At 32.6% G+C, this 72,089-nt stretch overlaps 4 protein-coding genes across 4 annotated transcripts; 2 read left to right on the forward strand and 2 right to left on the reverse strand.

The window, feature by feature from the left end:
- Positions 1-6,318: 6,318 nt before the first annotated feature.
- LOC117919438 (probable pectate lyase 8) lies at positions 6,319-11,691 on the forward strand. The gene is made up of 7 exons (XM_034836642.1): positions 6,319-6,529; positions 6,873-6,929; positions 7,659-7,739; positions 9,759-10,401; positions 10,504-10,607; positions 10,702-10,840; positions 10,945-11,691. The coding sequence occupies exons 1-7, from the start codon at positions 6,438-6,440 to the stop codon at positions 11,164-11,166; spliced, it is 1,338 nt and encodes a 445-aa protein (XP_034692533.1). The 5' UTR covers positions 6,319-6,437; the 3' UTR covers positions 11,167-11,691.
- Positions 11,692-14,405: 2,714 nt separating this feature from the next.
- On the reverse strand, positions 14,406-18,508 carry LOC117919271 (putative kinase-like protein TMKL1). The gene is made up of 2 exons (XM_034836411.1): positions 16,943-18,508; positions 14,406-15,429 (listed from the first exon to the last, which is right to left on the reverse strand). The coding sequence occupies exons 1-2, from the start codon at positions 18,327-18,329 to the stop codon at positions 14,792-14,794; spliced, it is 2,025 nt and encodes a 674-aa protein (XP_034692302.1). The 5' UTR covers positions 18,330-18,508; the 3' UTR covers positions 14,406-14,791.
- A 4,950-nt stretch (positions 18,509-23,458) lies between these two features.
- On the reverse strand, positions 23,459-29,903 carry LOC117917633. Its single transcript, XM_034833972.1, has 4 exons — positions 29,585-29,903; positions 27,840-27,901; positions 27,609-27,713; positions 23,459-23,940 (listed from the first exon to the last, which is right to left on the reverse strand). The coding sequence occupies exons 1-4, from the start codon at positions 29,790-29,792 to the stop codon at positions 23,791-23,793; spliced, it is 525 nt and encodes a 174-aa protein (XP_034689863.1). The 5' UTR covers positions 29,793-29,903; the 3' UTR covers positions 23,459-23,790.
- Positions 29,904-65,214: 35,311 nt separating this feature from the next.
- Positions 65,215-69,563, forward strand: LOC117917794 (LRR receptor-like serine/threonine-protein kinase RCH1). The gene is made up of 2 exons (XM_034834180.1): positions 65,215-68,391; positions 68,725-69,563. The coding sequence occupies exons 1-2, from the start codon at positions 65,430-65,432 to the stop codon at positions 69,225-69,227; spliced, it is 3,465 nt and encodes a 1,154-aa protein (XP_034690071.1). The 5' UTR covers positions 65,215-65,429; the 3' UTR covers positions 69,228-69,563.
- The last annotated feature ends 2,526 nt before the right edge of the window (positions 69,564-72,089 follow it).

Here is a 72,089-nt window from a genome sequence, read left to right on the forward strand (position 1 = left end):
TATTTGATTTAGGTGTCATATATCACGAGAACAAAAAATTATTGGGTCGAGAAGCATTAATTATAGGGAGCTTTGAAGAATATTATTGGAGAAGCTCCATTTAGATAATTCCACATATCATATGTTGAAAATAAATATGGGTCCATTATAATGAGTAGTACCAAATTAATGATAGTTAATGGTACAAATCCACCACCTTTATTGTCATTGTGAAACATCATAATTCATGTTATCCTAATCCTTGCTTTGTTGACATTTATTTTTATAGGAAGCTAAAGGAAGAAATAAATAATTAATTAATGAGTTGTGGTCCACCTTCTAGCTAGAGCTCTTCTTGGGGTCATGCAAACAATTAGGATAAAAAGAAAGGAAATAAAAAATTAATTTTTATTTATTTGATGGTAATGAGAGACAAAAGGCATGGAAATTAAAAAAAAAAAAATTATAGGATATATTTGGTAACTATTTTCAAGAACAAATTTCTATTTTTTATGACAAAAAATAAGAAAACATATTTAACATTCAAAAATTGTTTTTTATTTTATATTCTTAAAAACAAAAAATATGGTGTCTTAAGATAATATCTTTTAATTATTTTATGTTGTTTTCATTTATTTATGATGATTATTAAAAAATAATTATACAAGAAAGTAGAATAATTAAAAATAAAATACAGTATATAAAAATTATTTTTAAAAATATTAAAAACATTTTAAGTTACTAAACAAACTTTTGTTTTACAAAACATCATAAAACAGTTTTTAAAAATTATTTTCCAAAATGTTTTCAAAAAGAATTATCACACAAGGCCTTAAGATTTTTTTGGGATTTTTTTTTAAAAAAATATTAAAAAACAGTTTTTGAAAATAATTCTTAAAAATTGAAATTAGTTTTAAAAAAATTATTTGCCTTAGTTCTTAATTATTTTTAGGTTAAAAAACATTGATGTAAAATACAAAAAAAAATTAAAATATTTATTATATTTTTTATTATTGAATAAAACACTATAAAAAATAACTTAAAACACTTAAAATTTATTACTTAGAACAAATTCTTAAAAAATTGTTATTTTTTATCTAAAATTTGTCCTATGGAGTCATATATTTTGAAAATTTTTAATACAAAAGCCTTTTAAATATTTATTTTAAGAGCTAAAAAAAATAGGGTTATTTAGTTGCAAATAAATCACTTAAAATTAAAAGATGTTCAAAACCTACAACCCAAAGTCGTACAAGTCAAAAAGATTATAAATTAGCAAGTTGATGATGCCAAACACTTCGCCCACTTTTGGAGAAAACCACCCATTTTGGTTGGTTCAAAAGTTCCAGTTAGGCAACTTTAAGAACCACAAAATTCAAAACATCAATGGCATGACATACGCCATGAATAGCTGCACACTCCATACACTAAAAAGGAAGACCAAATAGCAAACGGCACGACAGTCATGACAAATGTGTCACGCTTCCATTTTCATTTGTCATTTGTTAGCAATGTCAAGAGTCTTGAGTCATCTAAATATCACTCAATTATATAGGAGCCGGAAACATGGTGCAAATAGGGGGTGTCGTATAAGAGAATTTCAAGGTAACGAAAATGAAGAAGTCGAGGGTCAATGGGGTTGAGGATGGAGTGAAACCAGCCAGATTTCTGGTAACAAACCATGGCCTACAAGAAGGTGCCTTTTTCTAGGCTTTAATGGCAGCAGACCAAAATGAGTAAAAAGTGAAAAGGAACCTCAAACTTTTGGGGGACTTTCGCATCTGGCTTGTATTCCACGAAATGGAACATGTTTGATGCCGGACAAAAGTAATAAGCAATTTTTTCTTCCCTTTTTCCTTGGTATGATTGGTAAGCATGTGAAGAAGTGTTAAAGAGTTTGAGTGTACAAAAATTAATTAATTTCTTGGTTTAGGGAAGGAAAATTTGAAATTCACTAATGCAAATTTTCAACATGGGGGCCTCTTTGATCATGGCATTACTAAAACAAGCCCATGTGATATTTGAAAAAAAAAAAAGTATATATTCATCTTTGTTTATTTATTTATTCTTCTTTTCAAGGTTTGAAAAAATGATAGGTTTTTTTCCACTCTAAATTAAAAGTGGAAAAATAACCACTCTCAAGACACAAATTTTACTATTCAATCAAAGAAAAGTAATCATATGGTCAATATAGTTAATATCTCTTGATGTCTTATAGTTCCAATTTTTTATTTATTTTTAATAATTAGGTCACATTTCACTATACTTAGGTATTATTTCTTTGTATTTGGTCGTATTCGTTCATATTTAAATATCATTTCTTTGTATATTTATTTTGTAATCTAAATTTAATTATATATTCAAATTTTAATACGATGATGTATTTCTTATAAAAATTTCCTCTACTTTTATAATATTGCATTTGGAGGATGGAGGGATGTAATATTAAAACTTGTCAACACCTTGACTATTTTGATACAAGATTAAGATCTATGTGGTGGCGCCTTATACCAAAAGTGTCTATGACATTCGAGGCTACATGTCATATTCAAGATATGATGACAAGAGAGGATAATTGTGAGGACAAGTTGTATGCTAATAGAATGTGATGAATGCTATAGGTGCTAAACAGTGACCTGAGGGTAGTAGCACATGGGCTTACACATGGAACCATGTAGGTAGTATGCTCAACCAAAATTCAAGAGATTTCGTTTGGTTGAGATTTTTTCCTTCAAATGGGATGTTTTGAGAATGAGTTTTCAAGTGGTTTTTCTTTAACTATAGGAAATATACTCTACCTATACAAGTAGTTATTATGTCTTTTCTTATGAAAATGAAATATGCTTAAAATGCTCTTTAAAGGAGATGATGTGGTTACTCTCTTTTAGGATAATGATAGTGTAATTGTTAATAACTATATCACACCGAGAGCATGACAGAGACCTTGAATATGAGCAAGATGTAATGATGAGCATTGTTAGATCGCAAGTGTAAAGTTATGAATATGGTGCATGCCGTGAATTCAATGTCATGGGGTACGGTTGTGGCACATGTCATGAATTATGCATGCCTTAGATGGAAGGAATTAGTAAGGTTAACTCTTATAAGGCAACAATATAATAGATGCAGTTCATAAGTTAAGAAGAAAGTTTAACATGCAAAGGCTACATTGCAGTAAGCATGTGAACTAAAAGGAATAATTACACATATGAGGTCATTTATACATATAAAAGTAGGTTGAATGACACAAACGAGCTCAACATGTAGTGTCTTGTATTTGTGAAAAACCTAGTAAGGGTTTTTAGGCATTAATATCATAATACCTAGAAGCTTAAGGATGTCATATCTTGTCGTTGGAGGAAGCCCAAGTAAAGGGTACTAAAAAATCAACAAGATAATACTTGAAGAGGATGTTACAAGACATATGATGGGTTGAGATGTTTGATAAAGATATGATATTAGTTAAACAAATCTTTGTAATAATAAGGTAATTAACATACAATGGTGCAATAGAACCTAAAAATATGGCATAACCAATAGAGTATGTTGTTGAGCATATTACGAGATATGAGTAGAAGGAAACATCGTCACCACTTATCACGGGGCATGAGCAAAAACAAGTAACTTAATTGATTGACAAATGAAAATAGTTGAAGCCATGAGAAGAAACACTACTTAGGCGTAGGTATTAGTAAGCTAATTCTTAAAATTATGTTGAAATCGCATTTTAAAAATCCGACTTCACTTGAAAATTTAAAAATAAATATAAAAAGGCAACATGGCATCTACATGGTCATTAGAGGACTAGAATGAATTTGAAATGTTTCCGAGATTTGGTATTATTTGACATTTTGGCTTAAAATTCATAATGTTAAAAATCTTAGGCTTAAATTTGGTAGTTTTGAGGAACCCTTAGAGAGAACCCTACATCAATCAAGAGACTACTACGTCTCATGTTAAAAAAGAGCCCCACATGAAGGAGTGATCACTTATCAATCATAATGAAAGATCTCCATAAGAGTAGTCCATAAGAGAACAAAAATGGGCGGATCAGGCTGAATCTACATGAGCTAAATGCATCGACAAAAGTGACCCATACATGATATCTCCCCTTTCATTTCCTGTTCCTTGGAAGGGTTGGCAATGAGTCAATAAGGGATGGGCAACTCCATCCGCCTTTCTTCTCCTTGTTTGGATTATTATCTCCTCTCCGATCCACCGATCCATAATTCCTTTTTTTTTTTCCCTTGGGGTTTTTCCCATACATATTACTCTCATCATTCACAAAATATGTCATTTTTTAAAATGAATCATTCTTAGAGCATCTTAATTCTCATTCTTGATTGTTTTTTCTTTTGGTTTGGTTCCCGAAAAGCACCGAGGAAAGAAAAAAAAATTGTTAAAAAAAATTATTATGATTAGTATTTTATATTTGATCATCTTATTAAAAATATCAAAGATAATAAAATATAATTAAATTAGTTAAAAATTTATGTATTTTTAAATTATTTAATTTTTATATAGATGAATTAAAATAAATAAAATGAGTTTAAAGTAACAAATAAAATTAATTTGTTGATTTTAAATTTATTTTTTATTTTATTTTCCTTTACTTCTTCTTTTCTTCTACTTTTTCCTTTTATTTTCTTTGATTTGCATTTTCTCTCAAATTTTTTGAAACCAAACATAATATTAATATTTAAAAGTTGAGACGTCGGAAAGTCGTATTGCATTGTTTTCTTGAGTTAAAAAGAATTTGTGTTAAAAATAAATTTAATATGAAAGTGAAGAAAATATTCATTTTCATAATAATCTTATATAAAAAATATTTTTTATTTATTAATATTTTATAATATTAATAATTAACTTCTTTTTTCAAATTATGTTTTTGACTTAATTTTAATGGGTGTATAATAAACCAATTTAATAACTTAAAGTAACTAAATAACTTAATTTAAGTAATTAAATAAATTAAGTATGATTGGTAAAATAATTTAATGGTATGACTTGAAGTAAAAAATTACTTTAAATAATAAGTAAAAATAATTAATTTATTATTAAGTCTATATCTTTATTTTATTTTTTTACCTTCATTTATTCTATTTACCTCTATGATTTCCTTTATTACTTCACGATCTCTTTTATTACTCTGCGACTTTTATTATTATACAATCTCATTTACTCTAATTATAATTTATAAAAATAAATATATCAATTTGATAATTTAAAATAAATTTTAAGTTAATTTTATCAAATAACATTTATATTTAAAGTAAAAATTAAGTAATAAGTTTTAAATCAATAATTTAATTTAAAATCAACTTAAATTATTAAACAATAAGCCTTTTAGTTTCCACTTAAATCAAACATAAGAGGCTTAAAAATTGTTCTTCTCTCATCCACATTTTCATTCCCTTGATCCCATACAATGTGTGAAAAATACTACTCCCTCCCATAATTTTCAATTGAGAATTTTGATTTAAAAAGGAGAAAAAGCCATATGGGTAATAGCATTTGCTTTTTATAATAACTTTTTGTTTCTCCAAATAATTACTAGAAAAAGTGGAAAAAAAAGAAGATAAAAAATGAAAAGAGATTAAGACAGGCGTGAGATTGAGTTATGATGGCAGCAATTTGGTGGTTGCATGGCAACATGATCGTTGCTTCCATAAAAGCCAAAGAAACCTCCGATCAAATAATATTAAAAAATTTAACTATAAAAAATATATAATAAATACTCCACCGGTAAATAAGCGCAAAATCATGGACATTTCTCGGGATTCATGCTAACCGGAAGGACCGGTTAACACGGTTGTACCGTACGCCTTTGTAAGGACACCTGTCAACGATCTCAAAATTTTCTTCTTCCATATTTTTTTTTATAGTAAATAATAGAATAGTAAAAATACGTAGCTATTGTCAGAGCCAACCTGTACAGTTATCGAGAATTCCTTACGTGTATAAAAAAAAATTTTCGATGCTGACGTGGATAAGTGGTCCTAGTTCAACCGCAGTTAAAACGGTGAGGTTAGTTGGGGAGTGTCAGAGAGGGGATGGTCCGACACGTGACTAACCGACATTGGTGACACGTGGGAGAAGTCGGCGTCGGTGGCATGTAAGATACTGTTATTCACCAGTTACGTGATCAAAGTTTTAATTTTTTTGGAGAGAGGGAGAGAGTCAGTTAGTGGCGGTTAGGGTTAGGGGTAAAGGAGGTTAAATGTGGTTACGGTTAGAGTTAATTGACTTAACCATGGTTAGCGTTGGAGGGAGGGTTAAGTGGAGTTGGGCGGAGGTCGTGCCTAACCTTTTTTTTTTCCTATAAAAAGACGACGTTGTTCGAGTTTTTCTCCGGCTCGGTTTGTTTCCTTCTCTTTCTCAGCTTCCAAACAGAGGAAGAGAGGGATTTAGTGTGGTTCTAAAGAGGGAAAGTAGGGAGAGAAAGCTCTGAAGCTACAATGGCTGTCTCTCTGAGATGGTTCTCGCTTTGCTCGTTGTTGGTGTTGGTGCTGTTCCTCCGCGTCAACGCCGACGAGCTTCAGAAATTGAGGTAGCGGCTTATGTAGCATTTCGGAAAAGTGTTTTTGTTACTTTTGAAAGCAGAATTTGCATTGATTATAAGCTCTTAGAAGCAAGAAAAAAAAGCATATGAAGAATGCTGGTAAAACAGAGTCAGGTTTATGACTTCTCTGCCAGCATTCTCTGTTCAGTTTCTGCAGAAATGCGGAAGCGTTTTCTGTTTTACATTGAGATTCAGTGTTTGGATACCGGAATTTGCTTACATTACTTGTTTTCTTCTTTTCCGCAACAATTGTAGATAAATATATGAAGAAAGAGTGAAGCTAATAGAATTCTTACAAACTATATCTTTTGGTCTTTGTTGCTTTGAACAGGGTTGAAGAAAAGCCGGAGCAGTTGCAGAGCTTGGAGAACTCCACAATGGCGGAGAGGTTAGTTCAGAGTAGTTCCGGTGCTCGAAGCTTGGATTTTAGATTTTTCTCTTTTAGTGAATGACGGATCTAGACAGTTCCAATTTCATTCCGGTGGAATAGGGACCGCTGGATAGAACATTGCGACAATCTTAGCCGTTGAGATCGGGATCTGAAAATCTGGATCGTTAATTCGGTTATTTTAGTATCCCGATCTGTTTCGGTCTCAAGCTTCGAGCAAAAAAGTTCACTGTAAAAGCTAACTATTTTCTTGGCAACTTTCTCAATTACCATATTACCCTTCTCAAGAATTGAGATTCCATAATTAGGGTAGATTCAAAAATCACATGAGGACGAGCTTAGTCATTTTACAGAAATTTCTCTACTACGGGCGACGACTGCCTCGAGCTCTGAGTACGGAAAATTTTCGTCCTTTCTTTAAGGTGAAACTTCAAAATTCACATGGGAAACGGAGATGTCAGATTTGGGACAACATCTAAACGACGTCGTTTTATGTTTTCTGAAAACAAACGACGTTAGCGTTGTCTTGGTATAACTTTTCCTACCTTTTCAGCCCAGGTTGTTATACATCATTTTGGGCTTATAGTTTACGTAAATCACCAAGGAGCCCCAAGTATTAATTTATTTCCTGATGCCCCACTGATGTAACGGTTTTGATTATGTATTTATCATTTTCCAATACGGGATTTTATTGGCCCTCTTGTAGTTACTGCGGAATTTTGTTTTCAGGTTGGATAAAAGTGAAGGGTGGAATGAGCGGAATGAGCACGCCGTGGAAAATCCAGAGGAGGTTGCTTCCATGGTTGATATGTGAGCCTCTCTTTCACTAGGCTAATTGTTTAATCACAATATGTTTATTCCTGGAAATCTTGTGGCTTCATTGAATGGCTTTCCTTGGGAATTTGGACTGGTCATCACAGTAGTGAACAGAGCCTCACATGATCTCTAGACTCCATAAAAGAGCACACTCACAACAGTCCCTTTAAAATATCCGTTCAGCATTTCCTAACAACCAAGTCTTTGTAAACCCACTCGCATTGCCTTTTTTCCCCTCCTTCCAGTCTCCTCTCCCATAAGTAAGTAATTTCCAGTCAAACCCTTTTACCCTCACACTCGGAAAAAGGAAAAGATACAGTCAAAGTAGGAAAAAAATAAAGTCACTACTGATTGGGTTTATGAATTTTAATTTTTATGGCCTCTACTCAATCTTCCTTGTACTAGTGTATACCCTCAATGTTTTGATGAGATTTGGTGGCTCATATCATTCCTCCGTGAGACTGTGATCCTCATTTTCTTTTATTAATTCATTTACAAATGCAAAAACTAACTCGGAGTCTGAGGAATCAACCCCATGTTATTCAACTTCTGAATCTCTTCACCTTTTTCATATTTTGTTTGCCAGCCTACCCACATGCCCTTGTCGAGAGATCCGCTCATTACGCATTTAATTTATTACCTTCATGTGTCTTTTTCCTTATCCAAATTTCATCAGTGTGCACTCTAGCTTTTCATATCTATGCCAATGTATCTCTGATTTTGGGTTTATTTCCTTTTCTTCACGTTGGTCTCTTTAATTGCTTTTGTAAAGCATTTACTTGACTGTATATGGCTCTATGTGCATATATTATGAAATTTTTCAGAATAGATGCCATTTGCTCTTACCTATGGCGTCAAAGAAGACCCAGATTGCTTTTTAGCCTTTTCAATGGATTGTGGAGATCCTGTATAGAAATCCATCCTTGAGTATTTTGAAATTTTTTATATCAGATCCTGGTTTTTTTCTTGGTGTACCCTGGTGCTGATCTACTCAATCAATTCGTAAATCCCATTCGCATATTTTAGAAGTAGGAGTGCAATACTGCATATAATCCATGAAGTGACCGTTCGGCCATTCCTTCGAAATTGAATCTTCCAAAAGGACGTATAATTCTGCCTTTTCATATCTTCACCATCATTCATTTTGATCGATGCCGTATATTTTTGTACCCTCATTCACATAGATTAGATTTGTATGTAAAATTAAATATAAAATAGAATGGGAGGAATGCCAATTCAATGTGACTTCTGAGCGTATGAATTATTCCCATCAGTAGTTTAGTTCAATCCAATATTGAAGTTGTGAAGATCACGTCCTCTGCTTCTGCCTTTCATCCTCCTGCAAAGCTTCTCACACAGGCGAGAATCATACCATTACATTCATTTTTTTTTTCCTTCCCATCTGTTCCTGCATTCAATTGAAACCACCATTATTTCGTGCAGTGCCTTGCCCTGACCCAACTAGTTGGCGTAGGCAAATAAATTATACTACTTTTTTCCAGCCTGTCAGAAGAAATAAGCTCTAAACCATAGGTAGGGATTCATATGAAGACATTTTAGGAGAAACAGTTGCCCAGCCAGCAGCTGCCCAACTGACAGAGCTGAGTCATTCAATGAGAGCACCATGACCTCATTAAATGACCTTCCACCGACACACTAAAGAATTGGCTCCTCCACGGTTCCACCTTTGCATTTAGTTCAAACTTCAAACAGTGAAGTGTGGGCTAGAAAATCAACAGATTTTCCGTATGATCCGTATCCACCTATCCGTATAGAAATCCCACGTTAAGTCACATGGACCCCTCATAATTGTTGGACGGCGTGCTTTAACTTTCTAGTGATGGAATTCCTTACGTTACAGCGAGTTATGACTCTTAAAACCGGCATGTGTTCTTAATAATTATCCATCTGTATCCCCTGTTCCCACTCCCACTCGATGTTAAATTGATTCATATGCTTGAATAATGAGTTGGACATGAATATTTCAATAATAATGTGTTATAAAATTTTCAGGAGCATCCGTAATAGTACGGAAAGGAGGAACCTGGGTTATTTCTCCTGTGGAACTGGAAATCCCATTGATGACTGCTGGCGCTGTGACCCACATTGGCAACTTCACCGCAAGCGCCTTGCTGACTGTGGCATTGGCTTTGGACGCAATGCCATTGGTGGCCGGGATGGACGGTACTATGTGGTGACAGACCCTGGTGATTACGACGCTGTCAATCCCCGACCTGGCACTCTTCGCCATGCTGTCATCCAGGACAAGCCTTTATGGATCGTGTTCAAGCGGGACATGGTGATTAAACTGAAGCAAGAGCTGATCATGAACAGTTTCAAGACAATTGATGCTCGTGGAGTGAATGTCCACATCGCCAATGGGGCGTGCATCACCATCCAGTTTATCACCAATGTCATTATCCATGGTCTCAATATCCATGATTGCAAGCCCACTGGCAACGCCATGGTCCGAAGCTCACCTAGCCATTATGGATGGAGGACAATAGCCGATGGTGATGGCATTTCAATTTTTGGCTCCAGCCACATCTGGATTGATCACAACTCCCTCTCCAACTGCGCCGATGGCCTTATTGACGCTGTGATGGGATCCACTGCCATTACCATCTCCAACAACTACTTCACCCACCATAACGAGGTCATTTCTAATTCGCCAATGCACCAATTCGCCCTTTTTAAGTAAATTAAATCAGAGAGAGGACTAAAGCTTCATTTTCATTGGCATTAATTTAAAAAACAGGTGATGCTATTGGGTCACAGTGACTCTTACACAAGAGACAAGCAGATGCAAGTGACCATTGCTTACAACCATTTCGGCGAGGGACTTATCCAGAGAATGCCAAGGTAGCCTATATTATAATATCATTTATTCGTTTTCACTCTCTTCAAAATATCATGGATATAGTTAATCAGTAACTTGTATTAATTAACAATGCAGGTGTAGGCATGGTTATTTCCATGTGGTAAACAACGACTATACCCACTGGGAAATGTATGCTATTGGTGGAAGTGCTGAGCCCACCATTAACAGTCAGGGCAACAGATATCTTGCCCCTGCCAACCCCTTTGCTAAAGAGGTACTATCAGAATAACGACAATGTGTTCATTTCTTTCTACTGTGCAATTCTCTCCCACAAACAAATAATCTCAAAACTAACAATGAAATTATTTATGTGAACAGGTGACAAAGAGGGTGATCACCTCTAACAGTGTGTGGAAGCACTGGAATTGGAGATCAGAGGGAGACCTTTTGCTAAATGGGGCCTACTTCACTCCATCCGGAGCTGGGGCTGCAGCCAGCTACGCCAGAGCTTCAAGCTTAGGAGCCAAGTCCTCTTCCATGGTGGGCACGATGACATCCGGTGCCGGTGCTCTCTCCTGCCGCAGAGGCCGCCAATGCTGATTACAGCTCAATCCCCATTTTTATGAAGAAAAAATATCCAATTTTTCCTTTCTTTTGCCCCTTTTAGTGTTATAGCATTATCCAAGTTTCCACCAAATCTGTTTATCTTTGCTATATCTGTCAATCCATGTTTGACAAGTGTACATTTTTTTTTTTTTTTTTTTTACTTTACAAGGTGCCATAACGTTGTCACACACCCACATGCTTATTCCACGCCTCTCACTCCCACCACATTGCTCAACCTCGGCCTGCTTCAAAGCTGGCGCGGAAGCGTTGTCAATCTCTCTGTTTCCCTTCACAACCACCCTTTACCTCCTCTATCCAACTCATTCTCATTCCTGTTGGCCTTACATTATTGATGTTGCTCTCGATTTACAGGTGTAGGGACCAAATGATTCTCTTGTTTTTTTTTTTTTTCCTTTTTAATCCAAGTCATACATGCATAGTTGAAAACTCAACTCCGGTGTTTGGAAAACTCTGTTACAGATATTATTTAGCATCAAGATCTTCTGCTTTTTGTCCTCCTGTTTTGTAATTATGGCTCTTGTCCTTTCTGTTTTTTCTTCTCTCTGGGTTTCTATTCCTTTGCCCTGCATTAGACAAGCTGCAAACAAAAGAAACATAATTTGATGCATTCATCTCTTTTTACTCCTTTTCCCGGCTTCAGTTGCGTGCATAATTGGTGTTTGAATGATGACAATACCACATCATTTGCATGTGAGCTGGGGACCCACCCCATTCCTCACCTACAACACCAATGGCGTTTTGTCACGAATCCCCCGTTCCTTCATTTTGGTCTGGCATCAGACCTTTCGTGGGGTGGATTTGAAATAAATAAAAAATGGAAAAGAAGATGATTGAGTTCAGTGCAGTCCTCACACCCTATCATGTTGAAAATAGAAAAAACTTATCTTGATGGAGAGTGTCGCTTGGTGGGTTCTGATGTCCCCCACACACTCACAATGGTGTCGAGGACAAGGGCTTTCATAAATGCAAGGACTTGGGGGACATAGGATTCCATTTGAGTGTGTTTTTCACATAAGGTGGGTACTGACTACTGCTTGGCCAAAGCACAAAGGTGGACTGCGCCTTTGACTTGCAAGTGTCCTTCTTTGTAAGCTTGTGTTCATTCTCGTCACTCGTGTCAACCTCGCTTCCCCCTGTTGCTACCCCCCGGGATACTCTCTGATAATGTTTGTGTTATCACTTGAGCACTAGTCCTTTTTTCCCCCTTCATTCACCTTCAAGTGGAGGACTTTGAGGGACATTTTTATGATTTATCACAATTGTAGGATACGCCTTCCTCCCTTTATTCATTTGGAGAGGGGAGTGGATTCAAATCTCTTTTATATAAAGAGTCCCATGAGAAGATGAGGATGATGTAAACACTTTTAAAGTAAAAGTGATGCCCCAAATGAGCCCTCACTAGTTAGTGAACTTCTTCAAGAATCTTAGTCACACAGATTTTATGCTTTCGTGCTGTTGAAGACAGCCACCCCTGCGCTAACCTAAAGGGGTTGGCCCAATTTTGTAGAAATTCCAGTGAGAAACAGACATCCCATTCAATTTAATTGGGATGCCTCGGCTCTGACACGTCTCTTAAGAGGAGTACATCTGGCTCTTTCACCCATTCCAATTTAAAGGATTAGTCAATCAAATAATAGATAATGACTAGATCGGTTTGAAAATAAATGAATTGCTTGCTGCCATGAGGATAAATCTAAACCCTTTAAATTATGTTCTTTCCACAGTGATCGTTTTCCCAATTATGAAGTGTGGCAATCCTACCTACATTGGACCCAGGGCCCAAGTGGTTCAGCCAATAGTGGGCCCTTGGTCCGTCCGGATCCCACAAATGAATACAAAGTTGGATCTACATTGGATCCCACACTAGTCTGCCCCATCTATCCTCTCGAGGAAAGGTTTGAAAACTCTGTAAGTGTACTTGCTAATTTTATCTTCGTTCTTTTGGAAGATTGGTTAGTTTTTATATCTTCAGAATCTTGAGATGATATCGACCAAAACAGGACATGCTCCTCATAAATTCCCTTCATTCCCCTTCCTTCATCCGGGTCCTTGGATTTTCTCATCAGGTCCTCAAACCCTGAATTTGTACTTGGTTTTTGAATAAGGAGACATGCATATGGTAATGAAATGGACACACTTTTATTGGTTCCTATTGTCCTGCCCAATGTGTCTTCATCACCAAAAGCCATCCCAACATTTAACAACTCAATCCATAACCTCAAATCAGAAATTAGTGAGTAAAAATATACAAAGCTAGACACTAAATGTAGCAGCACCCTACAAGAAAATTCTCAAATAGCTTCACTGCCCTCAAGTTCTAGCCCCGTTTTCTCTTTTGATCATATCAAAATGTGAATACTGAAAAATCAACCATATTAACACTTTGCTGGTTGAATAGTTCCAAAATTAAATATTTTTTTGTCTAAGCCCACCTAGTTACTAAATGAGGAAGACATAGTACAGCTTTTATTAGCTAAGAAATTCAATATGAGAGGAGTAGTAATGCCAATTGCTTACTGAAGAGAAAAAGATGGAGAAATTGCAACCATTGTGGGTATTCACCAAGTAGGTATGCTGGGTTTTGGTGGATGGTAGAGCAAATGCCCTCTGCTTGGCAAACCTAACAAATTTTGCAAATTTCCATTTGGTTTACAACAGTTGGATTTCATAAGAGAAGAGAATATAGGCAAACCCTTGAAAGCAACATCTTCTTCAATAGATCATAGATAATAGCCAAAAGCAAGATCTTTGTTAACATCTTAGAGGGGACAATGAAGGATAGAAAAATCAAAGTATGGAAGACAATACAAAGAGAAATATTTTAGAAATTAAACAAGTTGCTAATGGGATAGGCATGTTCCCAACCTTCTAGGCGATAGATTTTACTTTATTTCACTTGTGTTTATGGCCTCTCTAGATGCACTAAACCAAAACTTACACCTTTAAAAAAATGCTCACAAGGACAAATGTTTAGTGAGATATCTAAGTATCTCTGATTGACCAAATCTTCTTAAGACTTTCTTCCTGATTTTGTTTTCAAATTCCCAAGGATTACAAAATTCCAAGCCACTAACCATTCTCTTATGCTTTTGTCTTTTTAGTGTATATGCGTGCATGTCGGTTACTGGCATTCGCACTAATCTTTTCTGATACTCAAAAAGAATGTATGATAAGAAAACATGTGAAACCGAAAATGCAACATAGAAGAGCTGTTATCTGAATCATCTTCCACTGCTTAATGCACATTACAGAATTAAATACAAAAGTAAACAGCATTTCCCTAGTAAACAACATCTCCCTAGTTACTCTTATACTATTTTCACAATGCAAGCAAAGTGATGAAACATGATGCTAAACAGCCTCTTAATCAAACATACACATTTGTTTTGTGCATATTCCTAATATTCAGAAATACTGTGTCTAAGAGTTGAATGTCATGAATTACAAGCAGAGCACGAGAAAATTGATTCCCATTCTCAGAAATGCAACCTCCATGGGAATAAACATCATCACCATCACCACAATTCCCTCCTTAATGAGAAACAGATAGTAAAATAATTAAAACTCTTAATTTGCTGAAAATGTGGAAAAATGAGGTTCAAAAGGGGGTACCAATTTCACTCCTTGTTTCACTGGGGCTGTACAAAGCAGACCTGTTCCTTGGTCTATTCTCCTCCAACTGCTTCACAACCTCATCCATTGTGGGTCTAACTGAAGCTACAGGAGCACAGCAACCCATTGCAAGCTTCAATGCTTGAACCAACCCTTCCTCCATTGGACTCCTTATTCCCTTCAAAACTTCCACATCGAAAACCTCCATGGTGGTCTCCTCTAGAACAGCCACTTTGACCATTGAGGGCAAATCCACGAAATCACCACTTCTTCCATTTTTCCCAGGCTTCTTTCCTATCAATATCTCCAACAACAGTATCCCAAATGCATAAACATCTGTCCTGGAATTGCATTTCTTCATCTTTTGAAGCTCTGGTGCCTTGTAACCATCAGTTTTTGCAAGTGCCACCATTTCATCTGCTACAGATGGAACCATTACTTTGTCAAGCCCAAACTCGGTAAGCCTGGCCACAAAAAATTCGTCTATAAGTACATTCTTGGATCTCACATTCCCATGAGTAATAGGTGCTTCAACTGTATGAAGAAATGCTAGCCCCCTGGCTATACCCAATGCAATCTTGTGTCGCCGAGCCCAGTTCAGCACTGGTTTTCCTGCTCTAGTCTCTGAATTCAACCAGCACAGACAATTTTCAAAAAAGAGTTGGATGAGTTTCCATTCAACAGCCATAATTTACAGAACAGCAAAGCTATGGGAGCAAGCAAATAGTCTGAGGAGCGTCTAAACCAATTTCTTGTTATTATTACTTCAATCTTTAAATCATTTTCATTTTTTGGTTTTGGCAATCTTGAACAAAACATACAACTTACACTGGGGGTTGCATACTATTATTGCTGGATTAGAAATTGCCATTTGGTTCTGAATCTATCCAAAGGCCAAGAGTGTGAAACTTTCACCGTATCCAACTCATGGTCCATTAGTTTAGGAGTGACTCTTGGCATCGATTTTGTCAAAGAGACTTCTAGGTTGAAATATGTGGGAAATTTGTTTGAGACTGCAGGTGTTTTGAGTTGAAGGTTCTTAATCTTCTGGATTCAGTTTTATGTACCCTCATTATTTTTGTGCATATCCAGGTTCTAGAATCTCCATTCTTCCTGGCTCATTTTGGATCATATCTCTCCCAAATGAAGTTCTAGAATGGATAGACATGATACTTATTCTAGTTTGGAAAATCAAAATTGGGATGAGCACACCAAAATTTGATCAGATCTGAAGTTTCAAGCTTAAGTATTTGAATTTGCATGGAGTACAAAGCTACTGCCACCATTGTTTAGGTTATAAGGGTTAGTTTGATTTTTATTAGGAATGCACAACAAAGAAAAGATTATAAAAATTATGCAATGGTTAATCAAACTATAATGTTTGGAGGAAATGAATGATGAACATCTTTAGTTTTGGCATCTTATCGGGCTTGAGACTATTGGAATGGGCAAACATCAGGCATGTTGGGACTATGATGACCCAGTAGTCGGTCATTAGCCGGTTTTTTGGTAATGGGCTCTCAGGCATGAGCAAAAAGCCTAGACTTGACTGGGGGCCTAAAATTTCCAGCTGGGCTTCAGGATTTGGTACATTCTATGAACCACCGTCTTTTCTGTTGTGCCATGTCAGCATCAAAACAATGGAGCTGAACTTAGCCTAAAAACCTATCACACCTACAACTCATACAAACTTGATACTCTGCATCATAAGCAAGGCTAGGTCGATTTAATATCAGGGAATCCTTAAAAGAATAGAATCTCTTCACTGTTTTTCTAATACATGAGTGGTAGCATTGATTTTGGAATCCTGTTGGTGAGAATGTTTGGTGTTGCCTTAAGGAATGTTTGGGTGGTTAGCCTGACTCCAGCATTCTTGTGTATTCTTAAACATAGCTTGGTGTGGTGATCCATGTAACATATGTTTTGTTATGTTCCTTTATTCAGTTCATTTTTCACTCAGTCATTAAACCCTAAAACTGGGATGACAATCACAAGAGGTTTATCAGATTCAAAATTCAGTAATCACAATAGTTTTAAGAGTTCTAGAATGGCAAGCATGCATGCAATCAAGAAGAGCATCATGTACATATACAAATGAATCAAATGCAGAACAAGGCTCGAGGAAAAGTGGACTCACCATGCAAGAGGTCATGGAGGGATCTGTTGGGCAGATAGTCATAGATGAGAAGCTTCTCCCCTCTTTTCCCCTGATAGAAAGCTCTCAATGGAATCAAATTCTCATGCCTAACCCTTCCCAATTGCTTTATCACCGGCAAACACGAATTACTATCCTTACAACTGCCTTCCCTCAGTAGCCTCAACGCAATGCTCCCTCCATCTGCAAGCTTTGCTTTATACACTGTCCCGTAGCTCGTCTTCTCCATCACTTGCCCCGTTGCATTCAACACGTCCTCCAGTGTCAAATGCTCGCCTCCCTGAAACAGGATAAGCTTCCCATCTCCACTTCCTCCACTGCCATTTTCGTCATCTTCGCCTTCCTCGAATTCCTCCTCGTTTTCTCCCCTACTCTTCCTCTTCTTCCCCTGCACATACCCAATTAGTAATGAAGCTAGGACTACTGATCCGGTCATCAAACCGATCACAATCCCGGCGATTGCCCCGGGGCTCAATCCTGAGTTGCTCTTGCAACTCCTCAGAGGAGACCCACAAAGCCCAGCATTGTTCCCTTCAAAGACCTCCACTCCATACTTGGATTCACCAAAAACTGGCAACACTCCACTAAAATTATTGTACGAAAGGTTCAATTTCTCAAGATTCAACTTGGCCAAACCCTCCGGAATCGATCCAGAAAACAAATTGTTCCCAAGATCAAGCTCTTTGAGGCCATCAAACCTGGTGACAAACTCCGGAAACGACCCGGAAAACTGGTTGTCACCCAAATCAAGAAACTGCAAATTATTGCAAGTGGAGTTGGGTAAAACAGGTTCTGGCACAGACCCAGATAGCCCATTGGCGTGAAGCCTCAGAGAAACGAGCCGGTCACAAAGGTTCCAAATCGCCGGGGTGAGAGCTCCACTCAACTGATTATTCCCCAAATCGAGGTCGGAGAGAGAAGGGCTGTAACCGAGCTCCAAAGGGATAGTCCCAGTGAGCGAGTTGACATTGAGGTAGAGGCTCTGGAGCGCAGAAAGCTCCCCGAGCTCCTTGGGAAGTGAGCCAGTCAGATTAGCAGAAGGGAGCTGAAGAGAAAGAAGGTGGAGAGAAGGGTCTTTGGAGAGAGAGAGGTTGGTCCAGTGAGGAGAGGACAGGTCAGTGCAGAGGAGAGGAGAGCCGTTAGAGAAGACCCACTTAAGGCCCCGCCATTGGCAGAGTGGCACAGAGGTGTTCCACGAAGATAGAAGGAGATTATCCGAGTAGCTGCCTTGAAGCGAAGGCTTGATCTTGTTCAACAAAAGCTCAACATCCGAAGAAGAAGAAGAAGAAGAAGGGGAATCAATGAGAGAGTTGGATGAAACTATGTAGAAAAAGAAGAAGAAGACGAAGAAGAAAAGTTGAAGCTCCATGGAAGAAGAAGCAGCAGGAGAAGAAGAAGAAGAAGAAGAAGAAGAAGCGGAGATGAGAGTAAGAGAGAGTAGGAAAGGTGGTATGGAGATGTTTGAAGAGTGCTTTTCTGGGAAAGCTGACACACTGTTGACTGTATGCGTGAAAGTGTGAGTGATGCTGCCTGCAGTTGCACTACTCTTCACTCATTAGTCTACTAAATCTACGGTCCTCATTTCCCATTTTTAAATTCCCCTCCCCTTCTTCCTTTTCCCTTTTCTTTTCATAAAGCAGCAGCTTGATGATTGAGTTTTTTAAATTTTACACCCACTCTTCATCAAAAAGTAGTACAGGAACATGTACTCCCCAGATACTCTCGAACACTCACTTGCCCTCCATATATTTTATTTTTTGTATTTAATCTGCACGCTCACCTTTGGAATTTGCAGATTTTTTATTTTTCCTTTTTTATTTTTTATTTTTGTACTCCTTCAGAAACAGAGAAGCCGATGTGCAGGACTCCACCAAGTGTTGTCTTTTCATCTCAACCGTACATGCAGGTGCATTACAACAATCATGCTCCCTAGCTCCCCCACCACACACGTGTCCAGGGTGCTCTGATGGGTTTATGCAATGGGAGAAGACGATGAGGGTGCATGGAATGCGATAGTGGTGGGGTGGAGCTCGAAGTTGTCCTCGATAAGGGCCCACATGTTTCAAACCCCAAAAGCAAAGTGAAGAAGCAAAAGAAAAGGTCAACATTTGTCCACAGGTATGCAAGAAGTGGGCCCCATTAAGTAATATGTTTAGTGGGAAAAGTATGGCGGTGTTCAAATGCATGCAACTCCATCCCTATATCATGGGACCTCATCCTACACAAAAATAAATAAATAATTATTTATTTGTAATTTTAGATATTAAAAATAATTAATTTATTTATCATCATCAACTATATTCATCAAAATATATTTTTAAAAAAATATATAAAATAAAAAAATAGTAATTAAATTCATAAAAAAAAAAAAAAATTGGTAATCATTTTTGCTTTTGACTTATATAAAATGTTTTTTTTTTAAAAAAAAAAGGATAAATTTTCCGAAGCAAAGTAGCCATGCTTCAACATTTTCAACCTAATTTATCATTACTTCTCCCGCACGGTACAGGTATTTATGACTGCCTTGAATTTCCCTTTTTTTTTATAAGTTAATTTTCTTTTATCAATTTAAAAATTAGAGAAGGTTACTTTTAGAATTTTATTAGAAAATTTTTAGCTTTATAAAAATTAGATCTTTATTAACATGGAACTGATTCCCTATATTGCAATTTTTTTTAGTAAATGTCAGGTTCTCATAAACTATTAAAGAAAAAAATATTAAAAAAAATATTTTCTTATATTTAATTATTTTATAAAAATACAAAAAAATTGAAATATAATTAAAATTTATATAGTTTAAAATTATTTAATTTTTCTAGTAAAATAATTTTGAAGAAACATTAAAAAATAATTTATTAATTTTAAATTTATTTTCTATTTTTCATAACTTTTTTTTTCTTTTACATTTTCTTTTCTTTAAATTTTTCAGCAACCAAACACAATCTTAATGTTTTTATTTAATCATGAAATTTTATGTTATTCGTGTTTAGAAAATATATATATATCACTTTTTGGAAGTTTGTGATAGTTTTTAAAGTTAAAATGCTAAAAAAAATAATTAATTCTAAAAAAGTTCGGATTGATTTGTTTAGGGTCCAATAATTGATCTCATAATTAATGGAATTTTTTTTCAAAAAAAAAAAAAGAAGGAATTTTTAAAAACTTATGGCTTTGATTGGCAAGGTTGTTTTGAAACATAAAATAAATTTTTTTTTTAATTTAAAAAACATGTTTTACAAAAGGTTTCTCTACTAAAGCTCATTTTTTTGTAAATATGAAAATCAATATTTTTGAAAAGTCTTTCTATAGTCTAAAATATTAATTACATCCATCAAATCTAGGATAAATTTAGATTATCGTGTAACAATGATTTTAAAAAATAATTTTAGTCTAAATTAGATATTTGATGAAATTTAAGAAATAATTCTAAAAATATGAAAATCACTTATTATATTAAAAAAAAATTATTTAATAAAATATTTTTTTTAAACCTTTTAAAGAAAAGCTTTCATTAAAAACATTTTAAGTAAAAACAATAAAAACACATTCTTAGTTTTTTTTAATATGACACAATCACCTATATCCATCAAACTTGAAGCTGTCATTTGTGCCTTTTTTATAAAAAAAATTATTTAAAACAATTTATTTTCATATTTTAAATAATTTCTTTATTTTTTAAAAAATTGTTATTGATCCGTTCCTTATTTTAAAAAAATAATAATTCAATAAAAAATCAAAATATTTAACCCTTTTTTTTTTCAAAAATAATTCATATGAAACTAAGTTACAAAATACAACACGATCCGAAGATTTGTCCCGACCCTCCTAAATAGAATCCAATGGCAAAGACTCACACTACTAAATTGTAAAAATATGAATTAAAACTTGGAATGGTGAAAACTTTTGATATAAAAACAAAAGCAAAAGTTTTGTATTTTCCATATGAAAAAATTGTCCACAAATTTTACATAAAAGTTATTTAAGAAAAAGATTTTCTTAGCCTTTCAATTGAAAGCACTAAATTCCATTGTCCCTTGTTTTAGTTTGTCTTTTTTGGTCATCAAGGGAAGGGTATGTTTGGTAACTATTTTTGAAATGAAAAAAAAAAAAAAAAAAAGTTTTTAAACATGACGTGTTTTTAATATTTACAGAATATATTTTAAAAATAATATTTAAGTCTATTATTTTATTTTTATATTATTTTATATGTTTGTATAATTATTTTTTTAAATAATTTTTAAAAAATAAGTGAAAGCAATAGAAAATAATTAATTGTACATTCTTTATATATTCAAATATAAAAATATTTTTTATTAATATATTATTTTTATAAAAATATTATGCATTTATGTATAATAAAAAAGTTATGAAAGTATTTTTTATATTTTTATTTATTTCTAACTATACTTTTAAAAAAATCTATGAAAACATATCCAAATAGTCCTAAAAAAAAGTTTATTTTCACTAAACATAGTTTTCAAGTTTAAAACTGCTTATTATTTTTAAAAACAAAAAAATATTGTCAGGAGTAGTTACCCAACAAACCTATAATGATCACTGGTTTATTTTATTAGTTACAACAAGTTATAGGCAAAAGGAATCCTCACATGAGCCACCATGAGTTCTAAGTTATTAAGTACCCACAAGGCCTTATTTGTAAGACATGTATCATCTGTTTTTAGCACCCCAAAACACTTTTCAATATTACATTGAATGATCTCATCCAATATCATTGGAACCCCATATACCTTTATTTAATTTCATAAAACAAAAACATTAAGGTTATATTTATTTTCTGAAAAGTATTAACGAATGAAAAAAATGTTAAGAAAAATTATTTTTTCATATTTGGTTTTATAATGAAAAATAGGGAAGAAAGTTAAATATAATTAAAATTAGTAACATACATATATATTTTTAAATTATTTGATCATAGTTAAATAAGTTAAATGAAATTGAAATATGATATAAAAATAATTTATTAACTTTAAATTTATTTTTATTTTTATTTTCGTATTTTTTTTCTCAAACTTTTTGGGAATCAAATATAACCTAAAGTGCCATTTGGTACACTTTTTTAAAAAAAAATAAAAAATAAAAAATAAAAAATAAAAAATAGTAATAACTCAATGCAAACTTTTTATACAAATAGTTAATTTGTCTTAAAGAGATAGTATTTTTACAAATTATTTATAAAAAAAAACACATGTATTTAAAAAATATATTAATTTTAATTTTTTTTTTTGTTTTATACAAAAAAAAATTATCATATTTTTTTGTTTTTAGCTACAAATATCCCTTTTAGGCATTCATCAGAGCAAACTATAAATGGGGAAAATGATAATAAATAATAAATAAAATGACTTAAATTCATAAGACTTTCCCAAGTATTCATACATTTGACTAATATAGGGAGGAAAGCCCTATGTTTTTGAGGAACCTCTTATGGGTGATGATAGGTAGATTTGTAAAGCATTCACATTAATCTATGATTTAAAAATGTTTTAAAAAGAAATTTAGGGTTGAAACACATCATTCATTACTTAAGACATCTATCATTTTCGTCACCCTTCTTCCCAATCTTGTTTTTGGACTCAACCCCATTATTACAATAACACCAAACATGTTTTAAACTCATCATTATCATAATTTCCATCACTTTTCAAGTTGATCTCAGCTCAAACACAGCTCAAGATACCCCTAAAACACAGTGGTGGAAAAGTTGAAGCTCAATGTCTTAGACCTTTCAAAATCACTATTATGATTTTGAGAGCACACCTCTTCTCTGATACCAGGTGCTTTGGTTTTTGCTCTACTTTAACAATGGTCAAATATGGGTGAAGGAAGAGGGAAAAGTGGTTGTAATAAAGTCCATTTGCAGGCCCTAAAGGGGTGAGCTGTGGACAGTTGAAAAGTGGTGATTGGTGGTTGTTTCCAAAGTGAAGGTGTTGAGCAAAGAGGAAACATGAGCATGGCTTCCTTGGCTCTGCACTCACAACATTACACTTAGCTGATTCACATGCCTAGAAAGGAAAACCCCTCATTTGATTTGATTGGTGCAGAAAAATGGTATTTTTGCTTTTTTCAAAATCATGAAATGTTCTGTTCACCCATTAAAGTGTTGGTGTTTTTTTCTTTCTTTGAAGTCTGTTTCCATGCACACAAGTAATTTAGGGGTTTATTTCATTAAAAAGTTAATCAAAAATGCAAATTTGAAAGTTTAAGCTTCCTCCTATGAAAAGATGAAAAATAAACTCTTCTAATAAGTGATTTTGTAATCACTATTTCACCTCAAACAATTTTTGGATAATAAATTTGAAGATAAAATAATAAGATCATTTATGTCCTATTTCTTTCTTTTATTTGTTTATTTTTTTCATCATTTTTCATTTTCTTTACTCTTCCCCTATTATTTTTCATTTCATGTTCCAAACAGACCCTTTAATTTGTATGCTATTTCAAAATTACAAAGAAGAGCCCTCAACATCTGTAGATGGTACACCAAACAAGAGGCCTAAGCCAACTGGCAACTTTACAAACTGTACAGTAGCTTGAAAGTGAAAAAGAACTCAGATAATGAATATACCTTTGTTCAAAGGAAGATAAAGATGCAGCCTGCATATAAAAAGATGAATGTACTCCATTGAAGCAAAGTTTGTCTTCCCTTTTTCCAGTGCATGCCCACAAGCTTTGCATGGAGCCAGTATAAAGGAATACACATATCTATAAAAGCATCAGGAAAATTGAACCTTAAAAGAGCATTAGACATTTAGACCTACACCAAGCGTACCCCATTCCTTTCCCATATGTGCTTGGAATCAGAAAATTTGTTACTTGTACTTTTCCATGATTCTTCTTGCTTCTTCTAGACTGTCTTCCGTAGAGGGGGTGCCTCCGTCTACGCCTCCTCCTCCTCCTCCTCTTGGGCCATCATCCTTGTTCAAGGCAATGAATGTGAAATATATGAGGCCCATCATAGCCTGTTCATCAACCAGAATGATGAGTCATGATCATTAATACACTGTTTAAAAGCATGTTGTAAACCTGTTTACTGTTAAGCAAACAACAGTTCTTCCATGTTCCAATCAACAAGTCTCCCCCTAATCCCAAAAGCTTCACTTGGTGAATACTAGAGAAGTTGATTAACAGATTAGAAGGGTAAAAATAACTTGCTTATTCGCAAACATGCAGCTTGAGAAGTAGTCCACATATTATAAGGATTTTACATCAGCACTACAATGCTAATGAAGGAAGCAAAGATGGAAGGATTGACAACAGGAATAAAATCAGATCTGTTCTTTTCACCATATGATTTAGAAGGACACTGCTAGGACCAGTGCACTACGTTTTCACTATTTTCAAGATGATTGCTCCAATTGGCAAAATTTGCCTTTGGCATCAAACTTAGATGTTGGAGAGCATATTCACTAATAACATTTTAGTCCTCTAAAAGGAAAACGAACACACAAAAGAGATCATCCCGATTCACACTCAAACAACTAGGCATTAGTCAGTCTCAGAGCAGTGCATAATTTCTAGATAAAAAAGTCACTGCAATTTCTTCAACTGTTTTGATTTCCACAACCCGTCTGTTGTGTGAAAGAAATTTTATGCATAAACTCCAAGAACCAGATGGTTACAGCTAGATTCAAGCACGCATTTGTATGCATTTTAAGTGAACTCATGTAATGTGCACATATCATTTGCAAGACAGAAATGAAGGCCAATCCACTATTTTCTCTTCTTGGCCAAGATTCTGAATCTTAATTCTAAATGGATGTACTTATTCTGTCTCCCTACTGTTAGCCTTTATGTGGCAGATGTATGTTAGGTGAGAAAGAAATGAAGCAGCTGATCATATGTGTTTGTAATTCTAGCTCTAGATTGAATGGGGTTGATATAACCATCTTCCTGAAGGATCCTGTTTGGAGGGATGAAAGTGGTATTGGGCTTGAAAGAGAGACTGTTGGGAACTTACTGCATGACCTTATCTAATCTGGAAGGAGAGAAATATCCTGCCATCAAAATTTAATAACAAGGAAAAATGTAATTGTTAAAGCTTTGGCTGCCCTTCTTTCTATGTCTATTCAGAGAAAGTTGGGATGGCTTCCTTCTATGTTTGAGAAAACATTTGTTTAAATCTGTTTATTTTTACTAAAATCACCATATTGTAGGAGAAATGATATTTACACTTCTTTTAGGAGATATTACCTAACATTTGTAAGGATTTTATTTTCCTTTCTGTTAACATTCCATAGTTAACATTACAATTCAAATGATTTGGCACCTCCAACTGGATGATCCAATCTTGATAAGATTCCATAGGCAAAAGTTAGACTAAAAAATAATAATAATAATAATTTTTCGACTTTCAGGTGAAACATGAAAAGAGAATGGGTCAAGTACTAGGATATGGTCGGCCAGACCTTGGTGGGGGAAGTGAAACTCCTTAAGAGAGCTAGGGAGGGTGGTAATCTTATGGGAGTTAAGGTCAGGGGGAGAGGCGTCATAGGGGAGGAGGTGTCTCATTTATTGTTTGCAAATGACACTCTTGTTTTTTATGAGGCTTCCCAAGATCAAATGGTTCAAGTTGGTTGCCCATGTGGTTTAAAGCTTTATTAGGGCTGAAAATGAATCTGGATCAGAGTGAGTTGATTCCTACTAGTAGAGTGAATCATGTTGAAGAGTTGGTGTTTGAATTAGGCTGCAAGGAAGGCAAACTTCCAGTTACCTACCTAGGTCTACCTCTAGTTGCTCCCTTTAGATCTATGGCAGCTTGGGATGGGGTGGAAGAGAGGTTTCGTAAAAGACTCTCAATGTGAAAAAGGCAATACATCTCTAAAGGAGGAAGACTTATGTTAATCAATAGTACTTTATCTAGCTTTCCCACTTATTTTATGTCTTTATTCAATATTCCAAGGAAAGTCAGATTGAGGTTGGAGAAAGTTCAAAGAGATTTCCTCTAAGAAGGAGAGATTTGGAGGAAAAATGCATCTTGTGATGTCATCGATGGGGTGTGTTTAGAGAAGAGAAAAGGGGAGGGGGGGAGTTAGGAATTAGACATCTTTCATTGTTGAATAAGGCACTTTTATGCAAATGGAATTGGCGGTTTGCAACTGAAAGAGAAGCCTTCTGAAATCAGGTTATTAGTGATAAATATGGAGGGTAAGAGGGCGGTTGGCGATCTCAAGAAGTAAGAGTTGGGTATGGAGTAGTGCTTTGGAAATCTACCAAGGAGTGAAATAATTTCCATTGCAATTCTTCTTTTTTGGTGGGTAATGGGAGAAGGGGGAAGCTTTGGAAGGATAAATGGTGTGGGGATGAACTGTTGAGTCTTTCATTTACTTCTTTATATGCCTTAGCTGTTTCAAAAGATGCATGGGTGGAAGTTTTTTATGGCTTCATGCAGGGGAAAGAGCCTATTGGAATGTTTCTCTAGACCTTTAAATGATTGAGAGATGGAAATTGTAGAGGATCTTTTTTCAAGGCTACAAGGGGAGGTGGTTGATAGTGAGAGGGAAGACAGGGTGGTGTGGATGAACTTGAGCAACAAGAAGTTCTCCATTAAGCTTTTATATGCCGCTTTGAAACTGGGGGGCACATTTAACCTTCCAAAGAGTGTGATTCGAACTCTTGGATGTCTTCTAAAGTTAGTTTCTTCATGTGGGGGAGTAGCTTGGGAAAGGTTTTGACAATTAGTTAGCTTCAAAGAAGAGGGTGGTCTATGGTAAATTGATGTTTCCTATGTAAAGAAGAGAAAAAAAAATCCATAAATCACATCCTTCCATTGTGCCAAGGCTAGGGTTCTTTGGAGTTGTTGTCTACTCTTTTTTATGTCCAACAGGTGCAAGTTGTTACAGTTAAGGACACACTTCTAGGGTGGATTGGTCCCTTTGTGGGTAAAAGATGTAAGAAGGTTTGGAGAACAACTCCTTTGTGTATCTTTCGGATTGTTTGGAAGGAAAGGAATCAAAGGCATTATTTGAAGACTTCCTTTCTTAGTATTTTGTTTTCATGGGTGAAGATGTACATAGAGATAGGTTCCATGTCTTTATTCAATTTTGTAGAGTGGTTAGGCTCTTGTTATGAGAGAGAGTTGTTTTTTTTGTTCTCTTTGGTTCATTGTGCTTTTTGGTGTGGCTTGTATAAGTCCTATGTACTTTACTATGTCCTTTTTTTGGCGCTTTTTAATATAGCTGCATTTGTTGCATATAAAAATAATAAAAATGCATGCATATGTATAGTTGAGAGAAGTGAAGTAATGTTCCTTAGCCTAAAACTGTTAAGGTTTTTTTTTTTTTCCTTTTATCAACCCTTGTCCAAATGCAAATTGGAATTTCCAATTGAAAAGCAAAGATACACTTCTCAAAACTTACTATTTAATGTTTTTATATGGTACAATATAATTTAACTATTTAAATCCAACTATTTTTCATGAAATGGTTATGTATTATTCTATACTTCCTGCTTCCAATCTATACACATGTCTGCATATTTTTTCTATTTATTTTCATTATATAAAAAAACTTACAATACATGATATGATATGATATATGATATGGAAAAATAGAAAAACAGTACACAATCCATTTGATGAATCATCTATCCTTAATCCTTTTAAAATGAAAAACAAAAATAGACAACATACCAGTACAAAGAAAGCTGTAGACAAGAATGACTTGAATACAAAGAGGGCCACTGCCAATGTAACTACAGTAACAGAAATCCTTGCAATTGGTCTTGGAACAGATTCCTGATAACAATTAAGAAAATGGACAGAAAAACAACTTAATGTCTAATGCAATTGATAAGAAGAAGGTGCTTTAGATCATCTATACAATCGCTAATGAGTTCAGAGAGATAGACAAAATGAACTTACAGGCACCAGGTTAGTTCCTGCCTCAATTCCATCCTTCCCAATCTTCCATACTGTTTGAATCACTATTCAGCAGGATCAATCATAGAAATTAGCACAAATGAAAATTTAAATCAATTAAGTAAATTGTTTCTTGTTCAAATAAGGAAGACAGCAGCAAAGGGACTTCATGCAGCAGTATCAAGCTTAGCTTAGTTGTGAACTTCTGAAACAAATGTTCAATGGTAATCAAATGTTGACCTTGGAGCTTTTTTTTGGTCAAACAAAAGCATTTCATCACATAACCAAAATCAAAACCTTCTATGGGTACTTGTCATGCTACACCTTAAGATATGGCTCCAACATCTTGAACAGAAAAACAAAAAGAAAAAAAATTGGGGAAATGGTTGAGTAGGCATATCTAGTTACATGGACCTGTGCATGGATGTCACCTGCTGAAGAAGTTTACAAAGGTGCTAGACTCATCTAATATCTAGATCACAGGACTCTAGGACAAGGTTGAATCATACAAACATCCAAATTTTCTTCATTTCATCTACACCACCAGTGCTCAATGATGGAAATTCACTCATTTTGAAGTATTCAAGCACAAAAATAAATTCATCATAACTCTATCCCTGTAAACCTATTACAAATTCATAATGTGTGCCTCACTTCCTTTGTTAGACTTGTGTTATGTGTCCAACAGTAATTATATCAAACACATAGCCCACGCCCTGACCCAATTGTCTATCCAACAGCAGTATTTACATATTTTGGTGTGTCCATGTATTACACATGAACTTGCACCATCAACTGAAGAATGCGTTCCTACATTCCACACAAGGCCTCAATCATACTTGATCTAGGAGTGGAACCTGCCATAAACAAGTTGCCTTGCAGTCATTTAACCCAGAAACAATCTAATCTGGAAGCTTGACATCATCTAGGGTCAGTTCTCTCCGACACTCAAACCATTTTTTCCCCAATCAGAGATACACACATAACAGAGATTACAGTTAAAAGGACCCAAACATTGACCTAAACTGCCAACCTATCCCCTATCTAGTTCTCAGCTGCAAGCTGTTTGTTCAACCTGGTGCCAGAAGAACCCAACCCAGTTCTTAAGAGAGGCCTGGAGAAATCATAAGCTGGATTATGCTTGGGCTCAGAAGCATCTACTTGACTTCAATTCAGGTGGGACTGCAGAGATACAATGGGCAATCCAACCCATAAAAAACAGGCCAAACTATCACATATGTTGCAATTATTGTTATTGTGGTTATGGCTATTGCTGTTGTTTTTAGTGTTCTTCTTTTCTTTTTTCCTTCCCTCAAATCAGCAAAACATAGTCACCAATGTAAAGAGGAATTACACAAAATTTCTAATCAAATGGAAAATTCATATGCTTATTCTATTGCAAAATCATTTTAAATTACAAGAAAACTTGTTACATGGTAACTCATTTTCAGAATCTCCACTAAATTATTCACACCACTCAGTTCAACGAATCAATCTTCCCTTTCTTCACCAAAACAATATAAAACCAAAATCAATGGACAGACAATAGGCAAACTAAAAGCCCACAGAAAGAAGAGGAATCCAAATAAAACCAAGATGTTCAGCTAACCTAGTTTTTCATGTCTAGAAACCAAAACAAATCATGACACCCAAACCTTTCATTTTTCTTTTCCACTATTTCTCAGCAGCCAAACAGGGCAAAATTTAGAAAGAAAAAGAAGATGTTAAAAACGAACAAACAAACAAACCTCTCAAGAAATTGGATTGGGAAGCGCAAACAACGGGCCTGGAGCGAGATTTCCGGATTCTGAGCTTCTGGGTTTGGATGTTTGGGAGCAAACAGAATGATTTGGAGGAAAAGAACTGAGAATTTGAGAGAGAAAGGACTAGGGTTTGAGTTCTGCAACATTTTGGGCAGTATGGTGGAACAGAGAGGAGGTTAATTGACGAAGCCATTGTAATATAAATGTATTTTTTTTTTTTTTTCAAAAATCCATAATGTAAAATATCAACAATTTCTTTTATATAATTTTACCCCCAAAACAAAGGGTGCATGGTTTATGATAATGAATGGTGTGTGAGACTTTGGACCAGTGTGAGGAGGAAGAAGAGTTCTAGTCCCAGTCCCAGTCACAGAAGCATGGAGGGCTTAGTATTGGGCTGGGCCGGGCCCAATAAATTAGGGAGAATTTGGCCCAAGTTCCGAATACTTTCGAGTTCCAAGTCCAAAGGAAGTGTCAACATCATTCAAAAATAGTGGGGAAAATTGTGTTTTTAGCCTTAAATCCATAAAACCGGTCCATTTAGAATTTGAAATCACATTTTTTTTTAATAAATTTGAACCTTTTTTTCTCTTAATTTTTTATGATTAATTTTAAAAATATTTTTTTAGGATAAAACGGGGATAACTTTTAAAAAAATAAATAAATTGTAATGCTTTTCTAAATAAATTTGAGAGTTTTTTTTTAAATAAATTAATTTTTTATAAATATTTTATAATTCAAATAGAAATTGGTTTTTGTCAACCAAAAAAAAAAATTGAAAGATATTTTGTAAATAACATTTTCTTCTATTTAATCAAATAAAACATTAGGGTCTTTGTCACGTGTGTAACCAACCAGTTTTTTTTAAAAAACTTACGTGTCATCTTTATAGGTATTTTTATCTCTTATAATTTCATATATTATGTCACTTACATGGACTGAAGGTCAATTTCAAGGTCTAATGGGGTGTAAAGCACAATTCTCCCAAAATAGTACATCAGTAGTCAAATGTACTACATTTGAATAAAAAATAAACAAAATTATAATTATTTTTATATAAATATACTAAATTTGGAATTTACAAATTTGGGTTTTGGTTTCTATTTTGTATTTTTTTTTTCAAATGAGTATATGAAACACATTTTTTCCTGTTATTTTTATTATCCAAATCCTTGTGCGAAATTTCGTTTAGAGTTGAGGTTGAAATAATATATCATTCATATATGTTTTAAATACCATTTATGATTCTAGGATCAAGGATAAAAATATGGGGTTGATGGAGTACTTGAATTTTAAAGATATATTAGGAAGTATAGATGAAAATTTTAATAAAACAAAAATTAATAAAAACTTATAAAAATATTAGAATTTTTTTTAAGAAAACTAAAATATGCAATAATAAAAATATTAAAATTATTTTATTTAAGAAAATAATATATGTATGATAAAATTTGTAATATTTGATAATAAAATATTGAACTTGAAAATATATTTAATACTAAAATGATGATTTATATAATTTAACTGGATTCAATAATATAAAAAATTGATGAAATATGCATATTTTTAAAAAATATTTATATTTAATTAATATATAAAAATGTATATAAAAAAGACTTTTCAAAAAAATATTTATGATTTGTAGTTTCTATAATTTTAAATGTAAAAATAAAATAATTAAAATTACTTAATAACTTAAAGTAACTTGATAACTGAATTTAAGTTATTAAGTAGATTAAGTATGTTTGGTAAAATAATTTAATATGACAACTTAAAAATTAAAAATGACTTTAAGTATTAAATCAAAATAATTAACTTATTCTTAATGTGTGTATATATATTGTCATATTTGCCCATATTTAAAGAGAACATATTTCACAACCATAACTTCAAATTTATGACTCATTTTTTATAGTAAATATTTTAAGGTTATCTTATAAATTTACAATATTTGAAATATGAATGTTTAATAAATAAATTCATTATTTAAGATTAATGAAACTAAATATTAGTTAAATTTTTAATAATAAATATTAATTATAACTAATGGGATAAATATGTCACTTTAATAACTTAAAATAAATTTATATTAGTTTTATCAAACAACCTTAATACTTAAAATAAAAAATAAGTAGCACGTTTTAAGTTAACAATTTAATTTTAAATCAATTTAAGTCGGTAAGTAATGAGTATTAAGTTTGACTGAAGAACCACCAACTTGGAGTAGAATGTGTCACCTAACTACATCCTTTTAAACTATATAACGTGTTTTTGCCTTGCATTCTCGTATTTAGCTATAACGACTCTTAAGAATGTTAGATTAGAAAATATACTGAAATTCATACTTCAGCTCTTAGACACCAGCACTCAACCATGCCACGTCCCTCCTATAATTGAGCCAAAAGTGTCCTTATATTTTGCGTGACTTTTTCTCACATACAATACCTACTGTATAGGGTTGCTATGGTGTAGAAACCCTTCTTTTTGTATCTTCTCAGCAATATAAATTGAATGTTTGGGGTCAGTCGTCAATATGTTGGACCATTTTTCAAACCCAAAATTCTTGCTTTGTTTTTCTCTTATTTCTTGACTTGGTATCAGAGCAAGGTTCAAGCAACATCAAATTAAATTATGGTTGAGTCACCATCCTTGCCTCCTCCATCTGTGACAATAGCAAATTCAACTCCATTAACTCTTAACACTAATCTCCCACAATCCTTCACTGTCGACAATAGCTCTCTATTTGGGAATGTCATGAGCTTTAGCTCTCTGGTAAAACTAGACCGGAATAATTTTCTTTGATGGAAGTCTGTTATCATTCTAGCTTTGAAATGGTATGACCTAGATGGTTATTTATTTGGAACATAACCCATTCTAGAGAATATGACCTCTATAATGGAAAAATATGGTGAAACCAAATTCATCCTCAACCCAACCTATGTGAAATAGGCTTGAATAGATCAGAGATTACTGTGTTGGCTATTATTCTCCATTTCTAAGAGTGTGTTACCTAAGGTAGTGGGTCTCTCAACAACTCATGAGACGTGGAAGACACTAGAAATGGTGTATGCATCCCAAGCTTGTTCTAGAGTTTTACAATAAAAAACTTAGCTCCAAATAACCCGAAAAGGGTCATTGTCCATGAACAAATGTCTGACCAAGATGAAGATGTTTGTTGATTATCTTGGAATAGTTGGATATATAATAATAGATGAGGACCTCATGCTCTATGTTTTAGTTGACCTTGGGTCAGAATATGACCTTGTAGTGGTTAACCTTACCTTCATAATTGTGCTTGCTATATGGCAAGAAGCTCAAGTTTTGCTACTAAACCAGGAGGGTTGTATAGATAAAATGAATGCTGCAACAACCTTAGATCTCTCAAATGCTTCCGCTAACTATGTATTTAATAAGAAGCTTGGAAGTAACAATGGTCAAAACACAAATGAAAGAGGCAGAGGTCTAGGACTGAACAAATTTAGGGGAGGTTGGGGCAGATGTAAATGAGGTGCTCGAGGAAAGCTACCAACCATGTCATTGCTGAACTTGGCAACCTCTCAATGAAATCTAACTACCATGGTGAGGATAACCTTGTAGTTGACAATGGTAATAAACTCATTACTCATGTTGGTCACACTGAAATACCTTTCCTATCTTTGCAACTTTATTTGAGAAATATTTTATTCGTTTCCCAAATTAAAAAGAGTTTGTTAAGTATTTATCGTTTAATAGCTGATAACAAAGTGTTTTTTGAATTTCATTCCAATGTTTACTTGGTGAAGGACAAAGAAAACCATCAGCTGCTGCTGCAAGGGAAGCTTGAAGATGGACTCTACAAACTTCATATTTATGAGACTAAAAACCATACAAAGCCAACTGCTAATTCCTCTATGAATCCATCAGTCAATCATATTATTGGTTTAAATTTAGTTGAGTAAAAAAGAAGGGTTGTTGCCCAATGTCATGTATCTTCTATTTCAGTTAGCCCTGAAGTCTTACATAGAAGGTTAGGTCATCCATCTAATAGTGTCATGAGTCATGTCCAAGAATCTTGTAATCCAAATGCTTCAATAAATGGAAAACTCAACTTTTGTGATGCTTGCCAATTTGGAAAGATTCATGCTCTGCCTTACAAATCTTCTTCCTCCCAAACTTCTTCACATCTTGAGCTGATCCACACATATGGGGCCCTGCTCTAATTGTTTCAAACTCAAGATACAAATATTACATACACTTCATAGATGATTTTTCTAGGTATACTTGGGTCCATCCTCTTCAAACTAGAGCTGAATGTCACAAGATGCTTCAAATGACCCTCCCCATGGGCTTATATAGTGGTAGGAAGCTTCTAAAGACTCCTAAAACACCTATACTTAGCCATTGGTGGGAAGAGTATAGAAGGTTCTAGAAAAGGCTACAGACACCCACACTTTTCTACATCAAGGGTGGAAGACAAGGGAAACCTATGGGATGTTCTAGAAACTTCCAAATATGTCTTGCAAATACTTGTACATAGTTTTTGTATAGAGTATTCTAGATAATTCTAGGATAGTAGAGAACCTTTGTGGGTTCCAGAGAGTTTTATTGGTGCCTATAAATAGGTGAAGACCTCATTTGGCCAAGGCACCACCTATATCACTTCCTAACCAAGCAAGTGAGCTTCCAAACATTGTATAACTTCCTTTGACAACAATAAAGCTTCCATTCTTTAAGTGTTGCCTACTACGCCCTCTAAAGCTTCTAAGTCGAGTGCGTTTTATCATGGTAAGCTAAGCATCGGGAGTAAGGTTCACTTAGCAAGATCAAGGGTCTTAACTTGTCCAAGTGCTGTATGAGCTTAGGAAAAGATTAAATCCGTGACATGAAGCTCTAAGCTCCTTTATCATGTTGAGAAAACTTTGGACACTAAAATAAAGAAACTTTAGTCAAATTAGGGTGGTGAATATAGACCATTTGAGAACTATCTTAAGAATAATGTAATAGTTTTTCAATATCCTTGCCCATATACTCATGAATAGAATGGAAAATCTGAGAGAAAACACAAATACATTGTAGAAATGGGTTTGACCCTTCTTGCTCAAGCCTTTATGCGTTTGAGATTTTGCTGGGAGGCTTTCCAAACCTCTGTTTACTTTATAAATTGCTTGCCTACACCAGTTTTGAAGTTTTTGTTCCCATAAGAAAAGCTTTATAAAAGGAAACTAGATTACTATTTTGTCAAAACACTAAGATTTTCTTGTTTTTCTTACCTCAGGCCATTTCAATCCACCAAATTCCAATTTTACACAATCAAGTGTGTCTTCCTAGGCTATTGCAACTCTCACAAAGGGTACCTATTGACCAAATTTCTCTGTTGTACCAAAATACTTAACCTTTTTACGTAGCAACTCTGGTTAAGAAAAACTAGAGAAAGAGTCACTACGACTTTTGTAGTACTCCAGATATAATCCTTAGGGATTGGCTTATGGAAATTGTCAATACTATAATAAATGAATTACTTTAGTTTAAATCTTAAAGTGAAAAACATGTGAATAATGTGAAACTAAGTAAAAAAAAATAATTAATAACAAAATGAATATTGATTTTAAATTTGATTGATTCAAGTTTGGGGCTTTCCACAATTCAACCTAGGGTATAGAAATTAGAGAAAACAAGGGTCTTTTAAGCAATATGATCTTAGGATTTTGGGATCCTTGGCTGCTTGCAATCAAGTTGAGTTCTATAACTTAAAATTGCATCTGAAACCTAATTTTTCATTTTTAAAATAGATTTCTAAAACCATCAAATGATGAGATTGATTACCAGTTTAAGATTTGACTTTTTAACCTTTTCTACTCCTTATAGGTTTGTTTTGGGATAAATAACGATAAAGAAGACAAGAATGACTAATGATAAAAAATCACCAAAAATCACTAGTATCTGGTAATAACCTACTGTAGACCCTCAATTTTGTCTTCCTAGCACATGTCCTATTAGATACTTGTTCGATACTTTACAATAGCTCCTTGGTGGCCCATATCTACTCACACTACTTACCTTTCTTGAACCACCTCGGAGACTCTGATTGAGGGATTGCCTAACCCCTTATTATGACCTTGGCAGCCCTAATTTAGACTTAGGCACTTTCCTAAACGCCTTAGGCCCACTTAGACACTTTATTGGGCTTAGTTCACTTAGGTCCACTTAAGCACTTTTAAACCCACTTTTTATATGACTTGTATGATTGCATGGCCTACATGACTTGAGTGGCTTATATGGATTTCTTTATTATTTTTATTTTATTTTATTTTGTCTTATTACAAGTTTTCTAAATCATATTTCTTGGCTTTTTGGGCATGAGGAAACGGGCTGCCATCTATTTGGAAGGAGAATCAACAGAATTTTGAAAAATAGGAGATTTTGTTTTTAGAAGGATAGCACATATATTATTTCCATGGGAGAATCAGTTACAAAAGGGAAGAAAATAAGAAAGGAAAGTGGATTTCCTTTTTTTGGATCAGAGAAGTTTTCTTTTTGGAGGGAGATTTTTTTATTATATTTAGAGAGAGACGCAAAAATGAAGAAATGAAGGGATTTTCCTCTAGGAGATCTGGGGGGTTCTTTTGGGAAGGCTGATATATATACGTGAGAAATGATGAAAAGAAAGGGGAGGTGATTCTTGGATTTGTTGGGTGAAAGGTACATAAGAGCGGGAAAAAGGAGATTGCAGCCAGGGTTCTGCCAGGTACGCTTCTGGTTCTTTTGCTTTTTTTATTTTGGTATTCCCGTTTACATTCCACTCTAGATTCTCTAGTTGTTTTCGAGAAGTTATTCTTGCTGATTGGAGTGGACATTGAGGGCCACTTATTTGCATTGTTGAATCGAAATTTCCTTCAAGCTTGCTTTGTTATGATTGTGTTCTTGATTTCTTAGATTCTTTTTACAAATAGCTGAAACAGAGATTTATGGCTAAGCTTTAATGTTTGTGGAATCTTGATATAATTTTAACTAAGTTTGTCTTAACATGTTCAATTCTTCAAGCCATTTTGAAAATAATGAAATGTGGCTTATCTTCTTACCCACCTTAATCTCCTATGCTTTGGTTTTCTTGGATTGTTATTATTTTTTCTTCTTTGCTTTTGCATCCATATTTCTTCCCTTTCTCCTTTGGTGTCCTGGGCTATAGAGACCATGATGATATGAATATTCCAAGAAAGGCAGAAACTTCTTAAAAGTTGTGTATAACAGGGTTGCTTGGGGTCAGACGATTGTAGAGATTTAAACTATGAAGATGACCCTTTACTATTTATTTTGCTTGTATGATTGATAAAAGAAAATCTATAACTTTTGGGTAAAAAAAAGAGCATCAGGTCATCTCTACATTGGAAACCTATGAAGGTTGGCCGTACTCTCACCACTTTGATTGACATGATTTTCTAAAATTTTTATTTTGTGATCTTTGTTTCCTTTTGTTTTGATTGATATTTTGTTTTCTATTTTTGCTATTTTAAAAGTTAATTTCTTTTATTAAAAAAAAAACCTTTTTCTAAAAAAAAACCCTTTTAAGAATTGTCTTTTTAAATTCATTTAAAGCCTCTAGAATCAAAATCTCTTTTCTTTTTTAAAAACAAATAATATACAACCATATCTTAATTGGTTCGCATCCTTCTCATTTTTCAACAAAAATTTTGGTTTTGAACAAACGCGAATCAAAGCTTGTGGTCCCAAATAAATGGGATAATTTTAGGCTCAATTCGTGTATATTAATTTTGGGAATTGGTGAAACCCCTACCATGCCATTCATTGTAATCATATTTACATTTTTCTTTTTAGGAATTGTATACAAGATATGTATGATAATTAATTATTCCGTATTTTGATAATTTTTGCTAATTAATTAGATAAGCATGCTAGGATTTATTATTTATTATTTATTATCTAACCCCTATGTCCTGAGGAAGCGCATTAAGAGTTATATATGCTATTCAGGTACATTCCCTAATACCCACTTTTTAAACCTTATGAATATGATTGTAGTTGCGTACTATGCTCATGCTTGCTATCCTGTTTGATTGCCTTGATATATATGTGATGATCGTTTGATTATCTTTGATAAAATGCATGTTGTGTGATGTATCTCAATACTAACTTTTATGTTTTATGATAGCGCTTGAGAAGCCGTCTAGGTATGCATCCTAACTCTCCTTTATGGTAATTTGATCCTATTTGGCATGTTATTTTTTGAAATCACCTTAGTCTATCTAGGTATCCTCAATTAATTAATTAATTGCCACATTACCCCCAATTTAGTCAGTAGAGACCTCTTAGGGCTTAGAGGGGTGCTACCTCCTAGAGGTACCTTCCCAATAAGTAACCTGATCCCCGGACTTAGACTCAGGTTTTTCAAAGACACGCTTTTCCAAAAATTATGGAGTCATTTTTTAGGGTTTTATTTCTTGTTTTATTTTCCCTTTAAAATAAAAATAAAATAAGTGGCGACTCCGACTTTTCCAAAAATTATTTTCACAAATAAAAAGCGAGTCTCGCCGATCGAGTGGGGACACACGTGAAAAATGCAGGTCCACACCTACCATATCATTCCCTAAACTAACTCACAAGGATGGTGTGAAACCAAGGTTTGGTTAATCTTGATTTTGATGATAACAAAACAAGGTTTAAAACTAATGATCATATTTCAAGTGTGATTAGGCAAGACGATTTCCAAAGTGGCAATCACAAAGACAAATCATGTCAAGGAGAAATCATGAAGAAGAAAACCACCTCAAAGATAAGAGTTTTTCAAGATCCAAGCTTCATAAGATCTCTTTGTAAGGTTGTTGGTGCACTAGGACATTCATGCATTTCATTTTTTATTTATGCACCAAAATCCAAGAGTAATATTGTTTTAAATATCTTAAGAATTGGATGATTTCATGTTTTCAACTAAAACCTTGTGTTAAATGATTTTCAAACTTGTGTTAAAATGTTTTAAGTTGAAAAAGGTTGAGTGTTGAGCAAAAAAAAATAGCTCAACCGGTTCAACTGGTCGACCGGTTGTGCTCGTCCGGTCGAGGACCGATTGAGGGAGGCTAAAAAGTTTTTCTCTCTCCCAATGGCCTTCTCTTCCCGGTCAAGGTTGAACCTCAACTGGTTGAGGTCCGGTCGAGGTTCGGTTGAGGCCTAACAGTCACTTTTCCTAACGGTTAGTCAACCGGTCGACCCCTAGCCCGACCAGTCGAACCCCCAACGACTATTTTGACTTTTTTCTTCTATAAAAATGCTCCAATCTTCATTGTTTCATGAGCTTAACCTTCCCAAATCATTCTTGAATATATTTGAGCCTTGGAAGAGTGTTTTTGAGTGCATCATTGTTTCATAACTTGCATATCTTTAGTGTACCATTCAATCCTAGTTTTTCTTGTATCTTTGAGCCTAAAGTTCTATTACTAGGATTTTGAGAGATCATTATTTGTATATCTTTGTGAGGAATTTTCTCAAGTGTGGGGTATCACTTGAGGGGTTGTTCAAGAGTGGGATATCTCTTGAGAAGTGTAAAGGGTTCTTGGAGCCAAAAGTCCAAGAGGGTGAATTGGAACCATAATCCAATTGTAAAGAGATTGGAAGCTTGGTTGAAGCTTCAAGATAGTGGAACCCTCACTCGGTTAGGAGATTGAGGAGAGTGGACGTAGGCAAGGAAGTGCCGAACCACTATAAACTCTCTTGTTTGCACTCTCTCTTCCCTAACTCCTTTAAATTATATGCAATTATCTTTATTTTGTTTATTATATACTTGCATATAATTGTCTCTTATTTTTGCATAGTTTAAATTTGTGAAAAAGAGACCATCACCCTATTTACCCCCCCCCCCCCCCCCCCCTTCCTCCTCTAGGGTGATTACCATAGTTTGGATTAGCCTAAAATTCCTAACAATTGGTATCAGAGCAAGACCTCTTGTTAAAACTTAACCGTCTAAGAAGTAATGGCTATTCCATCAAGCTCATCCAAAATTGAAAGTTTTTCAACCACCCGACCTCCACTTTTCACGGGAACCGACTATCCCTATTGGAAAACTAAAATGACTTGGTTTATCCAATCTACTAGTCTTGATTTATGGGATGTCATTGAAGATGGTCCCCACATTCCTTCAAAATTAGAAAATGGAGTGATGGTTTCAAAACTTAAGCATGAATGGGATGAACTTGATAGAAAGAAAGTTCAATTAAATGCCAAAGCTGTTTTTATCTTACATTGTGCTATTGATAGAAATGAATTTAATCGTATTTGGCATTGTAAGTCGGCTAAAGAAATTTGGAAATTATTAGAAGTCACTTATGAGGAAAACGACCAAGTTAAAGAGTCTAAAATCAATATCCTTATGCATGATTATGAATTATTTTCAATAAAGGATTTTGAATCTATTGTTGAGATGTTTTCTAGGTTTATTGTGATTGTGAATGAACTTGAAGCCTTGGGAAAGACCTACACCGAAGTAGAGAAAGTCATGAAGATCTTAAGGTCTTTACCAAGGAAATGGGAAACAAAAGTGACGGCTATTCAAGAAGCGAAGGATCTCACCAAGCTCTCACTTGAAGAACTCATTGGGTCACTCATGACTTATGAGATAGAGTTGTACAATCATCAAAGAGTTGAAGAAAATGAGAAAAGTATAGCCTTTATGGCTATAAAAAATGATGATGAAGATGAAGAGAGTGAAAGTGAAAGTGATGAGGTAAACTCCAACTCTAACCATTTTGATTTTCAAAATGAGCTTCAAAAATTATATTTTAATCTTGAAAAACTTGGTTCCAAAAATATCTCTCTCAAGAAAAAGATTTCTTGTCTTCTAAATGAGCTCAATGAGGATAATGAAAATTTTGAAAATATATTTGAAGACAAAAATCCCTTTTGAAAAGGAAAATGAGGAGCTAAAAATTCTCAAATGGCCAAAAGACTTTTGATATGATTTTGGCAAATAAAAAATTGCATTTTTGATAAAAAGAGGTTAGCCTACAAACCTTTCAAATATCAATTTTTTTTTTTTAAAGGAAACCTCTAGTTTTTCGCCTTTAACTATTTACGATTTTTATGAAAGAAGAGGTCACTTTGGTGATTTGAAAATCCCCTCATGTTCTTCAAAACTCTAAATTATTTTGGATTCCAAAGAAAAGAAAGACTAACCCTCTAGGACCCAAAAAGATATGGGTACCAAAGGTTTCTTAAAATTGTTTTGTAGGGATCCATGCAAAAAGGAGGATATGCTTACCTTGGAAAGAACGCATTGACAATATTGGTAACGGTATCCCTTCTAAAGCTAAATTTGCAATTAGTATCATTTTGCTAACACTTGGTATATCTTTTGATAATATAACTTTGGTATCACTTTGATAAAATTGGCATATTTGTTAAACCAAGGTTTTGGATTTAAAAAGAAGATTTTTTATATACCTATGTAAAATTGAATGATCATATGCTTGTGTGCCCTAAAAGTTTTATTCATGTTAAATATTTTTTTAATGCATATGTTCTCCCATATATATTTTTCCAAATCATGCTTTAAATGGGAAATGCTCTAAGGATGAGCAATCTTTTATTTGGAAACTATTCTCAAATGAAAAAGGGGGAGATTCATTTTCATGAGAAATCATATCATGCTTATTGTTTATTTTTTTTTTAACTTTTTGATAACATGTGATTCCCCTTAGATACTTTATTGAAACTTTTTGTTGATGACAAAAAGGGGGAGAAGTAATGGTAGGTTGCTAACTTGGGAAGATATTTCAATATTGTTTTAGCAATCCTATTCATATTGATGCTATGTGCTTTATTTGTTATATTTGGATGCATCATATTTAATAATAATGTCTTGCCAAATTGCTAAATTGCTCTTTATGTTATTTATGTTTAATTATATCATTTTGAGCATCCTTAATATACTCCTTGAAAGTTTCTAAACTTGAATATTTTCTAAATTCAAAGGAGCATATATTGAGGGGGAGCTTTTTAGCAACCTTGGTTTTGTCATCATCAAAAAGGGGGAGATTGTGAAACCAAGGTTTGGTTAATCTTGATTTTGATGATAACAAAACAAGGTTTAAAACTGATGATCATTTTTCAAGTGTGATTACGCAATAGGATTTCCAAAGTGGCAATCACAAAGACAAATCATGCCAAGGAGAAATCATGAAGAAGAAGACCACCTCAAAAAGAAGAGTTTTTCAAGATCCAAGCTTCATAAGATCTCTTTGTAAGGTTGTTGGTGCACTAGGACTTTCATGCATTTCATTTTTTATTTATGCACCAAAATCCAAGAGTAATATTGTTTTAAATATCTTAAGAATTGGATGATTTCATGTTTTCAACTAAAACCTTGTGTTAAATGATTTTCAAACTTGTGTTAAAATGTTTTAAGTTGAAAAAGGTTGAGTGTTGAGCCAAAAAAATGGCTCAACTGGTTCAACCGGTTGTGCTCGTCCGGTCGAGGATTGGTTGAGGGAGGCAAAAAAGTTTCTCTCTCTCCCAGTGGCCTTCTCTTCCCGGTCAAGGTTGAACCTCAACCAGTTGAGGTTTGGTCGAGGTCCGGTTGAGGCCCAACGGTCACTTTTCCTAACGGCTAGTCAACCGATCGACCCCTAACTCGACCGGTCGAACCCCCAACGGCTAGTTTGACTTTTTTCTTCTATAAAAAGGCTCTAATCTTCATTGTTTCATGAGCTTAACCTTCCCAAACCATTCTTGAATATATTTGAGCCTTGGAAGAGTGTTTTTTAGTGCATCATTGTTTCATAACTTGCATATCTTTAGTGTACCATTCAATCCTAGTTTTTCTTGTATCTTTGAGCCTAAAGTTCTATTACTAGGATTTTGAGAGATCATTATTTGTATATCTTTGTGAGGAATTTTCTCAAGTGTGGGGTATCACTTGAGGGGTTGTTCAAGAGTGGGATATCTCTTGAGAAGTGTAAAGGGTGCTTGGAGCCAAAAGTCCAAGAGGGTGAATTGGAACCATAATCCAATTGTAAAGAGATTGAAAGCTTGGTTGAAGCTTCAAGATAGTGGAACCCTCACTCGGTTAGGAGGTTGAGGAGAGTGGACGTAGGCAAGGAAGTGTCAAACCACTATAAACTCTCGTGTTTGCACTCTCTCTTCCCTAACTCTTTTAAATTATATACAATTGTCTTTATTTTGTTTATTATATACTTGCATATAATTGTCTCTTATTTTTGCATAGTTTAAATTTGTCAAAAAGAGACCATCACCCTATTTACCCCCCCCCCCCCCCCCCCCCCCCCCTCCCTCCCTCCTCCTCCTTTAGGGTGATTACCATAGTTTGGATTAGCCTAAAATTTATAACAGATAGGATAAAAAAAAATTGATAAATTGTGACCTGACCAATAATTCATCTCATTGTTATAATAATTTACCCATTGTCCCTATAGGTTTCCTAGCCCTTAGGTTTTCATACTTTAAGCCCCAAGTTGGCTTCCTAGCCTCTCATTGGGGTGATGTCAAATTCACAATTCATATTAGGGTAAAAATCCATAATTTGAATAAAAAGAAACTAAAAATTTGGTGCAACCAACCATTTGAACTCTTTAAAACAACCACTTGATATTCTTCAAACTACTAGTGAACTAACTTGTGTGGAAAATGCTTTGGCATCCCCAATGTGGAAGAAGGCAATGGATGAAGAATTTGGTGCCTTGATCCAAAATCATACTTGGGACCTTGTACCTTACTCACCACAATACAATATAGTTCGAAACAAATAAGTGTTCAAGATGAATATCAATCTTAATGGAAGTGTGGAAAGATGCAAAGCTAGGTTGGTTGCTAATGGGTTCTACCACACACCTGGAATTGATTTCAAAGAGACCTTCAACCCAATGGTCAAAGTTGCAACTATTCAAGTAGTGTTAACAATGGTTGTGTCAAGAAATTGGGACATTAGACAATTGGATGTAAATAATGATTTCCTAAATGACACTAGTCAAGAAGCAGTTTACATGGCCCAACATGAGGGATATGTTGATCCTTTAAAACCAAATCATGTGTGCAAACTCAACCGTGCTTTGTATGGATTGAAGCAAGCCCCTAGAGCATGGTTTGATGAATTGAGAGTTGCTCTCTAATACAGAGGGTTTTCAAAACTCAAGGTCTGACACATCTTTCTTCATTTTCAACTCAAATGGAAAGTCCATTTATTTGTTGGTCTATGTTGATGATATTTCGCTAACACGGAATGATGAGTTGTTTTTTAACAAACTCATAAGTAACTTGAATAATGAGTTTGCATAGAAAAACTTAGGACAGATCCATTATTTTCTAGGCATTGAAGCACATTGTGATGCAACGGGATTATACTTCACTCAGTCAAAATATGTGACTGATCTTCTTAAGAAGCACAACATGGGAAATTTAAAACCTTATCCAACCTCGACGACAGTTGAAAAGATACCATCAAGTTGAAGTCAAGAGAAGGAAAATGAACAAATGAAAAATCCTAATCTCTATCAAAACGTGATTAGTGCTCTACAATACCTAACCTTGACCAAGTCAGACATCTCTTATAGTGTGAATAGGCTTAACCAATTTATACAAAATCTAACTATGGTGGATTGGCAAGTAGTGAAGAGAATCTTGCGATATCTTAAAAGAAGTGTGAACTATGGCATTCACTTAAAACCAAGTAGAACACTTGGTTTAACCACCTATTTAGATGCTGATTGGGGCTCTTGTCCACATGATCGAAAGTTAGTTAGTGGTTATTATGTCTACTTTGGTGATTTATTGATCTCTTGGTCATCCAAAAAACATGCGGTGTTCCGGTCTAGCATAGAATCTGAGTATAGAGCCCTTGCCTTTGCAACAGCTAAACTAACATGGTTGCAGTCTTTTTTAAAAGAGTTAAAAATTCATTTTCCTACATGTCCACTGATTTGGTGTGACAACATGAGTGTTGGCTCCTTGGTTGCTAATAAAATTTGTCATGCAAGAACTAAGCACCTAGAAATTGATCTTCATTTTGTAAGAAATAAAGTACTTCAACAAGACTTAGAAGTCAGATATGTGTCGTTTTGCGATCAACTTGCAAATTGTTTAACCAAAGCCTTGGCTGTCACTTGACATTAGTATCTCAAGTCCAAAATCGGTGTATCAAAGTCTCCATTTCGTTTGAGGGGGGTTGTTAGAATCAAATCGCTTCTCAATCTTATAGATGATTATATATATATATATATATATTATTAAATTATTAAACTTTTTTTCTAATAATATATTATAATTAATATGAGATATTGAAGAATATTAATTTGTGAAATGTTTCAAAATTTTCTATTCAAGTATCTCATGTGGAGCAGGACAATTTAATGTCAATTTTATGTTATCTTTTCATTTGTTTAGCTATTTCAATGTCTATTACTCTAGACTATCATTGGTATTCGCCAATCAATATCAAAATTTATGAGAATGCAATTCCTCGTATAAAATTTCTTCATTCCCAATGAGGATGAATCCATTGTCTCTGATATTGTTAGCATGCAAACACTGAATAAGAAACAAAAATGTGTAACAATGTCTTACATAATAAGTGAATAACTAATAAAATTTAACTAAAAGTGCTAGTTCAACGTCATATACATGTTTTGCATGATTTTAGGATTTTCATATTCAAATAAACTTCATTCAAAAACTCTCTGGATTGATAAATCGCTTACTCTTATCTAAGTTGTTGATGTATGATTTGCAATCCCTTACTCTTATCTAAGTTGTTGATGTATAATTTGCCACAAATTGACATGATCATGTTTGATTACTAGAGTTTATTCAAGTATAAAATGTGACATCCTTTCTTCACTTTATTGTTCTCTATTTTTAATTTTTAAAATCAAATAAAATTAAATATGATATAAATTTTCTTCTTTTTTTCATGATCCAATATTGAAAATCTTCATATATGATATTCCTTTAAATTAGTCATATTTTTTTTATGAATTTCTTTTAATTTAAAAAAAAAATTTCATTAAGCAAATAAATTTAAATTTTAAATCAAACAATGATTGATAAATAAAATTTATTAATTTTTAAAAACAATTTGAAACTCAAAAACCGATTAATTAGTAGTAAAAAGTCATGAAACTCAATAACATTAGAAATTCTTAAGCCAAAATTCATTTTGAATGACTTGATTAGTTATGCTTTGCATATAATCACATTCTTATGTATATATTTTTTTCATTATACAAATAAACTTCACATCTAATAAGACTTGGAGCATGTTTGGCACTATTCTAGGAAGTGTTTTAATACTTAAAAGATAAAGATTTTCAAGTGTTAGAAATACTAGAAATACTTCGTAAAATCATTGTCAAACACGCTCTTAATGTGTTGGATTCATTAACAAGTTTAGTAATTTTTAAAAATAAATTAAAACTTTAATACTGATTGTGATTAATATTAGAAATTTATGAATAAAAATTTGTCAATAATGACTTGATTGTTTCTCTTTTACATAAAACTATATATATTTTTTAATTTTTTTTCCTACTAAACAAAGAAACTCCAAATTAAACAGGATTTATCAACGAGTATAGTATTTTTCAAAAATAATTTAAAACTAAAATATTGATATAATTAATACCATATTTATGCATAAAAATTGGTTTATAGTAACTTTTTTTTTCACATAATCATATTTTTATAAATTTTCTAGTTCAATAAAAAAAACCTTTCTTTTTATCTTTGAAATTATTTAAAAATATCTATATACGATTCTTCTTTTCGATATTTTATAGTTTTTTGTATTTTATAGTGATGTCTTTTATTTTAAATCATCATATTTTTATGGGTAATTTGATCGTGGACCAATTCTTCATAATCTTCTCGTGGGCATGCCCCTAGAGGGGACATTGTTGTGAGACAAACTATCTTTTACTTTCTCAATAATAAAACCTTTGACCGTTGTATTTATTTGCCAAATCTTGTTCAATTCCATCTAAGCTCGATTTTGTCTTAATCTTCGTAGAAGAAGCAGCGGTTTACCACCCACTACATCTATGGATCCCACCAAATCATTAAACTTGACGGCTGCTCGCTCTTTGATCAGTGATTCATTGGCTACTACATCCATGAAGATTCTCTCAAAAATCTGCTCCTTGATTAGTGATTCAACGGCAAACCAGATCCAGGATCCCACCTTATTCTCAAACCTAGTGGCTTGTACCTAGGAAAATGACAATCGTTTTAAGACAACGAATTCCATAAATGTAATTTCAAATTAGACCATTTTTTTTTATCTCAGTTAATTTATTTTTATGATTTATTATATATGTTAAAAGTTCCATGTATATATATGATTGAAAAATTTCCCAACAAAATCTATGGGTGGTGAGGTTTTGAGAAGAGATATTAAAGAAAAATTAAGAAAAATAGAACAAATCAGGGGAAAGTGGAATGGGTAGTCAACTAATGATACACGAGTTTGACCACTCTAATTTTATTTTTAAAAATAAAAAATAAACATGTTTGTTACATATAGAAAAAATATTTTTTGGAAGATTTTTAATAATTCTTCTGAGTTTTAATCATTATTTTATGTTTATCATTGAGAGACTAATGTTGTTGGTTTATTAAAAAAAACTCAAATTTTGGGATAAAAATGAATAATATTATTCTAATAAATTGAATTTTTCTTGGGTTGCATACCAAAGATTAAGACTATGTTTGGTTCTTGGAAAGTAGTATAAAAAAATGTAAAGGGAAATAGTTTTCTTTTGTTTGGTTTGATTATGGAAAATATGAAAAAAAATAAAATATAATTCAAATTAATTTGAAATTTATGTATTTTAAAATTATTTAATATTTATGTAATGGAGGAAAATAATTGAAATGAGTTTGAAAAAATATTTAAAAATAATTCATTAATTTTGAATCTATTTTATTTTATTTTATTTCACTTTCTCTCTCCTTTTACTTTTCCTCTCTATTTTCTTTTCTTCGCATTTTCCTTCAATTTTTTCGTGGACCAAACATAGTCTTAAGGGTTTGATAAACATTTTATTTGAAAATTATTAAGTCTTACTATTGGTTAATCTTCTTCTAGAACTTATGAGACTAAATTTGCCAATTTTAATAAGGACTTTTTTAAATTAAAAAAAAAAATTGAGTTTCTTGTCTTGGAAATACTAGGTTTGCTTAGGTAGTATCTTTTTAATTTTTTTTATAGGATATTTTATACATATGTTATTCATTTTGTAATTTGAAGAGCGCATTTGATGATTTTTGTAAGTTTTTTTTTTTTTAATATTTCTAATACTTGGAAGATAAATTTTTTGAAGTGTTAAAAAGATTATTAAACACTTTCTAGAATAATTGTGAAACACACTCTAAGTCCAATTGGGCTTTTTTTTTTTTAAATCAATTTTTGTTTGAAGTTCAAATATATTTAAAAATTCATAGCTCCTCATATTACATTAAAACATCTCATTAGCTAATTTTAAATTCTTTGAAGTAGGTGGTCCATTGAATGTAATTATTGCATATATATATTTATAGTTTTATCTTCATTTATTTGGATTTTTTTAAAATCAATTTTTGTTTGAAGTTCAAATATATTTAAATAAGTGTATTTAAAAATTCATAGCTCCTCATATTACATTAAAACATCTCATTAGCTAATTTTAAATTCTTTGAAGTAGGTGCTCCATTGAATGTAATTATTGCAGATATGTTTATAGTTTTATCTTCATTTATTTGGATTTTTTTTTTTACAATATTCATTTTGACACTTAATGTTGTAACATTTTTTCTTTAAAAGGGATTTTTGGAGCAACCCAAATAATTATATAAACTAAGACTAACACCATCCATTCCAGATTCCTACTTTCTTCCAAAATCATAAACAAATTCGAGCTAAGCAAATTCTAAATTTATAAAAATAAATGTCTCCTAGTAATTCACATACCTAAAAATTTAAATCTCAATTTTCTTTAGAAAAGAAAGTAAATTCAAAATGTATAAGATTAACCATCAAAATCAACCTCAGTCCAAGATTATCCAAATAAAAAATCATAGACCAAAATCCAAATTTACAATTATATAACTAAATGCACAACCAGTCAAGGTCACCAAATTTAAAATAGATTTGTGGACCTTGAATTTCGCTCGATACATTCCCACTTGATGGCAAAACTCATTTTTTAAAAAATTTATTTGTGAAAAATTATGATTTTTAGAAAAAGACTTAGAGTTGCCAATTATTTTTGTTTTAGTTTTTAAAGGAAAAACAAAATAAGAAATGAAAACCCTAAATGTGACTCCTGAAGGAAAAAAATAGGTTTTCGAAAAACCGAGTCTAGGTCCGGGGTTTAGGTTACTTATTGGGAAGGTATGGTGGTGAGCTGTAGCACCCCTCTAATCTTGTATACATACGCTCTTTACTAAATAAGGGGAAACAAGTGTGACAATTGATAAGGAAATTAATGGATACCAATGAAATGATCAAATAATAAAACGAATCATGCATAAAAATAAACAAAGTGGGAGTGAGATCGTACTTTAGCAACAAGTAATAGCGCGCTATCATGGAAACAAGGTTAGCTCAAGTATAAAATTATCACATGCATATCGAATAACAAGACAAAGATTAAACAATATTCATTAAGTATGACAATTGACATTCAGAAGAGAAAACTCATATGTGTGGCCCCCACCAAAGCCCAATTTATCTTGCATGAATTAGTATCACAAATTCCACTATTTTGGAATAATGAAAAATTCATTCTTGTTTATTTAAAAATAAAGAGAAACAGAAAAATTATTTTAAAATCAAAGAAAAATTTATGAAGGTGCTTGCCTGAAAGAAAAAGGCAACATGTTTATTAAAAACGAAATTTTTGGTGACCTTGAACCTTAAAGAAAAATGAAGAGTGGTAGAATTAAAGAAATATTTGAAAACTAGAGTGAAATCAAAATTATTTGAAAGAAAACTAAAGTTTTGAAATTTATTCGAAAATTGAAAGCCCGAAAATTACTTGAAAATTAAATTTAAGAATTGGAATTTTGGAAATTAAATTTGAAAGAAATTTGAATTTTGAAAATTATTTGAGAATTGGAGTTTTGAAAATTAAATTAAGGAATTGAAACTTTGAAAATTTAATTTGAAAGAAGTTAACAAATTATTTGAGAATTGGAACTACAAAAATTAAATTATCAAAATTGGAATCTTGGAAATTATTTGAAGATAGAATTTTAAAAATAAATATGATAATAATAATAAATAAATAAATAAATGTGAAAATTGGAATTTTGGAAATTGAAAATTAAATTCAGAAATTGGAAAATTGGAATTTCTAAAATTGAAAATTAAATTTGAAAATCAGAATTTTGAATAATAACGAAAATAATAATGATTAAATAAATAAATGTGAAAATTGAAATTTTGGAAATTGAAAATTAAATTTAGAAATCGAAAATTTGAAGAATTATTTAAAGATGAAAATTTTAAAAATAAATAAATAAATAAATAGATAAAACGATAATAATAATAATAATGATTAAATAAATAAATATGAAAATTAGAATTTTGGACATTGGAAATTAAATTTAGAAATCAGAATTTTGAAGAATTATCTAAAGATGGAATTTTTAAAAATAAATATATAAATAAAATAATAATAATAATGAAAATAATAATGATTAAATAAATAAATGTGAAAATTGGAATTTTGGAAATTGAAAATTAAATTTGGAAGTCAGAATTTTGAAAAATGATTTAAAGATGTAATTTTAAAAATAAATAAATAAAATAATAATAATAATGAAAATAATAATAAATAAATAAATAAATGTGAAAATTGGAATTTTGAAAATTGAAAATTAAATTTGGAAATCGGAATTTTGAAGAATTATTTAAAGATGAAAATTTAAAAAATAAATAAATAAATAAGTAAAACAATAATAATAATGATTAAATAAATAAATGTGAAAATTGGAATTTTGGAAATTGGAAATTAAATTTGGAAATTGGAATTTTGAAGAATAATTTAAAAATCGAAATTTTAAAAATTAAATTTGAGAATCGGAATTTCGAAAAATTATTTGAGAATACAATGATTTTTTTTTTTCCAAAGATTTAATATGTTTCTTCATTGCCAAAACTACTTTTTTAATCATGGCTTGCCCTGCCATTGTATTGCAAACCCCTCTCAATTCCATTGGCAGAAGTAGATCACATGTAAATCATGAAAAAATATTGACAATCAAACAATCACACCCTTGAAGTATGATATGAGAATGTGCTTGGGTCAGTCAAAAACCAACACCATCCTACAAAATGAACCCCTACAATAACCTAATTAACATAAGATAGAGACATGACCAGAAAATCTCACTACTAATTAGTTGTTCGCTAGTCTTAAGGGTAACAAAAGATGCCAATATTCCCCAGAAAAATGTAAGGTTTATTAATAGATTTGCTGAAGAACCCAACAACATATTAACACAATAAAAGAAGTGAACAAAACAAAACCCAAAAGTAAACAACCCAAATTGAAAGCAACAAAACACAACACACATACATGACAAAATAAAGAATAGTTTTTTTTTACCCTGATAAAACACAAAAACTAGAAACATATTTCTCATCCAAACACTGCCCCACATGCATTCTCATTTCTCAACAGCAAAGCAATAAATAGGTCTAAAAATAGCAAAATAAAGCCACAAAAAATAGCACAAAAAGCAAACTCATGTGCACCCGACTTCAATCAAACAAGCATTGTGAAGAGAGCATCATAAATAAGGCAATACAACACCTTTGTTCAGCACCCACCAACAAAAAGACTAAAAAAAAAAAAGTTTTAAAAAATAAGAAAAGAAAAAAAAAGCCAATTACCGAAAAACGCTGACTCCATGCCTGAAAACTTTGCCTCCGGTTTTCTCATAATAATCCCAAAAATATAAGAGAAGGCTCTAAGAATTAGAAGAGAATGAGACGATAGAGAGGAGAGAATAGATGAGAAAAAGTGAGCAAAAGAGGAAATTTATGGAAGAGAAAAAAGAAGAGAGAGAGAGGTGAAAGTGAAGAAAAACAAGGCAGGTATAAGAAAAGATAACACTGTTACATCCAGCTCCATTTCATGAAGATCAATGGGCAAAATATGGGTGTAATAAAAAAGGAGTAAGAACACGATCTTTGAGGATCACATTCAGTGATGGGCCAAAACATCAAATACTTAGAGAAATCAAAAACACCGAAAATGGAAGCGAAACAGAATATGCATATATACAATCAGATTCAGCAAGACAACCTTGTGGCCCTTTAATGTCCACAACAAACAACAAACCACTAACAACATCCAAAGACTAGTAGAAAAGATAGAAACAAAAGCATGAAAGCAGAAAAGAACCCAGAACATACGCCAATCATACCTGAAATAGCTCATCTCGATTTTGCTTCTATAAAGGTTCTCTCATTTTCCTCAAGTTGTTGAACACGCTCCTCTGTAACCAACCACCAACACACCCTCTTCCCTGTAACCCAAAAACTCTCTCTGGTTTCTCTCCAACAGCCAAAGGAAAAATCTCCTCCTCTTCCGCTAGCTTCTCCTCCAAGCTATATCTATTCCCTTGTCACAACCCAAAAAAATATATTTCTTTTTATGCAATGCTAGTACCCCCTTGCTTCAACTGTTGTCCTCTCTATAGCCGCAACTAGCTCTCTGCCCTCTCTTCTTCCCATCCCATCCGGGAGCCCAAAATAACTCACCCACTAGCTGTTCTTCCTTCACCTTCCGTCTTGTTTGGCTGCCCAAGAATGACCCCTTCTCAGGGTGGCCAGAAAAATAATAATAATAATAAAAAAAACTAATCCGACCACTCTATCCGAGGGGGGTCTACAAGATTGTTTATTTTTTTTTTTTATTCTTTTGATGATGTTAGGACCTTTCATTAGTGTTTTCGTTAATAATTCTTGTTAATGTTTTCTAAATATGTTTTTTTTTATAAAAAAAAAAAATCGTTTAAGAATTATTACAAAAATTCTAAAATAGAAAAAAAAAATGACATGAGCATAAATCAAGCGGAAGATTTGTTTAAGAATTATTACAAAGTTCCACAAAATTTCAAAATGGAAAAAAGTTAGCATGAGCAGTCTTCATGTTTATAAAATGATATGGTCAAAGGTGTAGTCTTCGTGATACAACTTTATATAAAATGGCAGGGTGAAGGTGAAGTCTTCATGATACACTTCAAGAATCAAAACCCTTCTCAATCTTTAGATACTTTTTTTTTAAAATAATATAATATATATTTTATATTAAATTATTAAATTTTTTTTTTAATAATATATTATAATTAATATGAGATATTGGAGAATATTAAAAGGTGAAATGTTCCAAAATATTCTATATTCACTATCTCATATGGGGCAGGGCAGTTTAACAGAGCAGTTAATTGACAGTTGTGTGGGAATCTTTGCATCACCCGTTTAGTTATTTCAACGCTATTACTCCGGATTATCACTGATATTCCCCGATTGATATGAAGATTGTATTTCCCAATTGATATGACTATTTATAAGAATACTTGTATAAAATTTCTTCATTCCCAATAAAGATGGCAATAAAGATGAATCCAATGTCTCCGATATTGATATCATGCAAGCAACGAACAAGAAACAAAAATGTGTAACAATGTCTTACATAATAAGTGAATAACTAAGAAAATTTAACTAATAGAGCTGGTTCAATGTCATAATACATGTTTTGCATGATTTTTGGATCTTCATATCCAAATAAACTTCATTCAGAAACTCTTTGGGATTGATAAATCCCACTCTTATCTAAGTTGTTGACATATAATTTGCCATAAATTGACATGTTCGACCAGAGTTTATCCAAGTATAAAATGGACGTCCTTTCTTCATTTTATTGTTCTCTATTTTTAATTTTTAAAATCAAATAAAATTAAAAATGATATTATTTTTCTTTCTTTCTTCACATTTGATACTGAAAATTTTTAAATATGATATTCCTTTAAATTACTTATATTTTTATAAATTTTCTTTAACTTTTTAAAAAATTTTCATTAAGCAAAAAAATTTTAAATCAAATAATACTTGATACAAAAAATTTATTAATTTTTAAAAACAATTTGAAACTATTTAATTAATACTAAAAAAGTCATAAAACTCAATAACATTAGAAAGCCTTAAACCAAAATTCATTTTGAATGACTTGATTAGTCTTACTTTGCATATAATCACATTTTTACATATTTTCTTTGTTATGCAAATAAACTCCATATCAAGTAAGACTAGAGTTTGTTTGACAGTATTTAAGGAAGTGTTTCTAGCATTTTTAATACTTAAAGACAAAAATTTCAAAGTTTTTTAATTATTAGAAATGATAGAAACATTTCATAAAATCACTGTCAAACACATTTTTAATGTGTTGAATTCATTAATAAGTTTAGTAATTTTTAAAAATAACTTAAAACTCAAATAGTAATCATAATTAATATTAGAAATTTATGAATAAAAATTTGTCAATAATGACTTGATTATTTCTCTATTACATAAAACTATGTATTTTTTTTTAAAAAATTTCCACTTAACAAAGAAACTCCAAATTAAACAGGATTTATGTTAGATTTAACAATGAGTATAATATTTTTCAAAAATAATTTAAAACTAAAATATTAATCTAATTAATACAATATTTATGCATAAAAATTGGTTTATAATAACTTTTTTTTTTCCACGTAATTATATTTTTATAAATTTTCTAGTTCAATAAAAAAGACTTTCCTTTTATCTTTGAAATTATTTAAAAATATCTATCTATATATGATTCCTCTTTTCCATATTTTATAGTTTTTTTTTTTTTTTTTTTTTTTTTTGTATTTTAGAGTGATGACTTTTATTTTAAATCTTCATATTTTTCTGGTAATTTGATTGTGGACCAATTCTTCATAATCTTCTCGTGAGCATGCCCATAGAGGGGCCGGACATTGTTGTGAGCCAATTGAGGTTTGGTTTCAATAATAAAGCACTTGACCTTTGTATCTATTTGCCAAATCTTGTTCAATTGCATCCAAGCTCGGTTTTGTCTTAATCTTTGTGGAAAAAGAAGAAGCGGTTCACGATCCACTATATCTGTAGATCCCACCAAATCATTAAACCTGATGGTTGCTCACTCTTTGATCAGTGATTCATCGGCTACTAGATCGATAAAGATTCTCTCAAAAATTTTCTCTTTGATAAATGATTCATTGACCACTAGATTCAAGGATCCCACCTTATTCTCAAACTAGGTGGCTCGTACCTAGGAAAATGACAACTATTTAAAGACAACGTATTCTACACATGGATCATCAAATTAGCTAGACCATTTTTATCTATGTTAATTTATTTTTATCATTTATTATATATGTTAAAAGTTCCATGTATATATGATAGGAAAATTTCCCAACAAAATCTGTAGGTGGTGAGGTTTTGAGAAGGGATATTAAAGAAAAATTGAAGAAAAATTGAGAAAAATAAAACAGATCATAGGAGAGTGGGATATTTTTTGGTTAATGATAAATGTGTCTGACCACTCTAATTTTATTTTTAAAAATAAAAAATAAACATATGTTTGTTACCTGTAGAAAAAAAAATTTGGAAGGTTTTTTTAAATTATTTTTCTGAGTTTTAATGATTATTTTATGTTTATTATTGAGACACTAATATTGTTGGTTTATTAAAAAATGATAAGAAGGGGCTAACTAGTGAGTGTAATTTCTGATTCTAAAATTTGTTTAAAACATTTGGGAATTTTTTTTTGGATACTTTATTTTTTTAATTAATTTTTGTCATCAAATTACAAAAGCAAAAATTTTAAAAATTTGTTTTCAAAATTTTAATTAACAACTTCTTGTTATACAATTACCAAACTTTTTAAAACCAAAAAATAAAGTTAGAATTAACAAACATATTTTACATTTTTAAAACCTAAAAAACTAATTAAAAAATTATTCTATTTTCTATTTAAAAATAGCAAAAACAAATGCTTATCCAAATGAAATGGAAGGTTTTAAGTTTTGAATCCCATTCTTAATTATTTTCAAAGTAGTACTTGTTAGGATGTTTTTCTCAAAATATTAGTTTTTGATTATTTACAATATGATTAAGGACTAAAAAGAATCGAATTTTGGGATGAAAATGAATAATATTATTCTAATAAATTGAATAATCCTAAAATAATGTCTATTTCTCTCATTTTTGAATTGTTTGCAAAATTAATTCCAAAATTTTGTTTTGATCGATATTGATTATTTCTCAAAAATAAGAAATTTATTATTATTATTTTTAATGTTTTAGGGAATGTTTGGCAATTGTTTCGGAGATAGTTTTCTATTCTCCAAAAAAAAAAAAAAAAAAAAAAAGAAAATATGTTTGACAACCAAAAAATTATTTACAAAAAATAGGTGTTTTTTCAGAAAACATCTTTTAGTTGTTTTTTATTATTTTTATTTGTTTTCTAATGGTTGTTTTAGAAAATAATTATACAAGCATGTATAATGATTAAAAATAAAACACTAAATATAAAAATTATTTTTAAAACATATTTAAAAATGTTAAAATAGGTTAAAAACATTTTAGGTTCTCAAACGAACTTTTGTTATACAAAACATCTTATGAAAACAATTTTCAAAAATAGTTTTTAAGAATAGTTTTTTATAACTATTTTAAAAAATAGTTACCAAACAAGGCGTTACATTCTATGTTTTTTTTACTAACAAAAATTTCACAAATCAATTTATTAATAGAAAAATCTAAGATTTTAGTACAAATCAAATTCATTTTTTCTTTTTAGTTTGTTTTGAAAATATCAATTGCAAACATTCAAATCTTAAATTTATTTGTTTATTTGAAACTTTCAGATTGTTTTTTTTTGTTTGTTTATTTGTTTCTTTTATTTATTTTTTCATCCTCCTTCCACTAAGAATACAAATGAAAATGCGAAATTCAAGTGAGTTAAAATATTTTACATTTTATATTTTTATTAACATTTTTCACTCATAAATCAGTTATAAGAGTAAAATACATTATTTTAATTTAGAAAAGAAAAAAAAAAAATGAAGTTCCAGCATGTAAGGATGGTAATGAGTCATTTCATGCCATGTTGTTGGTCAGTTAAGGTAAGAAATAGTAAAAATTTACTTAATTTAAATACTAATTAGTTTAATAATCGTTTTAGAATGGTTTTTTGTGTGTGGATACATTCTGTTTAATAAATTGTTAAGTTGAATTAGGTATGAAATGACACAAATGATCCATTTTATAAATATATTATTTTGAAATTTTTTTAGTTGCTTTAAATTTCAAGTTTACTTTTTAAAATTATTATTAATTTAATTATTTAATATTAATTATAATTTGTTTTTAATATAAAAAGTAAATTAAAATTTTAATTTTACACTTGTTTTTTATTTTATTTAATATTTTAATTATAAAATAATTTTAATATTCATAATAAAATATATAAAATTTTACTTTGTAATCATTTAATCTTTTTAACTATATGATATTTATAAGTAAGGATTAGTTTCACTTACATCCAAATTGGACCAATTACATCTAGATAACATTAGTTTGAAATTTTATCAAATATATTTCCTTATCATTTTCATTTGTTATTTTCACACACCTCTCCTTTAATTTAAAATAAAAGGGATATTTGATGAAATTTTAAATTCTAAACCTCATAATAGATGGTAAAACTTGCCTTTATAATTAAGCAAATATTTTTAGTTTTTAAAGTTTTTAAATATATAAATTAATAAATTGACATGAGTTAAATGGGTCATAAACGAGTCAATTTGACACGATTAAGTAAACAAGTTAATAGTTCATAATTGGTTGGATACAAGATTAAGTAAATAAATTCAATAGGTTTAGATGAGTTGAATAATCAAATATGATTACGATTTATTTATTAAATGGGTTATATGAGTTGATATGATTATGACACAAATATGATTACACTTAATCCAAATCCACTAAAATTTGAGTAATTTTTATTATGTTTAAAATTGCAAGTTTTAATAACAGAGGTCATAAATAAAGAGTAAATTAAATAAATAAATAAGTAAAAGCTCAAACCTTAAAATTTAATACTTTTAAAAGTTATAATTTTGCTTCCTTATCAAATAATTAGGAATGTCAAGGGCCCATGCCATGCTCATTTTTGATATATTTTTCATTCCTGTCCCAAACTTGTATTGAGGTGAGGTGGGGAATTTTCCATACATGCTCCCTCGACCTCACTTAGGGAAATAATAATAATAATAATATACCTTTAAGGTTTTTAATTGTATTAAAATGAATATAATTATTTTTATTTATTTGTATTGTTGCATCCTTCTTCCATTAAGAATAAAAATGAAAATAGAATATTCAAGTGAGTTAAAATGTTTTATACACACAAATTTTGAGAGTTTTGCAACAAAATAAAAAAAATAAAAAGAAGCAAAACTACAAAAAAGATGTGCATGTAAAAATTATTTGTATTAAAATATTTGTGGAGTATAATCTCTCGAAGAATATTCTTTGAAAAAGAATATTTTCCTCCAATTCAGTTACTTTGATTTTTCTTGAAGTTGAAGATCAATAAAGGGCAAGCACAACTTGTTCTTGAAGACTTTGAGGATGGTGAGTAGTACATGTGTAGTAGTACTTTGTGTACCTTTTCGAACTTGCAAGGATACAATGTTTTCAAATTTAGATTAGACAAATTGAATATTGAACCAAAAAAGTTTTCTCGGTTCATTGGTTGGATTGATGGTTAAATTGCGAACAAACGGTAACATTACAAATATATAATTTATATTTTATTAAAATTTAAAATAATTATAAGAAATTAATATATATATATATATATATATATATATATATATATATATATATATATTAAAATTTTATTAAAATTTTATTTTTTATATTTGATATGTCAAATTAAATGATAAAGATATATTAATATATTAAATGTTATTAAATAGAATATGTATAATATTTAAATATAAAGATATATTTAAGATGAAAAGAAAATTATAATATTTAATTTAATTTAATTATATATCTATGTGTTTTGTTTTTAATTTTTTTAAAATTATTATATTAATTAATTTATGTTATGTTCATATTTATCATTAATAATTATTATACAAATAATAATAGATATAAATATTTATATTTGTTTAAATGTTTTATTTGATAAAAATTTAAAAGAAGGATATATCGATATTTACCATACTATTTATTGAATTAAACGGTTATGTAGCTCAATGGTCCTCTAATTGTTTTGTTAATCACAAATCTTAGGTTCATTTTATTATAACCAAAACCTATCCCATATAAAATATCTACAAACTACATGTGTAGCATTTATACCAACACATCTTAGTATCATACAAATGGGCTTGGAAGGAAGCAGCTTGGGCCAGATGAAAGGAGAACCTATTAAGTTTTTGGTAAAACAATAGTTGTCTGGTTCATGTAAAGTTGGACGGTTCATTTGGTTTGTGGTTCAACCACAGGTTTAAGCGATTCATGGTGGTCCAATCCTTGAACGGTCCATTTCACCAAACTGAACTACAGGTCCAACCCTTAAACAATCCATTTCACTATACTGAATTAAAGATGTTGTCGGTTGATTATTAGACCGATTGGATTGGTCGGTCCGGTTTAGTTTTCAAAACATTGTAAGGATGTCTTGTGAAACCTTTTTCTAAACCTTTTTGGTGATTATTTATAAGTTAAGTTAGAGAATTAAATTTAGAATTTTCGAGATTTGATTGTGAATTCAAAGAAATTGATTTCTTAATTTTAACAAATTTTCTCTTTCATTAAGGAAATTTGTGAGCTAGAGAATATTCATTTTTAATTCTTTTTTGAATTCAATTGAAGATTTGTTTTATATACTTAGGAAATTTTCCAATAAGAAAATATTTCTTTTAATTCTTTTTTGACTTTAATTATTTTATTTTGCAAGACTTGATTTTGTAGTCTTTCGAATTTCATCATATGTCACCTTTTGAATTGTATAACACATGCTCAATGTATGTGACTCATCAATTATCAAACCCATATTTTATTGAACAAAAGAGTCAAAATTTTGATGATCAATTTAGCTGTAATTTGTCCACCAAATTTTCTATTAAGATAGAAACCTTAAAAGCATGACATTATATAACATTTTATGGATTTATAATTTAATAAAAATTTTACTTTCCTGTTTTATTTATATATTCCATGTATTATACTGTATAAACATTTTGACTTGACATTTTTTACATTGCACATGACTCAAGTGTATTAGAAGCTGCACAAAAGATTCAAGTCATGAGTTTCTTACAAATAAATTGTTAGTTTACAATTGGTTTATAGATTGATTTAGGCAATCCATTTGAGGTTGTAGTGCACTACATCCTAATTGTATAAATGACTAGTCTTGTTCATTATGATGAGTATCCGAAGGTGAGTGCACTAGTGTATAAGATTATATATTAGACAGAACCTATGGTGAACCATGATATTGATTATTCGTTAGTTATGACTTCACGAAGTTGCTATATTGTATGATCTCTCAACCTTGAGAGAATCTAAGATTGTGCTAAAGTTAACAATGACTTTAACCTATGGGTGAGACCTTAAAATTATCATATATTCTTTGCAAATTGGATCGATGTTGATAGAAGTCGGTGACAACAAGTATTCTCAATAGAGTTACAATGATATCTCATGAAGATTGAGGCATTATGTCCCATTGGGTGATCCTAAGTAAGTATGTTAAGGAAATCTATGAAGTAGTTCTTTAATTCGAACTTAACATAAACTCTGTATGAGTTAGAGTGTCTCAAATGCTCGTACAATTAGAGAATTGAGACTCAAAGATAGTAGAAATAATTTTAAAAGGTTGATAATACTCACCTTATTAGATTATGGATACTAGTTCATGGGGAACCCATATATAGTTTATGGTAGGTCACAAACTCGAGTACCTTTGCCTCGTTGTAATATATGTACATAGGATATTGGAAGGTAGTTGACTCTTTATATTGAAATGTTGAGTCAATTTTAGAATTAGATTATGAGGGAGTCGGTATTTGCCTATGAGTCCCAATGGTCCCTACTCGAACTCATATTCCTTGTTGACACAATTTATGGAGGTTGTTTGAATTCTTTATTTACTTGTGTGTATAAGAGTGTTTTGGTAAATATATAAGGTTGTACAAGAGCTAGTGAATGGTTTCTTTAAATTGGGTTAATTGATTAATTAAAATCTAATTGGGCTAATTAATCAATTAAGACCTAAATGAATTAATTTAAATGACTCAAACCTAAGATGAACTCAAGTCATTAAGCCCACTAGAAGCCTACAAATACCCCTCTTTTAAGATTAGAGCTTCAATCTTTTGATAGTCTTGCTTCCTAAGAGAGAGAACTCTAACCACCAACCTTAGTGAGGATTCCACCCCTCTAGTACTATTCAAGGAGAGTGTCAATATGGCAAAAAATCGATAGGTTTGAAAGATGTATGACAACTATTATGCCTTCGACACTTCTCTTCATCGATATATGATTTGATTTAGGAACATACAGATGTGAGGTAAAACACTTTTCTACTAGATCAAAAGTTTTTATAAGCATGTATGCCTCCATCGCTAGGATCTAGAGAGCTAGGAAAAAAATATCATTTATACATCCTAATTGATTAATGGACGAGAATGGATTAATCTAAGCATTTCCGACATTTTTTATGTTGACAAATTTATATTTAATATTTTCATTATTTACTCATGATTAATTGTAAGGAGTATGATACAATGTGATTTAACTTAGGATAAAGAAAAAAAATGATGGTAACACATCATTTTCTTGTAAGAAAGATAGGAAAATAACTATATTGAAAGATAAACATATCAACAAATAAAAGGGTAAACCAATAAAATTAAATAAAAGCTCAAACCTAACTCAAGATTTTCAAATGTCATAATTTTGCTTTCTTATCAATAGCTAGGGATGTCACTATGGGCAGGGCATACCCATTTTGATTTATCTTAATGCTTTTTCATCCCCTTGGGCGAGGACTTCTCCATAGGTTCTCCGACCTAATTTATTTAGAAAAATTTTAATTCAATTTCAAAATTTTTAATTGTATTAAAAAAATATATATTTTAAATAAATAATCAAAATAAAAAATGAAAGTAAAAATATAGTAAATTGTAATTAGAGTGGGGCTAATTTCATTCACCTCATATGAGGTTTTGGTTAAATACATAAATAGTAAATTTTCATGAAATACTTTAATATATATTGGAATATAATTAATGAAAAGCAAGAACTTAAACAAAAATTATTATTGCATTACTCTAGTTAGATTAAAATGACAATATTGTTCCATTTATCTAGGTTTAGGATATTATATTTTCTTATTATGACTACTTACACTTTTTTTTAAGATTCAAGGTTGCGTATAATTAACTTGAGAGAGCATATACAAATATAGTGAGTTATAAAGTAATGACTTTTACAAGTGGCATAAAATAAATTTTATGGACTAAAAAATTGGGTGTTTAATTTAATTAAAAAATAGAATCTTAAGATTGAGCGCTCATGTGCTATGACAAGTAGCTCAAGCACCTAGAATGCTCAAGAGGTGCTTGAGAGTGCTCGTAGAATCTACTCAAGCAGTGCTTGAGAGCATTGATAGGAGTTGCTCAGGCATTGGAAGGACTCAAGAGCACTTCTGAAAAAATAAAAAATTATAATCTTCAATAATACAAATATTAACTCTCAAACATAAAAAAGAAAGAAAAATTAGAATAGGAAAAATGAAGTTCTTATGACTTAAATGACACTCGAAATGTAGTGATCCTCTTAAGTTACACCCTAAAGGTAGTGATCCAAATCAAATAAATTATACAACGAATATGGTAGCAGAAGTGACCAATACTCAACACTCAACAGTAGCAGCTTCTTCGGAGTAACTTTTGAAGAGGAAAGCCATGTTTGGAGGAAAGATTCTATCCTACAACATAGTGAGGAATCTGATTACTAGCTGGGGTTTTTGACAAAATGAAAACGTGTATAGATTCCATACCGGGAAATTCCCAAGGTCACTCCCTAGAACTCTGGGCTCTGTGCAGCCGCTAGTCTATACATTTATATATTGATTCTTGTCTTTGCAAATTGCAAGGCATTGTTTAAGCGAGTGAGCCATTGGCAATAATATGTATACACCTGTTCATTAAACTAACGACTCAGACTCTTATCTTTATAAAAGGGTTAGGTTTGCTCAGACCAATGGCAGAAAATGAAGTCATCCACCACATGCCTCAGCCTTAAAATCAGGTGTGTTGTTCAGTCTATACACTCCCCACTCTAGTTTACCCCCACTAGCTTTCGCTTTTGTCCATGGAGGATCATCACTTGTTGCCTTGTTAAAAGGTTCTCCACACTGATATTGCTTCAAGTTCAATAATTAATACTACATAAATATTTTTTTATCTTTGTAACATACCTTGGATATAAGTATGATTAGATCAACAGAAGATGACATGAGGCTGTGAGTCGTTGATATGCAGATGGGCCTGCAGATTAAGAGTTCGTTTAGGATTGTTTCTATTCAAAGATATTTTTAATAAAAGTATTCTCTCAAGAAATATTGATAAAAGATTTCTTTATAAAACATTATAAGTAATTTTTTAATGTTATAAATAATATTTTAAAATTTTAAAAACATTTTTTTTTTTAATTTTGTTTAACACTTGATGTTTTTTCAAGAATACTTTCTAAATTAAAAATGTTTCTTACCATCGTAATCATTGTCAAATGGACTTTAAATTATTCAGTTAAAATTTCTAATCCTCTACAAATCAACCTATTATTTCTCTGCATAGATGGATATATTTTTTATTTTCATCTTTATTCTACAAAAATTAAATATTATGAACGAATATCATTTTTTTTAAATAATGCTTTCTATTCTACCCAAGTGGAATTTAAATATTTTTTATTAATTAAGACTAAAATGAAGAAAAAAGTACACACCCTTATCCTGCTTATCCAAAACTTCAAAAAAAAAAAAAAAAATGGTTGAAAGGCTAAAGGGGTGATGAATTCATTTAAATTGAACTTGTTTACTTTTGACCAAGAGGACCTTGGGCACCATCCCTTTGATTTTATGGGATTCCAAAACCCTAGCACACGCCTTAGGTGTTGGGAGTTGGGGCAAAAACAAGCAGGTTAGGACAAGTCAGCACTGAAAACAAATATTTCTGCAGTAGTCCAGAGTTCTAAAGTAAATAGCAAATACATAACACTGTCACATTATATGCCCTAGCTATTATAATCCTTTCTCCACACTCATAAGTCAATATCATTACAAACTAAGAGCTTAGTACATGTAAAATAGGACAATGGACAGTGCAAAAATGTCTGTGCTGGGGAACACAAAAGTACCTGCAGACCCTCACTCACATAAGGCTGCATAATGGGTTGAGAAGGATGAAAGTGTCCATGAAGAAGCTGGGAAACCCTAGTATGAAAGCTTGGTTCAAGAAGACTATTATGAGAAGATGTGAGACCATGAGATGGTTTGCAGGCATCTACAACACCTAAAAGCTCCATTCCATCATGCTGAGAAATGAGTGAAATGAAATGGTATTTGGAATTCTATAATGAATCTTGGGGCTGATGAACTACTGTAATATTCCCTTTTTCATGACTTTCTGCTGAATAATGATGCATAAAGAGAGAATAAACAAGAGAGAGTGTTAAGAAACAAATGGAGTTGATTTAGAAGAGTAAACAATTAATCTGGAAGCTGCATCTTCTTGTTCTGGTTTTGGACCAGTTGATGCTTTCTTTTGTCTGTAGTGCATTGATATCAGTTTGAAATGAAAAGCTTAGATATCCATCCACAGAAATTTTCTAATTTACTGCTGCCTATAATGAAAAATATAGGAAATCAAACCCTACCAACATGTTTCTGTTTTTAAAAATAGAAAAATGTTTCTCATACTCGATGATGACTTTCCATAAAATACAGTTTTAAAATTTCTTTTTGAAAATATGATATTTTTTAATTATTTTCAATCATTTTCATTTTATGCTAAAGAGGTTGTTTCAAAAAATAATTCTACAGAATGATTAAAAATAAAATATTACAGATAAAAAATAATTTTTAAAGATATTTGGAAACACAAAAGATCAGTCTGTAATGCCCCAAGTTTTTTAAACAATTTTTTCTTTTAAAAAATAATCATTGAATTATTTTTAAAAACTGTTTAAGAACCATTTTGACCGAACACACAGGTGACACTAATTTAGAAGAAATTTTCGGAAAGGAAATTATAGGAAAGTAAGAGGTGTTCCTCCCGAGAGCAAAGAATATAATTACAGCTAATATAAGTTATAACAACCCCTTCAAAGGATTTTCTGTGCTATAAAAAATTAACCACACTGCCCCTACAATCACTGACCACATTGAGGAAAACAATGCATGAACACATGGTGTATTCAAAATTTCAAATCAATATACAAGAAAGGAAAGCTCAGAATCGCAGAACCCCGAGGTGAAGGTGGTGTGGCTACTGATTAATTTTATATCTCTCCCTCTTTCTTTTATCTCTTCTTTTCTTGCTTGACTGCAAAGTATTGAGGTAATGGGGTGGCTGCAGTTGCAGAAGTGGAGTGTAATGAGTTTGAGATTAAAAAAAGAAGCGAAAAATACAAGCTCCCGCACACACAAGGAGACCCAATGCAAATCCTAGAAGAGAGGTTAGGGATTTGAGGCAATTGCCATTGCCAATGCCGATGCCGAGGCAATACTTCAACATCCACAACCAACACCCGATGTCGAGGCAATCTTTCTGCACCCACCACCTCCACCTCCTCTTCTGTAATCGTAATCTTCCCCATTTTCTCCTTCTCCTTCTACTTGCATCTGCTTGTGCTGTTTCTGCTGCAAATAATGAAGCTCTCACACTCTATTCATGGCTTCACAGCTCTCCTTCACCGCCTCTGGGTTTCTCAGACTGGAACCCTTTGGCCCCCCATCCTTGTAACTGGTCTTACATCACTTGTTCTTCAGAAAACTTCGTTACAGAAATAAATGTCCAGTCTCTTCATTTAGCTCTTCCCTTCCCTTCCAATCTTTCCTCCCTTGTTTTTCTTAAGAAGTTTACTGTTTCGGATGCTAACCTGACCGGAACGATCCCCGCTGATATTGGAGACTGCACTGAGCTTACAGTACTGGACGTTGGTTCAAACAGTCTCGTGGGTAGCATTCCATCTAGTATCGGGAAGCTCCATTATCTTGAAGACCTCATTTTAAACTCTAACCAGATTACTGGGAAGATCCCGGCAGAGCTTGGTGACTGCACCGGCCTTAAGAGTCTTCTCCTATATGATAATCAATTAAGTGGTGATATTCCGGTTGAGCTTGGAAAACTGTTGAGTCTAGAAGTTATACGGGCAGGAGGGAACAGAGACATCTCAGGGATAATCCCGGATGAGCTTGGAAATTGTCAGAATTTGAAGGTGCTTGGTCTTGCTTATACTAAAATTTCTGGCTCCATACCTGTTTCATTGGGTAAGCTAAGCAAGCTTCAGACGCTATCAGTGTACACTACAATGCTATCTGGTGAGATACCGCAGGAATTAGGGAACTGTTCTGAGCTTGTGGATTTATTTCTCTATGAGAACAGTCTCTCGGGTTCACTCCCCCTGCAGCTTGGCAAGCTTCAAAAGCTGGAGAAGATGTTACTGTGGCAGAACAACCTTGATGGGACTATTCCTGAGGAGATTGGGAACTGCGGAAGCTTGAGGACTCTTGATCTCTCCTTGAATTCTTTCTCTGGGAGTATACCTTTGTCTTTTGGGACCCTCACAATGCTTGAAGAGCTTATGCTTAGTAACAATAATCTCTCTGGCTCAATCCCATCAGGTCTTTCCAATGCCACCAACCTCCTGCAGTTACAAGTTGATACTAACCAGATATCAGGTCCAATCCCACAAGAACTTGGGATGCTGAGGGATCTCACTGTCTTCTTTGGCTGGGATAACAAATTTGAAGGAAGCATTCCTTCTGCATTGGCTGGTTGCAGAAGCCTCCAGGCTTTAGATTTGTCACACAATTCTCTGACTGGTAGCTTGCCTCCTGGCCTATTTCAACTTCAAAATTTGACAAAGCTTCTCTTGATTTCTAATGACATTTCTGGTTCGATTCCTGTGGAGATTGGAAATTGCAGCTCCCTTGTTCGCCTCCGTCTTCAAGACAATAAAATCACCGGAGAGATTCCCAAAGAAGTTGGGTTCCTCACTAACCTCAGTTTCCTCGACCTGTCTCAAAACCGTCTTTCTGGAAGGGTGCCAGATGAGATTGGCAATTGTACTGACTTACAGATGGTGGACTTAAGCAACAACAGCTTTGTAGGCACTTTGCCCGGTTCTCTTTCTTCTCTCACCAGGCTCCAGGTCTTGGATGTTTCCATGAACCAGTTTGAGGGTGAGATTCCTGGGAGTTTTGGTCAACTTACAGCACTTAATAGGCTTGTCCTCCGTAGGAACTCCCTCTCCGGTTCTATCCCTTCATCGCTTGGCCAATGCTCAAGTCTTCAGTTGCTTGATCTTAGCAGTAACGCACTCTCCGGTGGCATTCCTAAGGAACTTTTCGGGATTGAGGCTCTTGACATTGCTCTTAACTTGAGTTGGAATGCCCTCACTGGGGTAATCTCACCCCAGATTTCTGCTCTCAGCAGGCTATCAATTCTAGATCTTTCACACAATAAGATTGGTGGAGATTTGATGGCACTTTCTGGGCTGGAAAACCTTGTTTCTCTAAACATCTCTTATAACAATTTCAGTGGCTATCTTCCTGACAACAAGCTGTTCCGGCAGTTATCAGCAACAGACCTGGCTGGAAACAAAGGACTCTGTTCTTCGAATCGTGATTCATGTTTCGTAAGAAATCCTGCAGATGTGGGACTGCCAAACAGCAGCAGTTTTAGGCGGTCACAGAGACTTAAATTGGCAATTGCATTGCTAGTTGCCCTCACTGTTGCAATGGCAATTCTTGGGATGCTTGCAGTTTTTAGAGCTCGGAAAATGGTCGGAGATGATAATGATTCGGAGTTGGGAGGGGATTCCTGGCCTTGGCAGTTCACTCCATTCCAGAAGCTGAATTTCTCAGTGGAGCAAGTTCTAACATGTCTAGTAGAAGCCAATGTTATTGGAAAAGGATGCTCAGGGGTTGTCTACCGTGCAGAAATGGAAAATGGGGAAGTCATTGCAGTGAAGAAGCTCTGGCCAACAACACTGGCTGCAGGGTATAACTGTCAAGATGACAGATTGGGAGTTAATAAAGGTGTTCGTGATTCCTTCTCAACTGAGGTAAAAACCCTTGGCTCCATTCGCCACAAGAACATTGTTAGGTTCTTGGGTTGCTGTTGGAATCAAAGCACACGACTCCTCATGTATGACTTCATGCCAAATGGAAGTTTGGGCAGTCTCCTTCATGAACGGAGCCGTTGCTGCTTGGAATGGGACTTGAGGTACCGAATTGTGTTGGGATCAGCTCAGGGCCTATCTTATTTACACCATGACTGTGTTCCTCCCATTGTTCACAGGGACATCAAGGCCAACAACATTCTCATTGGCTTTGATTTTGAGCCCTATATTGCTGATTTTGGGCTTGCCAAGCTGGTTGATGATAGGGATTATGCTCGGTCTTCCAATACTATTGCTGGTTCCTATGGTTACATAGCTCCAGGTTAGTTCAAGTTTCTGAGAACTTCAATGTTTTTTAATGTTCTTTAATCAAAAATTCAAATTCCTAAGAAGCACCTAACAACAAAATTTTCCCAAATAATCAGAAAGTTGCTTAGTTTCACCAAATTTCAGATACTTCGAGAACATTATATATCCTTTTGTTGTTCCCCTTGCCTTTCTCAGCATTCAAATTCATACCATAGCTTGACCCGGTTTAAACTTTTTTCCAGCTAAAGCCTGGATTCTGAATTATTACTTGATGAATAACTTTGTTCTGATCAATTTGCTGCTATGGTAATATGAATTCATATTCATTTTGGAATTGGGCTTGCAGAGTATGGATATATGATGAAGATCACAGAGAAGAGCGATGTTTATAGCTATGGAGTTGTTGTGTTAGAAGTGTTAACAGGGAAGCAACCAATTGATCCAACAATTCCAGATGGGCTTCACATTGTAGACTGGGTAAGGCAGAGGAAAGGTCAAATTGAGGTACTTGATCCCAGCTTACACTCTAGGCCAGAATCCGAGCTCGAGGAGATGATGCAGACCTTGGGTGTGGCTCTACTCTGTGTGAATCCTACTCCAGATGACAGGCCCTCGATGAAAGATGTGGCCGCAATGCTGAAGGAGATTAGGCATGAGAGAGAGGAGTCTTTGAAAGTTGACATGCTTCTCAAGGGATCTCCAGAAAATGGTAGACATGAAGTTAATAATTCTGGTGGAGGCCCATCCGAAATGATGCAATGCTCATACCCCCAAAGCAATAATACAAGCTTTTCTGCATCCTCACTGCTATACTCTTCTTCCTGCAATGCGAAAATGCCTTTCAAATAGACAGTTGTGGGCTACCAAAATACCCAGAAATTTGTTTCCTCAGTTTCAGAACTTAATTCTTTTTCCCCTTTATATGTAACACAGAATTTATATTGATATGCAGATGAACATATGGAACTGGCTATTCCAGGTGGATCATTTATTACCAAGAAAGCAAGCCTATAAATATAGTCCTAAGATTGTGTTAGGTGTCAATGTAATATGCTTTGTCTCTTCCAAGAACATGTGAAAGCCTTGTTCGCATGATCAAGTGTTGTGCCTCAAAACAAGAGCTGCAGCAAATGTGGATCATGCTTGGATATGAATTTACTGCAATCCTTATTGGGATTTCAACAATATCCTTGTTTGCCCATGATAGGAAACAACAGATTTGAGAGGATATGTTCTTTGCCTTTCTCTTTAACCTATGCAATTGGAAATAACAGACTTGAGGGCATGCGGTAGCAAAAATTGTTGGGAATGGAGGATGTAATGACACTAGTTGGGGACACCGCATTGATTTGGGGGATATTATCATTTGTGTAGCACGGGGAACACCATGGTCAGAATAGCTAGATTTCACTTGTACAAGTTCATAAGTTTCATTTTTCTTCAAAGAATCCATTTCATCTTATGTTGCTCTCAACCAACAACTATTGTCTCTACAAGACTTGGCTTCCTGAAAACTCTATGACTCCTTTCATCAGTAACTAACATATACTCAAAAGAATGGTATCTAGTAGAAGGGAAATGCTCTTTAATAGACCTCATAACATGAGGTGCTAAACTCTCTTGGTGAGGTGACTTCTCCCCTTGCTTAGTAGATTCCTATGTAGGCATACTAACTACACCATCATCTCTAATCAACCCATGTCTCTCATATGCAATTAATTAGCCAACTTCCCTTTCCTTAACTCTAGATTATTGTGATGAGAAAGGAATAGGTACTAACTTAATCAAATCACCATTTGTACCTTAAGTTATTGAACTCTATCAAAATCTTCATCCTCTTGAAAGACTACATCCCTACTTCTCACAAGTCTTATTTTAGTTGGGTCCTAAAACTTAAACCCAGACTCTTCATCCCTAAACCCAATGTGAATGTATGGAATTGCCTTATCATCAAGCTTAGATCTTGGTTCTTTGGGAATATGCATAAAAGATTTATACCTAAAGACTCTTAAGTGAGAATAAAAAACATCTTTTTGGTCCATGCCTTCTCCAAGGCCTCAAAGCTCAATAGAAATGATGAAGATCTATTTATCAAGTAGCATGAAGTTCAAACATCTTCACCTCTAAACACCTTAAGCAACTTTTCATTCTTCAACATACACCTAACCCTTTCAATAATGAGATGTTTCATTCTTTCAACCACACCATTATGTTGTGAGTGCCAGAGACTATTTTCTCATATCATATACCATACTTAGAATACTAATAAACTTTTGTTAGGATAAAACTCTTAAAAATATGACATGATGTAATAATAATGAATTTCATTATTTATAATATGATTCTAATTTCCTATTTGTCTATCTTATTCATGCATTATTCATTGCAATGGGGTTCTCATGGTGAATGTACTAGTGTATATAATTATATATAGGATGTGATCTAAGATGAGTCATGACATTGACTATTGAGTAGTCTTGGCATTAATTATTAAGTAGTCATGACATTGATTATCAAGTAGTTATGACTTCACCAAATTACTATGTTGTATGACCTCTTAACCTTAAGAGAATAGTAGATTGTGCTAAGGTTTTTGTTGACTTTGACCTACACATTACCTATGGGTAAGACCCTAAGGTGGTCATATATTTCTTATGGATTAGGTTATTATTAATTAAGGTAGATGTTAATAGATATTCTCAAGATAGACACTAAGATATCTCATAAGTTTGAGATAATGTGTTCCCTTTGAGTGATCCTAAGAACATGTGATAAGAAAAAATATGGGCATAATATTTTCTTAATTAGAAATTTGACATATGCTTTTGGAGAGTTAGAATATGTCAATTGATTATATAATATAAGGATATGAAACTCAAGAATTATAGAGGTAATCTTGAGAGGTTGATAATATTCACTTTGTTAAATTATAAACACTAGTTCATGGGGAGCTTACATATAATAGATAGTAGGTCACAAACCCAAGTTTAGTGTTCGTTTTAATATCATAAGATAATAGAACTTAGTTGACTTTCTATCGTGAGATGCTCAATCAGCTTTAAAATTGGATATTGAGGAAGCCAATATTTTCCTCTGGGTTCTACTAGTCCCTACTCAAACTCATATTCCTTGATGACATTATTTAGGCCATATTTAGGTTCTTTATTCATATATGTACATAAAGGCATTTTGATAAATATGTAAAATTGCACAAGAGCTTATGAATGATTTTTCTAGATTAGGCTAATTAATTCATTAATTAAGACCCAATGAGCTAGATTAATTAAGTGACTTAAGCCTAAAATAGGCTTAAGTTACTTAAGCCAACAAGAAAGCCTATATAAACCCTTTTATAGGTTTAGGGCTTACACCTTTTACCATTAGTCTTCCAAAGAGAGTAATTCTAGTCTTCATCCCCATTAAAGAGGATTCCACCTTTCTTGCATGCCAAGATCTAGGAAAAATAATCATCGAGTGGAAGATCCATTGGTCTTCAAGATCTGCTTTGTCTCTTCAATGATTGGAATTGATTTGAGAACGTCTAGATCAAAGATATAGTATCTATTGTCTATATCTAAAATTTTAAAATGTCTTTTGCTTCCATTGTTAAGATTTAGAGAAGCCTAGGATAGATCTCACATGCACCCTAAAGATTCAGGGTTGGGTATGGTTTGTGTAACCATTCCTACAACTTCAAACTCCCTTTAGATG

Source organism: Vitis riparia, chromosome 7 (genome assembly GCF_004353265.1).
Source record: "Vitis riparia cultivar Riparia Gloire de Montpellier isolate 1030 chromosome 7, EGFV_Vit.rip_1.0, whole genome shotgun sequence".
Taxonomy (NCBI): Eukaryota; Viridiplantae; Streptophyta; class Magnoliopsida; order Vitales; family Vitaceae; genus Vitis; species Vitis riparia.

What these genes read in the sequence shown, in the direction of transcription:
- LOC117919438 (XM_034836642.1), top strand. Translation starts at nt 6,438, where the DNA reads ATGGCTGTCTCTCTGAGATGGTTCTCGCTTTGCTCGTTGTTGGTGTTG. An exon ending in GACGAGCTTCAGAAATTGAG is followed by an intron (nt 6,530 to 6,872) that starts GTAGCGGCTTAT and finishes TGCTTTGAACAG; the next exon opens with GGTTGAAGAAAAGCCGGAGC. An exon ending in CTTATCCAGAGAATGCCAAG is followed by an intron (nt 10,608 to 10,701) that starts GTAGCCTATATT and finishes TTAACAATGCAG; the next exon opens with GTGTAGGCATGGTTATTTCC.
- LOC117919271 (XM_034836411.1), bottom strand. Translation starts at nt 18,329, where the DNA reads ATGGAGCTTCAACTTTTCTTCTTCGTCTTCTTCTTCTTTTTCTACATA. An exon ending in CCTCCATGACCTCTTGCATG is followed by an intron (nt 15,430 to 16,942) that starts GTGAGTCCACTT and finishes GGTTGAATTCAG; the next exon opens with AGACTAGAGCAGGAAAACCA.
- LOC117917794 (XM_034834180.1), top strand. Translation starts at nt 65,430, where the DNA reads ATGCCGATGCCGAGGCAATACTTCAACATCCACAACCAACACCCGATG. An exon ending in CTATGGTTACATAGCTCCAG is followed by an intron (nt 68,392 to 68,724) that starts GTTAGTTCAAGT and finishes TTGGGCTTGCAG; the next exon opens with AGTATGGATATATGATGAAG.
- LOC117917633 (XM_034833972.1), bottom strand. Translation starts at nt 29,792, where the DNA reads ATGGCTTCGTCAATTAACCTCCTCTCTGTTCCACCATACTGCCCAAAA. An exon ending in CCAATCCAATTTCTTGAGAG is followed by an intron (nt 27,902 to 29,584) that starts GTTTGTTTGTTT and finishes CCTGCTGAATAG; the next exon opens with TGATTCAAACAGTATGGAAG. An exon ending in CTACAGCTTTCTTTGTACTG is followed by an intron (nt 23,941 to 27,608) that starts GTATGTTGTCTA and finishes GTTGATGAACAG; the next exon opens with GCTATGATGGGCCTCATATA.